We start from the raw sequence: 72,089 nt of genomic DNA on the forward strand, positions 1-72,089 counted from the left end.
ACCTTACTATGTCTGGTGCACCCATCCCACCCCTCGATTTGTTTAATGTTAATGTCCTGTATGCTAATCGGGGCTTCTGCTTTTTCCAAACATATCTGCGGAATAATGTATTAATTTTAAGAAGATACGATTTGGGGATGGTTATAGGGAGCATTTGGAAGATATATATGAACTTGGGTAAGATTAGGCTCTTCAGTAAATTTTTCCTTCCCATCCACGACACATACGAGTCCCTCCATGATTTCATGATGGTTTCTACTGAGGCAATTAGGGGGGGAATATTCTGTTGAAAAAGGTCTCTATCCGATCTTCCTATCTTTACACCTAAATATTTGATATATTGTTTTGGCCAGGTGAATGGGTATGTACTTTTAATTTAGCTAAGGTATTCGGGGACATATGTATGTCTAGCGCTTCCGACTTAGACATATTTACTTTAAAATTGGAAATTTTGCTATATTGATCTATGAGATCCATCAATGTTGGGAGTCCCAGCAAAGGATTAGTCATCAAGACTAAGAGATCGTCCGCAAATGCCGCTATTTTATAGTGTGTCTTATTGATACGAATACCCTCTATTCCCTCATGTATTTGTATGGCCTTTAAGAGAGGTTCCATTGCTAGCACAAATAACAACGGGGATAGGGGACAGCCCTGTCTTGTTCCGTTCTTTATAGTAAATGCATCTGTTGTAAAATCGTTAATCCTAATATGTGCCTTGGGCTTATCGTACATTGCCATTACGGCTGCTATAAACGCTTCGGGTATCTCAAACTTGATCAGCACTTCCCGTAGGTATACCCAGTCCACCCTGTCAAAGGCCTTCTCTGCATCTGTTCCAAGAAGCATCAATGGGAGTTTACGATTTTTTGCGTATTGAAGAAGGTGTAATACTTTATGGACATTATCCCTTCCCTCCCTTCCACCCACAAACCCGGTCTGATTTAAGGAAATCAAATTTGGCAATGACTTGGCCATTCTTTTTGCCATCAGCCCTGCTAGGATTTTTAGGTCCACATTAAGGAGAGAGATTGGCCTATAGCTACTACATTGCTCAGGATCCTTCCCCTCTTTGTGTATTAGGGATATTCTGGCTGTAAGCATTTGGTTTGGCAATGGGTGGCCTTGTAAAACTGCGTTGCAAACGTTCAATAAATGTGGGAGTAGGAGGCCAGAGAAGGATTTATAGTAAAGTGCTGAGAATCCATCTGGACCGGGCGCTTTCCCCTTCGGGCACTTTGACAGGGCGGACTGCAACTCCCCTAGTGAAAAAGGTCTAGTGAGATATTGTTTTTGGGAATCAGACAAGACAGGCAGATCTAAAGTGCTTAGGAAGGACCTAGTGTCCATGCTTCTTTTAAGTGCGGAATCGGCGTTATCTTCCGGACGGAGATTATATAATTTCTTATAGTAGTCAAGGAATGCCCGCTCCATGTGCTCAGGAGTTTGCGAGCTTAACCCTTGTTCATTCTTGATTGAGTTAATCAGCGTACGTGACTGCCGCTTCCTTAGTTGTGATAACATTAATTTGGATGCTTTGTCTCCATGGACGTACATTCTGTTTTGCCATGTTGCATAGAGCTTAGCAGATCTCGAGTTTAATATGTCTTTAAGTTGCTGTCTTTTTTGTTGCAGCTTCTCTAAGCTATGTTGATCTATTTTATGTTTATGTGTAAGCTCCAGCTGTGATATACTATCATAAAGATCCTGGATTTCTTTTTGTTGAAGTTTATTTAGAAAGGAAGTGATAGATATCAACTCCCCTCTGACAACTGACTTATGTGCTTCCCATAGTATCTGTGAGGAAATTTCTGGTGAAGCATTTTGCTCAAAATATTGGGAAAGCACTTTGTTTATACGTGTCTGTACCTCGGTACTTCCAAGTACTGACTCATTGAGCCGCCATACTCTATGTCGGGGAAAGGCTTTAGATAATGAGAATTTTAACAAAACCGAAGAGTGATCGGAATAAATATTCGGGATTATTTTCGCCTGTTGTATATTGGCAAGCATTTTACTGGATATAAAAATATAGTCTAAACGGTGGTGAGATTTATGAGGGTGGGAGTAGAAGGTGTAGTCTCGGTCAGAGGGGTTTAGATATCTCCATGTGTCAATCAATTGTAGAGATCCCAATTGTGACTTTATTCTGTAAAGATCTTTAGGTGAGAGCAAACTTTTCTGTTTGGTCGTGTCTAGCAAAGGCTCTAATGCAACATTCAAGTCCCCACCCACTATCAATGCACCCTCTCTAAAGCCATCAATTTTTCTCAGTGTTGAGAGTACCCATCTCAATAGTTTTTTATTTGGTGCGTATAAACTGCACAATGTTACAAGGGCACCGTTTAGTAGACCTTTAACAAAGATGTAACGACCCTGAGGGTCCGCCATAGTTTCTCTTAGCTGGAAGGGCACTCCCCTTGCCACTGCTATTGACACTCCTCTGGAACCGGATTGGGTGGTTGTCGCATGAAACCATTTATCATATATCGAGCTTTCAAAGGAGGGCAATTTATCCGGTTTGAAGTGCGTTTCCTGAATAAGCAATACTGCTGCCTGCTGTTTTTTGAATAGTTGTAATGTGTGGCGTCTAGTGTTTGGAGAATTCAGCCCATGTGCGTTAAAAGAGATGAATGTGTGTACCTTATCCGTATCCATCATGTTTCTGTACACAGTAGTATCCTTGCAGCTCACGACGGAGACGAATCCCTGTGCCTATGGGAGTGGGGAGGGGGTCTAGGACAAGTAGACCAGACGAAAGAAAGAAAAGGGTAGAGAAAACAAAAAGGTGAAGAGGGGGAGAACACAATATTAACATTATCCATGTTATTATGTTGCACAATATCATTGACCAATATGCCAACGTACCATAGTTACCTACTGACATTGTTTCATAGAGTGCCAGCTTGAGGAAGATTCCAATCAACCTTATAAACTAAATATGAAATATGAAATGCTCCATTCTAGGAGAATGCCCAGTTTGGGCTGTAACTAGATCTAGGTTGAAACCTTACAACGAATTATTGGATAGATGTGGCAGCAGTGCTTACCCATATTTGGAAAAGCACGCCAACCCCATCAGATTTGCTTCAACCATACTCAATACCCCAACTGGGGTAGACACCAAGAAAACTTAACTGCAAAATCTGGGTCTAACCCAAAGATCAAGTATTGTCTCTGGAGTCCTTAGGAAGCGAGGTCTTTGTCAGCTTCCTTTTCAGCCTTTGTGATTTTGGCGTCAGGGCTATCTGCCACGCCGGGTCATCTGGTAGCGGGTGCAATAGGGTCGCCGAATGGAAGGACTCCAGGTCCGGGTAGGCCTCCAGCTCAATCCCCAAGGATTCACATGCCTCTTTGATGTCTTGTGATGTTCTTGCTGAGATACCTTTGTCTCCATTTGTGATATGTACTCCAAACGGGAACAACCATCTAAAACGGATGCCTTTTTTTATCAATGCTTCAGTGAACGGTTTCAAGATCCTCCGCTTCCTGAGAGTGCTAGCCGATAAATCCTGGAAAAGTTTAATTTGTGAGCCTTCATACGAGATCTCCTGCGCCTCCCGCGCTCTGCGAAGAACTAAGTCTTTTGCTCGATAATCGAGGAAGCGACAGATCACATCTCGTGGAGTTTCCCCTTGAGAAGGCCTCGGACGCAATGCTCTGTGTACTCTCACCAGTTCGATTTCCTGTGGATCTGATTCATTAAGTAGATCTTTGAATATCTCTTGTGTTGCTTTCCATAACGCCTCAAAGGCCACCGTTTCAGAAAGGCCTTTAACTCTTATGTTGTTACGACGTTCTCTGTTTTCATGATCTTCTAGCACCGTGTGAATTGTATGTAGTTGGAGTTCATGGACTTTTAAAGAATCTAGTACAGCGTTCGAACTTTGTGTCATGGCAACTTGCGAATTTTCCAATGTCTCAAGTCTGTGGCCTTGAAGTTTTAGGTCGTGTTTTATCTCTGCAAGTTCTTGTCCTATTGGCTCAAGAGCTTTAGACAATATACGTTTGATGAACGAACGAGTGACTAAGGCCTCTCTCGCTGTGCTGCCCGTGTCAGAGTCACTCTCCGGTTCAGAATCTGAATCTTCTAATGAGGTCAAATCACGAAGCTTGGGTGGTTTAAGAGAATCTGACGGAACCGTTTGTTTTTTAAGAAAGTCATCCATGTCTGTTTGCGTAGTGGATTTTGTAGGTTTGGGCATGCTCTTTTGCGTTTTTACGCTAGATCTCCCCATTTTTGCAGTTATCTAAAGCAGAGAAGAATAGAGCAGTTTGAAGATTAGAATTCCTCTCGCTGGCTATGAATTTAGCTAATGTTCCATTTTATGCCCAATCTTATAAGTGATAAACAATGGAAAGAGATGTCGTTCTGGCTCTGGTCACTAGATGGCAGTCTATAACCACTTTCTGCTGGTTTTCCAGAAAATCCTCTCTTATATCCGTTCAGCTAGGTATAACATGGGTTAATTAGAAAGCAGATAAGGGGGGGAGGAAAGGTGTAGGGACAGCACTGGTGGGGGGGGAGCGCTTAATACAGATCTAAGGCTCCTTATATTACTCCCTTCTCTCCTCGCACCCCTCGGGTCAGACAGTCTCAGGCCCCCACTTGATTAATTGATTATCTCCTTTATTGCTACGGAGTTAGGGAGAATGACCATGCTCTCCTGATCCTCTGTCCCCTGAATCAGACCCCCCTGCTCAAGACACTCCGTCACCTTGCTTCTGTTATTTCAGCGTTACCTCAGCTCCCGGAGACGCTTGATTCCCTCAGATCTCTCTCACTGATTGCAGAGAGGGGAGGAGGCTGAAGCGTGCTGCTGCACGTCTATTCTAGGTCCCGGGCCGCGTGTCTTCTGCAAGCCCGACGGGACTATTTTCAATGCTGCGGCGTGATACACACTCTCTGTAGCCGTCCCCCAGCTATGAGAACAGTAGCGATTTTGTGTGTCCTGGTCTGGGGATTTCGCAATGGTACCTTATCTGCAGGGGAGGGTCAGCTCCGGGGTCTCTCTTATCTGACAGCCTTAGGTCAGGGGTGAAGTCTTCTGCCCGAGGCGATGGTGCTGTTAGCAGTATATCCTTCCGCCACTCCGGCAATCTCCCGCCTGCAGGGCCTCAGTTAGATGAATCCCTTCTTTATTCCGAACGTGACTCGCCACCCAGGGTCTATGCGATCCAGTGGGGTCCTGGTTTGGGTTGTAATGCGGGGATGGTATAAAAAGAAGGCTCTGGTGATATTAGAGCCCCTTTTGGTGCATTTGTCCGGGAGCTCAGGTTTCCTGCTTCTTGCTCCATCAACGTTCAGGCTCCGCCCCCCCAAAAAATATCTTGTGCCAAACACAATATATAAATCCCGTCTGTTTCACCAGTTTCTCAACTGCATGAGAAAAGTGATCAGAAAAAGCACAAAGTAGAAATGTTTTCAAAATCAAATTAATTGCAATTTTTATTAAATATACAACAATAGTAATGAAACAATTAATGATAATAAACAAATGCCTCAGATGTGAAGGACGCTGATGGCTGGAGACACCTTTACACACACTTTGCCAGCAGTAATATATGGAAATTGAAGATATACAAATATCTCAAATGTGAAAGAAGAGGGGTACAGCCGCCTATAATAATCTCCCGGGAGTAGGATTAGAACATCATTAAAGTGCCTGTGCTGAGGTAGGAAAATGGCTGCCTAAGTCCAGCATCATATGAGGAACACCCGCATGCTCAATTAAGCTATAATGGGATTCCCTTATTGTAAAGGACAATAAGACGCCAAAAGGATCCTATTTAGGATTCCATTACTGCATTGTCATTCATACAAATAAAAGTGCCGGCTGGCATACCCTTAAAGCCATGCTTCCAACTGTCTGGTGTCAGTGCCGTGTCCTGATATTTTCACAAATAGACACAAGTAATATTGAACAGATTTTACCACTGTTATGAAGTGCAATACACAGTATGACCCCCATATAGTCTCTCTATACAGTGTGATCCCCCCATATCTTCTCTCTCTACAGTATGAATCCCCACAGCCTCTCTATTAGTGATGAGCGAGCGTGCTCGACACAGCATGATACTCGATCGACTATCGGGGTGCTCGGGCACGCTCGTTACTCGATCGATTATCGCGGGTACACGAGCGCCATGCTCAAGTCCACAGCCATGAAGGAAATACTGTATATAATCAATAAGGGAAAATCATACCAGCAGTAGAGTTACATTTAGGTGACAAAAGGGTGAAACTGAATATACCAGTATTGTAAGCACAAAGGGGCTTTTGCTGGAGGTGTCAAACCTGGCACCTTAGCTCTTGGATTTTGAGCTTCAAGGGGTTAGCAAATGGTCTGTACTAAGCAGAATATTTCCTATTGCATGTATAGGATGACATGGGAGATTTCAAATGCCACATCCTTAGCCATTCATCCACTTACAAACTCCATCCTTTAAAATGGCAACTTCGGTTCATCCTGGAAATATGAGCCTATGATCAAGACTATAGAAATCTGGGTGATACAAAGAGAAATGTTCACATGTGAGGGCAGCCCGTGCCCCATGATTCACTTCTCCCTACGATAATTGTATTTGGAAACATTTAGTTATTTCTGTTATTTCTCCCTTTTTATTTTATAACTGTTTTGCATGTTTGTGTGTCGTGTTATTTTTACCTTCTTTATATATTTATTGCTAGCATTGTATATTTTTATATTAATTTATATTAAAACTTGCAAATATTCTCTTCAGAGAGGAAGAGGACTGGAACTCTAGTGGCTAGAGATGAGCGACTTTGCCTTTTTTCGGGTCGAGTCGGGTTTCGGACCACCCGACTTTCACAAAAGTCGAGTCGAACAAAATCTGTGTCTGTGGTGAGTTGGGGTTGTCGGTGTGCCTTTAGTGAGGCTCCGGTGTTTTCCACCTCTCCTCAGTCGCATGATGTTCCTGATTATTTGGCGGACTTTTATGATGTATTTAGTGAGAATGAGTCTGCGTCTCTGCCTCCTCATAGGAGTTATGACTGTGCAATTGAACTGAGCCCGGGGTGTAAATTTCCCAAGGGTCGGCTCTTCAATTTATCTGTACCCGAGCACGAGGCTATGCGATCCTATATTAAGGAGGCGTTGGAGAAGGGTCATATTAGACCATCCTCGTCACCCTTAGGTGCCAGTTTCTTTTTTGTAGCCAAAAAGGATGGATCATTAAGACCTTGTATTGATTATCGTGCCCTCAACAAAATTACTGTTAAATATCAGTATCCGTTACCCCTGATTTCTGATCTATTCTCCAGAGTTAAAGGTGCTTGCTGGTTTACCAAGCTTCACCTCAGGGGGGCGTATAATCTTATTCGCATTAAGCATGGGGATGAATGGAAGATGGCGTTTAATACTCCGGAGGGACATTTTGAGTACCTGGTGATGCCTTTTGGGCTCACTAATGCCCCTTCTGTCTTCCAGTGCTTCATGAACGATATTTTCCGAGATTTTGTCGATAAATTTTTCATTATCTATCTGGATGATATTTTGATCTTCTCCAAGGATTGGGATTCTCATGTGGAACATATTCGGACTGTGTTCCGGATCTTGAGGGAGAATTCCCTGTATGTCAAGGGATCTAAATGCCTTTTTGGAGTACAGAGGATTTCTTTTTTGGGATTTATTTTGTCCCCATCAACTACTGAAATGGACCCGGCCAAGGTACAGGCCATTCACGATTGGGTTCAGCCCACTTCATTGAAGGCCCTCCAGAAGTTTTTGGGTTTTGCTAATTTTTATCGGAAATTTATAGCAAAATTTTCTAGTATTGCCAAGCCATTGACTGATTTGACTAAAAAGGGTGCTGATGTGTTAAATTGGTCTCCGGAGGCTGTTTCTTCCTTTCAGGAGCTGAAGCGAAGATTCACCTCCGCCCCGGTTTTGCGGCAACCTGATGTCTCACTTCCATTCCAGGTAGAGGTGGATGCTTCTGAGATTGGTGCAGGAGCTGTTTTGTCCCAAAAGGATCCTGTAACATCTAAAATGAATCCCTGTGCTTTCTTTTCCCGAAAGTTCTCTCCATCTGAACGTAACTATGATGTGGGGAATAGGGAACTGTTGGCCATGAAATGGGCATTTGAGGAGTGGAGACATTGGTTGGAGGGAGCTAAGCATCAAGTCGTGGTCCTCACTGACCACAAGAATTTGATTTACCTAGAGTCGGCTAAGCGCTTGAACCCTAGACAGGCTAGGTGGGCCTTGTTTTTTACACGTTTTGATTTTGTGGTTTCTTTTCTTCCTGGAACAAAGAATGTCAAGGCAGACGCCCTCTCTAGGAGCTTCCTTGCTGATTCTCCTGTGGTGACCAAGCCTGCTACCATCTTAGGCGAAGGGGTAGTTCTTTCTGCCATCTCGCCCGATTTGAGATGTGCTCTGGAAGAGTTCCAGGAGGACAAACCTGAGCGTTGTCCCAGTGGAAAGTTGTATGTTCCTGACCAGTGGAAGAAGAGAGTGATGTCTGAAGTTCATTGCTCTGCTTTGGCTGGTCATCCAGGTATTTTTGGTACTAGAGATCTGGTGAGTCGTTTTTTTTGGTGGCCCTCCTTGTCTCATGATGTCAGGAATTTTGTGCAGTCCTGTGGGACGTGCTCCCGGTCTAAATCGTGTTCTCGCTCTAGTGGGTTGTTGATGCCTTTGCCTGTCCCCAAGAGGCCATGGACCCATATTTCAATGGATTTCATCTCTGATATGCCTGTCTCTCAGAGGATGACTGTTATTTGGGTGATTTGTGATAGGTTCTCTAAGATGGTTCATCTTGTACCACTCCCTAAGTTGCCGTCATCCTCTGAGTTGGTGCCCCTGTTTTTACAACAGGTGGTTCGTTTGCACGGGATTCCTGAGAACATTGTATCTGACAGAGGAGTCCAGTTTGTGTCTAGATTTTGGAGAACTTTCTGTTCCAGGCTGGGAATTCAGTTGTCCTTCTCCTCTGCTTTTCACCCTCAGACCAATGGGCAGACAGAGAGAATAAACCAGACCTTGGAGTCATATTTGAGATGTTTTATTTCTGCTGATCAGGATGATTGGGTTTCATTTTTGCCCTTGGCCGAATTTGCTTTGAATAATAGAGCTAGTTCTGCCACTTTGATGTCACCTTTTTTTTGTAACTTTGGGTTTCATCCTCGATTTTCTTCAGGGCAGGTGGAGCCCTCTGCCTTCCCAGGTGTTGACACTGTGGTGGAGAGAATGCACCAGATCTGGGACCAAGTGGTGGATAAGTTATCTCTCTCCCAGGAGAAGGCCCAGCGGTTTTCCAACCGACATAGGACCATTGGTCCCCAGTTTAAGGTTGGTGATATGGTGTGGTTATCATCAAAAAATATTGCTATGAAGGTGGCTTCTCCTAAGTTTAAGCCTAGATTTATTGGACCTTACAAGATTGTGGAGATTATTAATCCGGTCTCTTTTCGATTGGCTCTTCCTGTCACATTTAAAATCCATAATGTGTTCCGTAAATCTTTGTTGAAGAGGTTTGTTGAACCTGTTGTTCCGGGGGTGGCACCTCCAGACCCTGTATTGGTTGAAGGTAAGATGGAGTATGAGGTAGAGAAAGTACTGGATTCCCGTCTGGCTAGACTGAGACTCCAGTATTTGGTTAAGTGGAAGGGTTATGGTCAGGAGGATAATTCCTGGGTCTCTGCCTCTGATATTCATGCCAAACGATTGGTGCGTGCCTTTCATCGGGCTCACCCTGATCGCCCTGGTGGCGTAGTTGAGGGTTCGGTGACCCCTCCTCAAGGGGGAGGTAATGTTGTGAGTTCATTTTCCCCTTCATTACTGAGGGCCGAGGAACTCCCTCTTCTGGTAAAGAAAGGTAGTGAGCCTGATTGTCAAACACCTGAGGCTGATGACTAGGACTGGCTGAGTGGAGTTACGGAGTGGATATAAGGCTGCCGACGCCCTTCTGCCCTGCGGGTGATTTCTCTGTGGGATCCTTGGAGACCAGTCGAATTCCTGCTCCTCCAAAGCTAAGTTTGCTGCTCGGCATTTTGCTTTTGTGCTTTGACTTTGTTTTTGCTTTGTTTTTCTGGATTTCTGCCATTCCCTGCTGGGGTGTGCTGAATTCATTTAGCTCTGTCTTCTGAAGATACCTGAGTGCTGATTCAGTTTTTGAAGCCTAGCTGCTTCAGGGCCTTTTTCATATCAGCTGGTTGGCTTATGTCTTTGATAGGGTTTTGGCAGATTGCAGACAGCAGCCTTCCTGTCCTTTCCTATCTAGGTAGTTTTGGGGCCCCGTCTTTGCTCAGTCTATCTTTCTGTCTGTGTTAGTATTTTCATCTTGCTTCACCGTCATTATATGTTGGGGGCTGCCTATTGCTTTGGGGTCTGCTCTGGGGCAGTTTAGATTTCCCCTTTCTTTCTTTAGGCCTATGTATTTCTCCAGCTGTGATCGAGGGGTCTAGGGCATCGTAGGAACCCCCCACGGCTACTGCTAGTTGTGTTGATAGGTTCAGGGGTCTGCAATCTGATAGTTGCCAACTTCTCTGGTTTTCTGGACTTAGCTTGTATTTCTGCTTTTGCCTCCTACGGTGACTCATTCATAACAGTAAGCTTTCTGTTGCAGCCATTGCAAAGTTTTTTTTGGTCCGAAATGGGCCCCTTTTTCGTGAGCCTCCCGAGCCAGTACGTGAAGTTGGGCTCCTGGCGTGACCACCTGCCAAACCGTCATTGAGGTTCTTTGTGATCTTATTTTATGATACAATAATCCCTTTCGGATAACCAACCTCTCCCATTGTCGCAGCATAAGCAACAGGTCTTGTGTCAAATTTTGCCGTTGAGAGTCAGGGGGTAATTGCCCAGCGGCGACCCATGTCCTGAGAAGGCCAACCTCTTCGTCTTCTTGTTGCTGTTATATCCACTTATCCCGGGATTGTTCTAATATGCCCCTTGGGGTCTCAGAGGAAGATATTTTTTTATTGTCAGTTGTGAGCATGGCAGCAGTGAGAGCGAACGGTATTTCCTCTCCTTCTAATTCTTCGTCTCGATCCTGTCCTGGAGTTGTATGTCGAATCCTGGAGAGGGCGTCTGCATGGACATTCTCGGCCCCTCTTTTGTAGATAATCTTATAATTGTACTTCGCCATCCGGGCCACCCATCGCTGTTCCAGAGCCCCCAATTTGGCGTTTTCCAAATGAGCCAGCGGGTTGTTGTCAGTTCGCACTACCACCTCGGAGCCCGCTAGGTACTCTGCGAATCTCTCCATCATAGCCCACACCACTGCGAGGAGCACAAGCTTAAAAGAACTGTAATTGTCAGGGTTACGCTCGGAGTCATGGAGTGAGCGACTTCCATATGCGATCACTCTCTCCCGGCCATCCTGAACCTGTGACAACACAGCCCCCAGCTCATGAAGACTCCCGTCAGTGTGCAGGATGAACGGTTGGGAGAAATCCGCATAAGCCAACACTGGGGCATCCAAGAGTGCAGCCTTGAGGTCTCCGAAGGCCTCTTCCTGAGGGTGTTGCCACTGGATTTTTCGCCCATTGGCCCCAGCGGGAGCCTCCTTCAGCAGGTCGTGCAGGGCTCGAGCTCGACATGCAAAATTCTTTACGAAGCGGTGGTAATATCCGGCTAACCCCAGAAAAGCCCACACATCTTTCAGTCTCGGGGGTAGGCCATTCCTGGATAGCAGCAACCTTCTCCCGGGATGGCCTCACACCCTCTGCCAAAACGACATGACCCAGATACTCAATCTGAGAGCGAAATAGGTGGCATTTCTGAGGCTTCACCTTCAACCCGAACTTTTGCAACCGGCTGAGTACCTGTCCCTACCGCTTCAGGTGGTCCTCAAAGGTGGCGGCATAGACGATGTCGTCCAGATAGATCAACGTAGCCTCAAAATTGAGATCTCCCAGACACCGCTCCATCAATCGCTGAAAGGTCCTGGGGGCGTTGGCCAGCCCAAACGGCATCCGATTAAACTCAAACAGTCCCATGGGCAATATGAACGCCGTCTTGGCTCTATCTTCTTCTGACATTGGCACCTGCCAGTACCCACTGGCCAAGTACAGGGTTGAAAAATATGTTGCTTTTCCCAAGGCGGACAGGGATTCTTCTATGCGGGGCAGTGGATATGAGTCTGTGACATCGGCGGCTATGCCCGCCGATGCCCCTTCTAGAGCAGCGCGCACCGCAGCGTTTCCCTACCTGCGCGTCCCCGTCCGGCCTCGCGCCCGTCGTTCACGCTCCCTCACGGCGGCTCCTGGCTTCCGCTCTCTGTCACGCGCTCGCCCCCTCCCGTCCTCTCTCTCCAGCTGTGGGCGGCGCTGAGGGGCTGGCCTGGTGCACGCACTTCCGGGGGCTGGTATATTTCAGGCGTCCTCGCTGTTAGGAGGACGCCTGATGATTGTGTAGCAATCTGGCCCCTACAGTTCGTCTGTAGTTAGTCCTATCTCTGCCTATCCTTCCTGCCTTCCTCTGTGTCGTCCTCCCCGCTCTCCCCAGTCTGTCCAGGCTCTCCTTTTCTTCCATTCCATGTGCCGTCCCCTGTCTCCAGTTCGCCTTGATTCCTCCTCTTGCCATTCCGTATTGAGTCCTTCCCTGAGCCACCTGTCCCTGCTAGTATATCTGTCCTCTGCTTCCCCAGGCCTTTTGTTCGTGGAGCCGTCCCTCTTGGTTCCGGCTGTCGCGCCTCCGTCCTCTGTGGTCCTGCCCCAAACGGTCCCTGTATAGGGGTCGGTCTTCACCTGGCGTGCTCGACCCGGGGGCTCCGGATCCGCGATCCAGAGGGTCCACTCTCTGACATAGTTTTCGTCAGCACTACAGAGTCTTTAATAGTGCAAGCATTCAGTTTACGATAATCCACACAGAATCGTAGTGTACCACCTTTCTTCCGGACCAATACGATTGGGGCCGCCCAGGGGCTTTGACTTTCCCGTATCACCCCTTTTCGCAGCATTTGGGCCAGCAAAGTTTTCACCTCTTGATAGAGTTGTGGCAGAATCTGTCGATATCGTTCCCGGATAGGGGCCGCTCCTGCTGTGGGGATTTCATGAGTGATGGCGGTGGTACACCCAAAATCGTCCTCATGACTGGCAAATACTTCATGGTACTGTTCCAGCAATGTTTTTATCTGTGAGAGTTGGGCTGCAGTCAATCCAGAAAGCTCAGCCCGCATCTGCTCCAAAATCTTTCGGCCCTTCTCTTGTGCCGAGACTTGGGCCTGTAAGGTTCGTCTTGTTACTTCCCAAGGATCCTCGGGGTGTACTTGTAATTGAACTGCAGGAGCTGGCAGCACTTCTTCTAAAGGCCTTGCTAGTTTGGCCAGCACAGTCCGTGCTTTCAGAACGGTGTCTTGGTCTTCAAGGTTAACGCAGCGCACCAGGACGGCACCTTTTTGCATGGTAGCCAGGGAATGGGCCACCAGTAGGCCAGGAGGTAAGCGCTCCGAGTGACAAAGCTCCACCTGCACCTCCACGCCCTCCAAGGGTATTGGGGCTCGAATGGGCAGGGCCACCAGTCTGTCCAGGAGGTAACACGAGCAGAGGAGTCGCTGGCCTGATGACCTTACCCAGAGCCTCGCCTTCCTAGCGGTCCTGATGTACCCGTGCTCCCCACACCAGCTGCTGGAATACCTGTCCCTGGGCTGTGCGAGAACCCCACTGCTTAAGTATCTTCTGTGTAGGGTCATTGAGCAGTAGGTTGCTGAACTCTCGTAGAACATTCATGCCTAGGGTGACGGGGTGTTACTTATCAGCTTCTCCTTGAGTCAGTACCACCCCTCTGCGACCAAGGGATTTACCGCACAGCGTCACTTGCACCCACACCACCCCGGCAACTGGGACCGGCAGTTGGTTGGCAGCTACTAGTCTGATCACGGGCCCCCACTGAGGCCTTGCTGCTTCCGGGAAGTTCTGTTGAAAATACGTGGCGGGCATAGTGGTTACTTGTGACCCCATGTCCACCAGGCACCGGATGGCCCGGCCCTCCACTTCTGCCCAAACCACCGGGAATTTTGCTGCCAAATCTTCGGGACTTCTACCACCCTTAGTTGTGGTTTTCGGCTCCGAGCGGCGTCCCCCCAGCCCAGAGCACTTTAGTTTAATGGCGGCCGGGGTGGGTATCTCCCACGCCGTGGACACTCTCGGACAAAGTGGCCTGGTTCTCCACACTCAAAACACTGGGCCTGTGTAGGTTGACCACCCCACGGGGAGCGTGTTCCCCAGAAGCCGGGGTTAAAGCCAGGTCATCCAGTCCCGGTCTCGGTTCTTCTCTTTACTTCGGCCAACTCGCCCTTAATACTTTTCAGCTCTTGCTTCATCTCTTCCACTCACTGAGGCTCCTTGACCACATTCACGGAGGCCCCCATACCTCGGACTTTCCCCACGGGGACCGCCATCCCCTGCTCCTGCTCTCGAGCACGTGCCTGACTTCCCACCTCTGAAAAATCTATTCGGGGATTCATCCTGATCTGTTCCCGCAGTGCCTGTTTGACTAATGGATCTCGCAAACCAGTCACCAGTAGGTCACTTAGGGTAATGTCAACAGGTCCTACCCCTACCCCGTCCTTTCTTTTTATAGCCGTATGCAATTCTTGGAGGACATTCATATACTCTGTGATCGTCTCTCCCTCTACTTGCATCCGACTAAACAAACGGGTTCTTAACTCTCCCACATCAGTAGGGTCCCCATGGGTCTGTTCTACTATCTGTAACACTTTCAAAAGTGTTGCGGTGACCCGGAGGTTTCAACATCACTTACCTGCGTGCCTCCCCGTCCAGTGCCATGAGTGCCACCTCAGCCTCCAGATCAGGGGTCATAGGGTGCATCCGAAAGAGCCCCCGCATCCGCTCTGTCCAGCTCCATAACATAGTATTGGAGCCGGAAAATCTAGGCAGGTTGTTCAGCATGGCCCCCAATGATATGCTGGTACGGGGACCCTCATCATTTGTAGAGTTTACAGCTCTACCCTGATCTGGGGCACCACTGTCTGTGCTCGGAGACTGCATCCTGCCGACTACGCCAAGTGTAGGATTCTAGCAGGTTCGCAGGATGCAGTGACGAGACACGAGACTGGGTGTGGTTTGTGAAAATAACTTTTATAAACTCTAGCCACTGGGGCTATATTGAGCAAGCAAAAAGTATGAACAAAACACCAGTCCACGCAGGGACTCAACAAACCTAGCAACACTTTCTTGTGGTAAATGCGAATAACCCGTTTGGCCCGGGTGCTATAGGCCATGTATGACCAAACTGGGGGTCCTTATCTCCTATAGTACACTTATCCTTCCAGGGGTCTGTCAGGATCAAAGGCGTGGCCACGTAGAGGTCGCTGATGTGGCTGCCTTGTCGCCTCGATACTCCGGGATGAAACTGGGCTCGACGGGCTCTTGAAGAAACGATAACGGTGGGGCGCAACAGGCCATGAAGAAATGTGCAAAACATCAGGAGTTCACAAATGGAGAATTCCCAGGTAGAAATGGAAAAAATATGTAGAATATGAGAACAAACCGCAAAATTGATGGACCAATTGAGAAAATCATGTATAATATAATTATTTTAAAGAAACATATATACACATACAATACATAAAGCAAAAATCAAAGCAAAAAAACAATACACTGTGCCTGGTGAATAGCACAGATTGATTTAAACAAAGCAAAAATGTGTACATGCACATATATATATATGCACACACAAGTGTGTGCATACATATATGCCCGCATAAAGCAGACCATGTAACCCCAGAAAAATACATCAAAATACTGGAACCTCTGCAAAAAATCTGTTGTCCAATCGTCCAATAGAAAGATGTAATGGATCCAAAATAGAACCCAACAAAATATATATGTGTATGAACATAGCCCTCACATTCCTTGATCTCCCATGGCTCCATCTTGGGTATGCATATGAGCAGATGCTCTTTGATCCTCTGGGGACCACTTTCTTTATGCAGGCCTTGTGCCCTTGCCCTTCCTCCTGTGGCTGCTTTTTCTAACATCTTTGATTGGCCACCTTTCATCACTTTTCAACAAGAGTTGTTTACAACATTAGATTGATTTATTGGCAGCATAGGGCATGGTGCATATTTTCATTTTTTGGCTCACTCATACCTGCAGTCATTTTATGTGTTATGGTGGGTTATTTTTCCATGGGGGATTGATTATGCAGCTATACAATTGGTGACTATTATTGTCTATTTGGATGTAAATGAATTGTTGTATTATGGTATGGATCAACTTATGATCCTATAGTATTTGATCAAATTTATGATCTGATTTTCTTACAAAGCTGCTGTTATTGTTACTATTATGAGGTTCATTGTGTATGCAGGACTCATGCGGTTTGCACTGTGTGTGTTTTTATAATGTTTTTAATGGTTTGTTATCAATAAAGTCATTTCTTGTAGAATCCACATTGGCAGTGTGCATTCCGATTAGTGGTCTTGCTTTTCTTCTTTTTTCATTTCACATGGTTGAGCGCACTTGGGAACTGCCCCCAAGGCCCTGCCCATGCCCAATGTTTGGTCCGTAGACCGCGGCTAGGAGTTAGTCCCGCTTTTGTGTCCAGCAGTGATGGTGGATCTGCTGGGCTTCAGGGCGCTGGATGCGTAGGTTTACTGTCTTTTAGATGGTTCTAGGGCAGCAGAAACAACCTGCAAATACTTGAGCAGCCCTGGATAATCCACGCCGGCAGGATGATAAGATCCGGCGGAGGCGGGAACCTATGAGAAGAGAAGTAAATATAATGTAAGTGACGGGACTTCATATAACATGATACTACTGTGCGGTCACTGTGGCCGGACGTCAGAGGATTCTTATACAGAGGTCAGGGATCATTGTCAGCCATCATACCATCCCATCACTGACAGATAACATCTGCTCCTCATGAATTATTCTCACTGACTGACATCACACAACATAGAGCTGATTCTCACACTTACGTTGTCTCTTTCCCTTCTTTTCTTCATTTTTTGAGCTTTGTTGCTCCATATTCAGATTTTTTTCCTCCTGAGCTGGAAATTCTGGTCAGAAAGTAAAAAAAAAAAGCTCAGTAACAATATATTCTTATAGGATTTGCTTTGTATCTATACTGTAAGTAAAGGGACTCGATGTTACATGATACTATTGTGCGGTCACAGTGGCCGGACGTCAGAGGATTCTTATACAGAGGTCAGGGATCATTGTCAGCCATCATACATATCCCATCATTGACAGATAACATCTGCTCCTCATGAATTATTCTCCCTGACTGACATCATATAACATGGAGCTGATTATCACACTTACCTTGTCTCTTTTCCAACTTTTCTTCATTTTTTGAGTTTTGTTGCTCCATACTCAGATTTTTTTCCTCCTGAGCTGGAAATTGTTCATTTTTTGAGTTTTCTTGGTCTCTACTCAAATATATCGAAGAGTTACTTTCTTCATGAGCAGGAATATCTGAACAGAAAGTAAAAGCAAAACCTCTTAGTAACAATGTATTCTTATAGGATCTGCTTTGTAACTATAATGTAAGTAAAACGATGACTTATTACATCATACTACTGTGCGGTCACTGTGGCCGAACGGCAGAGGAATCCTATACAGAGGTCAGGGATCATTGTCAGCCATCATACATATCCCATCACTGACAGATAACATCTGCTCCTCATGAATTATTCTCCCTGACTGACATCATATAACATGGAGCTGATTATCACACTTACCTTGTCTCTTTTCCAACTTTTCTTCATTTTTTGAGTTTTGTTGCTCCATACTCAGATTTTTTTCCTCCTGAGCTGGAAATTGTTCATTTTTTGAGTTTTCTTGGTCTATACTCAAATATATCGAAGAGTTACTTTCTTCATGAGCAGGAATATCTGAACAGAAAGTAAAAGCAAAACCTCTTACTAACAATGTATTCTTATAGGATCTGCTTTGTAACTATAATGTAAGTAAAGCGACGACTTATTACATGATACTACTGTGCGGTCACTGTGGCCGAACGGCAGAGGAATCTTATACAGAGGTCAGGGTTCATTGACAGCCATCATACATGTGTCAGTCCCATCACTGACAGATAACATCTGCTCCACATGAATTATTCTCACTGCATGACATCACATAACATGATGCTGATCCTCACACCTACCTTGTCTCTTTTCCTCCATTTCTAGCTCTATACTGTAATATATTGATTCTGTTTCCTCGTCAGTTTCATTTTCTATTCAGAAAGTAAAAAAAAACCTCTTAGTATCAGAATATTCATTTAGGATCTGCTTTGTATCTGCTTATAACACAAGTGTGCAGAATAAAAATTTTGTCAGGTGCCAAGGTTTTTTTTAATAGGTTTATGGTATTTCGAGGGTGTTGAATTAAAAAATCTCACGGCATTACATAACTTACTCCCAATACCTATACAGCGCATAAAATAATACAACTATGACACATTGACTTAGTAGCTAAAAATTGGCCACCAAAGAATTTTGTAACTTATCATACTCAAAAACTTGAACCAATCACCGCAGCTTGGCCAAAAGGCTCAAGGCCGTTTATCCCAGTGACTGAATGACTAACCCTAATGCCGTGAGAAAATGAATGGCGGGGCAGCACTTCTAGGAGAACGCCAGAGGTCACACAGGGACCTGTGCCGCTACCCTCTTTTATTCCACTCTCCTTCTTTACTAATAAATACACTAATCAGGGACCGTTCACAGGAAAGGAAACCTATCCTTCCCCTGCTACGATCCACTGACTGGCCAACCACCTAATCAGGGAGCATTCACAGGAAAGGAAACCTATCCTTCCCCTGCTACAATCCACTGACTAGCCAACCACCTGTAAAACACTTGTGAGTATGTTCCATGGCAAAAACAGAGGGAAATATTTTTTCCCACTATGTAATCCCTTCAGGACGGGGATATATAGCAAATAGGGTAATGCCGTGTGTTCCCCTCCTGGAGGTCCATTGATCACCATTACTTTTGCTGAATTGGTTCTAGTTTTTGAGGTATTGAGGTAATTGTCACAAGTGTGTCACGTCCTCCTGAGATATCGGGGGTTAGAAGATCACTACGTATTGTGAATAGCAAATCTTCCATTTAACCTGTGTGTTCATGTCCCATATTCAATGGATTTAGTTTCATCAAAGAAAATAATGATTTCTCCCAATGCGACTTGTGTGCGATAACCAATGCAATAGCTTTTGGTGTTTCGGTCGGTCTTTTGACTCTAACAGCATCTCAGGTAATGAAATATCCTATATAATTATTTTCTATTTCAATTTGTAGGCTTACAGTGCTATAAAAGCGACTTTTTGAGGCCAGAATTCTATTGTGATTAATAAACTATTAAATATTTCAGAAACTAGGGAGAATCTGGCAAAACCCAAGTAATATTTTTAATCAGCACCATAAACTTAATATAAAACCATTCAGACATTGTTGGTACCAAAATCACTGTTTACCAGTGCAATGTAAGTAAAGGGACGCCTTATTACATGATACTACTGTGCGCGAACAGCAGAGGAATCTTATCATATAGAAGTCAGCGATCATTGTCAGCCATCATACATGTGACAATCTCATCACTGACAGATAACATCTGCTCCACATGAACGATCTGGTAATCTTGTAAAACTGTACAAAATTAATGAAATGAATGGGCCTATGGGAGATATGGAGATATTGGAGACTTTAAGTCAACATTCTCATGTTTTGTCCTGTAGACATGTACATACCTGGCAATGGGGACGAGGATGGCAAATTAGTAATAACATCGTCATTAATAGATACAGGAAAAGATTCTTTCTGCCTGTTTGGAATAAGAAAAACATGTAAATCACAAGTAAATGCACTATGAAAGGGGTTGTCTCACAAGATTAGCACCAACTATAAGGCCTATTAAGACATATAAGAGTAATAGTGTGGAAAATAGAGCAAAAAACAAACTATAAAGAATGGCTGGCATGTAGTAGTACATCTCTCCTACAGTGTGGGTAACACTAAAAGTGCATGACTGGCTGCAATTATGGGATGTTACCATCAGCAGTTTCTGAAGCCAAAAGAACAGTGATTGCTAACCATGGGGCAATGGATGCTGTATTTGATATTATGGTATTTATGTCCTATATTTGGGCTTGTGCACATATATTAGCCTGGAGCTCCAAGTAATGACCTTGTAATCTACTCACATTTCTGAGAGGTCTGTGTTGGATTTTGGGGTACACTCTGGAGGGGACTCTGGATTCTCCTTGTTCATCCTCCTGGTAGTGTTGGAACAGAGCTAAATGCAGACAACAAAAATATATGAAATACATTTTTTTACTTTTAGAGGTATTTTTTTAACTTTTTTATCTATTGTTCTCATACTTACTTTAGAAAGCCATTCAGAAGAAGATGTAAAATTTGGGTAGTTAAAGCTCTCATTGTCCTCCTCATCCTCTAAGAACAGATGTTCGTGATCTACGTGATCTACAAGACAAAGGTAATGAAATATTTTTAGAGGCTGTCAATAAAACACAGTAACCATTTATCTGTTATATTAATGACAACCAATTGTCTCAAAATATGGTAGATGAGACAAACAGCTGCTTAGTCTAGATGATGTCTCCTTCTACTTACTGATAGATAAGCTTGTGCCCACTTTTTCAAATCAGATAATTTTTTATTAAACATAAGAGCATTGAAAACAAATATCACATGTCACAAAACAACGCTCATTTTACAATTTTTTTCCCCCAGTATCTTACCCCTCACCCTCAAGGAGACCATTCCAGAAACAAACAACAGAACCCATACTGTCAGATATGGAACTGTTCCGTTCACCATAAATTTAACACAACATTCCTGTGTACTGGTGTACCATTAATAAAGTCTGTCCAACCACGGCTGCCATATTTTGTGAAAAAGTTCCAGTTTATTTTTCTTGGTGTATATACTTTTTACAGTTGTATTATATAGCCCGCTTGAGCCATAAATTCACATCTGGATGGAGGCTCCTCTCTGATCCAATTTTTAGCAATCAATTTCCTTGCAATAAACAATATTCTTGCTATTACAATTTTGGTCGTACTCTCAGTTACTAACTCCTCCACATACCCCAGTATACATATCAGCGGGTCCCTAAGGACTGCATACCCATACACCACTCCAATACAGTTCAGCACAACAATCGAAAAGGCTGACAGTCTGGAACAGTGCCAGAGCATATGCAGTATACCTGCCTGAGATTGTGAGCACCTCGGGCAGTCAGAGTTTGACTTCAACCCAGTCTTGAATAACCTATCAGGGGTTTTATAGACCCTATGGATCAAGTACAATTGTGACAGTCTCCCAGGTTCACTCATAGATATCTTAGGTACATACTCCAGAATAAATTCCCAACTAGCTCCCATTTCCTTTTAGCTTTAATAGGGTGATCTCCCAAGAATGCATGAAAAAAGTCCCTATATACTTCCGTTATTGCCCCCCTTGTTCCACTATTTTTAAGAATAAAATCTAACGTGAGATCTGTTTGAATCACTATGGGCCCTCCTCTACACTGAGACTGAAACGCGTGTTCAACCCGTCTATACTGATAGAGATTTAACCCTGAAAACTGAAATTCCTCTCGTAGCACTTTGAATGATTTAAGTTTCCTCCGGTAAATCAAATGATCTATCAAACTAATCCCTACCTCTTTCCACTCCTCAAATCCCTTCATATGGCTAAACTCCTGGAAATAACTGTTATCTCAGATAGGTGAGAACCTAGTAAACCCAGTGACCCCACCTATCTGTTTGGTTTTCTGCCATACCTTATGGATAAACATAAGATTAATAGTCTGGTACCGAAATCCCAATTTTTTTGAAAAGTCCCGCCTCCAGACCCATACTTAACGCCAAGGTCTTGATTAAGTACCTCAAACATCCAGGTATCTGTCCCTTCCCTAACATGTCCCCCCATCCCTTTAAGGTGCTGGCATTGTTCACATACAAAATATATCCTAAGGAGGTTTACTCTGCCCACCACTGATTGATGTATATTATTCCACACTGAGACTTTGGTACGTGTACTTTGCAGTAATGGGCACAAGTTGAGTTCCTCAAACTTCATCAGTGGAAGCACCATATGGATCCCCAAGTACTTAAATTGCTGAACTGCTTTTAATTTAGTACCTGCCTCCACCTCCCCAGTACAATCGTCATCTCCATAAATCGGCAAAACACACGACTTATCCCAGTTAATCATCAATCCCAAAATCAGACCAAAACCTTCAATTAATATCATTACCCTTCTTAGGGACTACTCGGGATCTGCCAAGAAAAGCAGCAAATCGTCGCCATAGAGAGCGATCTGCGCCCACGTTTGCCGCAAGCTGAGAAATGTACATCGGCTTCTGACTTAGAAGGTTGTAGAAGTCTAAGTCTCTCAGGAATGGATGATTCTTGATCTCAAATGCTCCTGCCGGAAAAGACAAAACAAAAGTGTTGCAGATATTGTCAGAGACTGTTCCATATCTGAACTGTTTAACTTAATCTGAACTAATACAATTTCTGAGCAAACATGAAGGAAAATTACTGAAAGTCATATTGTGAAGAATTAGAAATGTATGAGCTGATAAAGTGCTGATTCTCATGGACATGGGCGATATGTCCGTTGTGTAATAAGCAAATTGTTACCTGTCCCAAGTCTTTGTTCAGGATTTTTTCTGAGCAGTCCTGTGATGAGGCACTGAGCATCAAAGGGAGGAACGGGATCACAATCCCAACGTATGTCTCCTATTATATAGAAAATTACAGAAAATAAAACATCTTTATTGGATTGTAAGATAAAGCAAAGGAAATAAGTAAAACAATGTAACCAATCAAAGCAAATGATCGGATTATTCTACTTACCATTGACAATATTATTAATAATTTCAGTTTTGGATTTCCCATAAAATGGTACACTTCCCACAAGAAATTGATATAGTATGATCCCCATTGACCACCAGTCAACAGGTCGTCCATAGCCTTTTTTCAGGAAGACCTCTGGGGCTAAATAATATGGGGTGCCCCGGACCTAGAAACCAACAGAAGAAGGAGATGAGATTGATGATACCATTATTATGACAAGTTCTCACATAAAAGCACAATGACAGAAGATAAAATATCAGTGGAAAAGTTCTCTAGAAATGAAGAATGCAGAGAAGAAACAACAGTGTGATGAGATTAGTAAAGAACAAGCTGCGTTTCTGTAAGTGATGCCGACCTCATGGTCCCGGAACTCTCTGCTGATGTCCTCTGCTAATCGCTTGTAGGTGTTGTTTTGTGGTGTCATGACACCAACGTTTGAAACCCCAAAATCGGCAACTTTAATGTGTCCAGCAGATGTTATCAGGAGGCTGTGAAAGAAAAGATGGTTTTAACCTTGCAGACTATAAGATAATAAATGATAACTTCCATTATGATACTACAGGGCGCACTTACTTAGCTGGCTTCAGGTCTCTGTGCACCACCCCATGGCTGTGCAAGTATTCTACAGCAACAACCGCTTCTGCAAAGTACAAGCGGGCCAAGGGGACAGGTAAACGACCCATGGTGTCTAATAGGGTCTGACAGTCTCCACCTGTAGAAAAAAGGAAATATGACCGGTGAGGGGTTTATAAAGCAGACCACCGTGATGTGTAATGAGAAGTGAGCAGAGATATTTGGCAGGAAAGACTGTGTACAGTTATAATGAATAGTGCACATAATATTAGACATAACATTAGACTAAAGTAGTGGTGAAGTGTGCTCCATGTAACTAATAACATAAAGTGATATCACGTCTTGTCTACAGCTGAGGATACTGGAGATACTGGCTTGCTCAGTGTGGACATACAGGGGAGATCACACAGACAGTGGCGAACATAAAAATCACAGGGACCCATAGAAAAAGTACTAATTAGGCCCCTAAAAATAATATCTATCGAAGCCCCTTTGTGTTCTCACCAGCAATACACTTTTTATGGCCATTTCAAAGTATGATGCCCTCAAGCGTGCCCCCACCCACAAACATGGAGTATGTATCCCCACAGTGATTCCTCCTGCCTACCATATCACCCCACATATACAGTGTCAGTATGATGCCCCCACTTAGTATAGTGGTGCCCACACTGCCTATACTCAGTATAACGTCCCACACAGACACTCACACAATATAATGGTCCCAACACGTCTCCACTCAGTATGATGGCCCCTCACAGCCCCTCACACAAAAATGTGGACCCTAACACAGAATGAGGACCCCCACACAGAATAAAGACCCCCACAGCACACCACTCAGTATGAAGACCGCACCCAGTATAGGAGCATTCACAGCCGGCAAATCAGTATCGTGGCATTAGCAGGCTCCCATAGCCTCTCACACAGTACTATGTCCCCCACAGCCACCCAATCAGTATTATCACCCCTACAAATGCTGACATTAAAAAAGCACTATTCACCTCGCCCCATTCCCACGGCACGCTGCTCTGGTCAGTACAGTGTGAGTACTGAGACTCCACACTACAGGCGGGATGCTGTGACTACTTTACACCTCCAGTGTACGGAGTCTCAGACCACAGTCTCACAACCATGGGCTGAATGGTGGATCGGGGGGCTTTGGGCTTCCTGATGCACCATTCTGTTCCTCAGTATTCTCGTTCTGAGGATGCGGCTACTCTGAAATTGTGATGATAGGAGGAGTGATGTGGCCCAATGCCGAGTGGCGCCAAGCCTCCTCTGACTCATGGGCCCCATAGTACCCCTGCACACTGATCAATGGATTTCCGTGCAGCTAGGTAATATACAACCTATAGTAAATGCTCTGTGGTGATGGAACCAACCACCTGGACAAATCCTAATTAAATGTGGGATGATAAGATGTGAGCAGACATGGAGTGACTAGAATATAATGCATTTGTGTCCTACCTTCCACATACTCCATGACCATACAGAGGTGAAGTTTAGTTGGAAAGGAGCAGAGCATGGAGACCACAAAGGGACAATCAGCGAATGTTAAGATGTCCCTCTCCATATAAGCCAATTCCACCTTTTTTGGAGTATTCAGGTCCAGCTTGGCCATTGTCTTCATTGCAAAGACCTGGTGCAAGTCTTTATGGCGCGCTAAGTAGACGGACCTGGAGAAAAGGACAATCCATGGTTAATAATCAATCCTTAATAGCAGTCCAGCTATAGAAATCATTATACGATCTTCTGTACTAATTCTTGAAGTCTACCCATCATTGGAAATAAATTTCTAGAAATTAATAAAATAGCAGCTCATAGATCAGCTATGGAGCTGTGCACAATGCCATGTCACACAAGTCACATTACAGAGGGGAGAATCTTCTTGGGCAGATTCTCTATAATTGACCACAAGATACGATTCTGTCCAGGTAAAATTTAGTCCGAGGCTCCCACCTGTCCATCACTGCAGGTCTCTATCCTCTGTGCCAGTCTTGGTTGTTCTGGCGCCCCCTTCTGGTGCTGAGGCCAGTGATTGGACTCACGTGGTCATGGTGGAGGGTGTTGGGTGCCGATGTCATTGACGTCAATATCGTGTCAGTCCTCACGTGACCATGTGTAGCCAATTACCCTTATCAGCTCCATAATGGAGCCCCCAAAAAACCAAAGTCCACTGAGGAGGAAGCTCTGGTGGAGAACAGATGGGGTCTAGGACAGGTGAATGGGATATATTACTCTAATCCCTTTCCATAAGGGGATGTGCCCATATTAAGTATTTGCAGAAGAAATTTTTACACCATATCTGCATTTCTAAGTAGGAAAAACGATGCGCAAAATAGACGCATTTTTGTCGCATTTTTGATACGTTTTTTACCTGTGTTTTTGTCGCAGATTTTCCCCCACTCATTATTATAGGTGAAATCTGCAGAATAAAGCTGAAAGAACTGACATGTGCAGATTTAAATGGAAAGATCAGCATCGTGTGCATGAGACTCCAGGAATCTCAGTCACTTTTCTGGCATCATGAAATCCCTCAGGTTTTGTAACAAATCTGAGCAGAAAAGACACAAAAAAGCGACAAGTCTGCAATGTGTGCACAGGTCCTTCCAGTGTCACCTGTTATGGGTCAGAATGCTCCGCTGTCTATAAATGAGCTGAATAGTGAGAATTAGATGTGGACAGTGATGTGGACTCCGATTATTTCCCTATGATAACACTGAATGGCGGAGCACAGAGGCAGAAGTGTTGTCATAGGGAACCCTGAGAAATGTGGATTATACCAACAGAAATCTCACCCATTTGATCCAGCGCCGATCAGTTTGGATGCTTTAAAGTCGCTTATACGCGGCTTTCTCGCTGGGATCAATGATTCGATCGCTCCCTATAAGAAAATAAGAAATGATATTCAGATAAAAAAAGCTGCAAGAAAAAAAGCTCCAGATACAAAAACTTCTCCCTCCAATATTATGTCCCAGCTGATATACAGCGATTGGATGTAGGGGACGATACAAGCAGAACGCTCCGCAGACACGGATATCATTTAACCCCTTAATGATCAGGGTTTATTCCGTTCTTGCGTCTCCGTTTATTGCGCCCCTTCCTCCCAGAGCCATAACTTTGTTACTTTTCGGTCACTATGGCCATGTGAGGGCTTGTTTTTCGCGGGACAATTTGTACTTTTGAACGACACCATTGGTTTTCCCATAACCTGTACTGAAAAATGGGATAACTATTCTAAGTGCCGTGAAATTGCAGAAAAGTGCAATTCCACAATTGTTTTTTTTACCACATTCACTATATGCTACAACTGCCCTGCCATTATGATTCTCCAGGTCATTACAAGTTCGTAGATACCAAATATGTCTAGGTTCTTTCTTATTTATGTGGTGAAAATAAAACATCCAAAGTTTTGTATAAAAAAATGGCGCTGTTTTTCGAGACCCGTAGCATTTCCATTTTTTTGTGATCTGGGTCTGGGTGAGGGCTCATTTTTTGAGTACTGAGTTGATATTTTTATTGATACCATTATTGGATAGATACGATGGTTTTATTGCAATGTTGCAGCGACTAAAAAAGTGTAATTCTGGCATTTTGATTTTTTTCTTATTGCGCCATTTACAGATCGGATTTCTTCATGTTAGACGTTGGTAGATCGGGTGTTTCCGAACGCGGCGATATCGAATAGGTGTATTTTTTTAATTGTTTTGAATGGGGAAAAAGGGGGGTAATTTGAACTTTTATATTTTTATTAATCCTTTTTTTCTACTTTTCACTTGCTTCAATAGTCTCCATGGGAGACTAGATGCTGCAATCATCCGATCGCTTGTGTTACACAAAGCAAATATGCTCATCTGCTATGAGCGTCGACCGCTGGGTGGCACCAATAGCAGTTTGGCAATGACAACCAAAGGGGTCTTCTGCAGTCCTCGGATTGTCATGCAAACCCATTGGCGACCCGTGGTCATATTACACTGGCACCAGTGGGCAGAGCTAAGATGTGCTTCCGTAGCAGCCATTTAAATATGCCGATGTCAGAGTTTGACAGCGGCATTGAACATGTTAACAGCAGCGGGTTGATCGCGATTCCACCCATGGCTGTTAGGAGCACATGACAGCTAATCAGATGAGCTGTCGTGCTGGAAAAGATGGGAGAGGTCATGGGAAAAGCACGTCATAGGTCGTTACGTGGTTAAGGATGATCCTCCATACACCAGAATCATTGTACAGTGCTGAATAATATGGGAGATCACAGATGAAAACTTAAAGGGAATCTGTCAGCAGGTTTTTATATGTAATCTAAGAACACCATGATGTAGGGGGTAAAAACCTGATTCCAGTGATGTGTCACTTACTAGGCTGTGTGTCATTTTATTAAAATCAGTGTTTAATCAGCAAGAGATTATCGCTATAGGACTAGTCTTGTGTCACATAGTCCTATTGCTCTATGTAACCCTGCTCCCACCACTGATTAGCGGATTTCTGCCTATTCAGTGTACTGTACACAGACAGCGGCCAGCCAATGGTGTGGGCGGAGTTATAAATGGCTCAGGAATCAGAGCTCTGCTAGATCTGCAGCAGAGAAAAGTGTGATTTTAACCCAACAGCTGCACCCAGTAAGGAAGGTGACATTGTTGGAATCAGGGTCTCTGCCCCTACATCATGCTGCTCTCAGATGGGTAGCAGAAACCTGGTGCCAGATTCTGTCTAGTATAAGTGCTATTATCTAACACAATAGCATCATCTACATTTAGAACAGAGATCTCCCATGGTTATATGGGGGATAATACTGGACATGTCATTCACACCCCATGATCTGGTGATGTACAGACATCCCCTTCTATGATACTCACAGCGTCAGGTTCTTGGATCTCCGGGATCTCATGGATTCCATTATCAGGAATCGCCAGCACAGTTGGATCTATAATAGTGATGAAGAAATAAAATGTATTAGACGACATCAATCCTACATCCACAATACAGCAATATAACGGAGAAATGGCGGGACGTCTGTAAATGGGATTATTACTAATTATATGGGGATTCTAAATATGAGGCAGTCATCGCCCTCACTGTACATGTGAGTGATGGGAAGAGCGAGCTCAAGCAGAGAAGCCATATGCACATTAGCCTGTAAGTGCACTAGGGGCGTGTCACTGCACTCAGACGCTTTCTTCCACGCCCCCAGTGCACTTCCACCCAGGTTTGTGTATGGCTTCTACGTTAGATTTCTCCTGACTGAGATATTGGATTTCTAAAAACAAAAGGTCTCTTTTCATTAGAGGGTAATGGGCTGTACAGTCAGACCGGCACTTCATATGTAACATGTGCTGACAGGTTCCCTGTACACAGAGTACAGTAAATCCACCATTATCTCCTGTTCTCTATAATATCTGGAGATTCCTTCTAGAAGGTCGGGTGATCGGCTTACCTGTGGTCAGATCGCTGGTCAGTTCCCGCTGACTCGTATTAGGGTCAGGGGTCATTCCCGGGTGTAGATTTTGCCCATCTTCGGTGTCGCCTTCTGCTGTTTCCTAATAGTTATAATATATAGATTTAATATGTGGAAGATTTTACTAAATCACCAAATCCATAAATCAGGAAGAACTGAACCTGCATTTACAGATGCAGCAATTGTAACTATACAGACAATGCGCCATGTGAGAACTTTCCTCATTCTCTCATTTAGGTGGATTAAGATAAATTAAGATTGAAAAATCAAACGTTCAGTGTAAACTTTGACTTCTTTGCCCTGTGACCCCAGAGCCGTGTGACCTGCACTCCTTATATCAGGGGTACTTCATTCATTACAGTATTAGGGGGAATTGCTTTACACTGCAGCTCCTCTCCACAAGTCCAGATGAATATACTTTATCAGAGACTTGTATACAGAACATTTCTGTAATAATATCTCAGCTGCAGCATTTACAATCAGGAAGATAGTAGCGCTAGACAGAGGCGGAAACACAGACGTCCCGCCACTGAGCTGTGACTACACAATACAGACTGCCATCACAGGGGAGGGAGCAGCAGAGACTAGCGGCCATAAATATGCTGTGCCTGCCAGTAGCTGACAGGGAGGCCTGTAGCATCTAACACCAGATCTTCTGATATCTGACTGGTGATCTGGAGAAGATCAGAAAACAAGGACGTGTGATAGAGAAGACGGCTCCTTACCAGGCGTTCCGATGAGCGGGCCGGACGTTCCAGTACAGACAGGACTTTTTGGGCGAGTTCCTTAATTAAAGACAAATCGCCATGTTGAAATCTTTCTTCAGCCTAGAAAGAAAAGAAAGAAAAATGAAAATCCTGAGATGAGAAAGGTCACAATGGAGGCGGCCATTTTATGTGACATTTGCTCCACTGTCTGCAGATAAAATGGCGCCATATCTGGGGATTCGTCGTGTTTGAAAATGGAGAAAAAAAGAAACTTCTATCCCGCCATTATTATCTATTATTATGGAGAAGATTTGTGCGGAGCGTCCGCCACTTACCTGCTGCAGTAACATCCTGATGTTCTGAGGTAAATCACTCAGATACTCTGAGGTTAGGTGACCTTGGTTGTGTTTGGTCAGGCAGTCATTTACCAGCCCCATCACCAGCCGGTGAGTGAAGCTGAGGACGCCATCGGGTGGTAGAAGCGCAGTGTTGGGGTTATTGTCAAAAATAATCTCCCATAGTGCGTCTACCTGAGCGAAATCTAGAAGATAGTCACCCATAGCGAGTAAGTGCAAGTGCGCACAGTCCACTAGCTATAGAGCCAAGAAATGGCACCAGTGACACTGTGTACATTGTATAAGTAGAGACTGGGTTCCGTGATGTCATAATAGATGACATCATGTGTGATGTCATAATGGGCAACATCATGTGTGATGTCATAATGGGCAACATCATCAGTGATGTCATAATGGGCAACATCATGTGTGATGTCATAATGGGCAACATCATCAGTGATGTCATAATGGGCAACATCATGTGTGATGTCATAATGGGCAACATCATGTGTGATGTCATAATGGAATCTTGGGATAGAATCTTCATGGGCGGCTCTGTATGAATAGATGCTGCCTAGTAATTCTGAAAGTGGAAATCCATGGAATGAATTATGTCTCCATGTTATTACGGCCATTCTATTTTATTTCCAAATAGAACACAACCAGGATAAGGCTATGTTCACATGTTGCATTTTTGCAGGATTCTATTCTACCCCTAAAACCAGAGCGGTAGCAGGAAAATCGCTGGGTACAATCCTCGTGTTTTTGCAGCGTTTTTAATTGTTTCGTTTTTTCATTCGTTCATTCATTTGAATGGGTGAAAAACGCTGCAAAACTGAAAGAATTGACAAGCTTCAGATAAAAAATGGAGAAAAAGAAATGCAACGTGTGACTGAGAGTTTAGAAATCTCATTCTCTAAGCTGGAACTGTAAAATGCAAGGAAAAAAAGAAGTTATGTCAAAATTATGATCCAAAAAATATCTTGTTTGTTTTAATGTTTTATTTATTGAAATCTGCAAGTTACATCCGAAAGAAAGCAATCAACAAAGTAGCTTACAAAATTATTATATAACCTACAAATTCCACTTTTCGGGAGTTAAACAGATGGTTTGAAATATCAATTCATGGCAAAAACTATTGATATATAGAGGTTTAAGGACAACAACAGCCTTAAAGGAACTTCCAGTAGCAAGATTATCTGGGTTCAAATCTGGGTTCTTCCCATCCACACGCCCCTGCTACATCACATATGCCATGATTTCAAACAAAGATGAAGAAGAACAAAAAAGAAGAAAAGAAAAAAAAAACAGTATAGGGAGTAAAGGGACAGGAGGTCAAGTAATGAAAGGGAGAAGTTGGGAGATAGGGGTGGAATATAGGGGAAGTAAGGGGAGGGGGGGGGAGAGGGGAACACTAGGCAACAAGGGTTTCGTCCACTCTGATAAAGCCGAGCAAGGAGGCCACTATAGCCTTATCAACTTCTACTAATGGATCTGAATCGGGTCCATGGGTGCCATACTCTTTCAAAAGCTGAAAGTGAGCCATTCACCAAGGCAGCCAGTTTGGCTACTTGATATAGCATATCTACCTTCTCTTGCAATTGGGATATAGATGGAGTGGTAGTTGTCTTCCAGTTCATAGGTATCAAAAGTTTCGCTGCTGAAAGAATGTGTTGAGTCAACAGAGCAGTATTCTTATGTCCAGTTGGTGACAAAAAATTTAAGAGCACTATCTCCGGTGTCAATGTAAGCTTTTTGCCCACAATTTCCCCGATATAATCCTCTACTAGTCGCCAGAACTGCAGCAGGGGTGGACAGGACCACCACATATGTAAGTATGTTCCCTCCGAGTCACAGCATCTCCAGCATCTAGTAGAAGACCCCGTCTGCCAATAAGTGTTCTGCTGTGGTGTAATATACCATCTGGCGACAATTTTAAAAGAATTCTCTTGTGTTCTAACGCATTGTGATGGGCCATGAGAAGAATTATAAATGTGTGATATTTGATTTGGGGTAAACTTGTATCCCAAATCCTTTTCCCAATGTGTTATATAGGCTCTTTTGAGGCAACAGTCAGTTATATTTAAAATCTGGTAAATAGACGACATTATCTTTTTGGGTTTATCCTTTGTTGCACAGAGAGTCTCAAATGCAGTCAGTGGGCGGGTAACGTCTGCTCCTAAAAGATACTGTGCCAAGGAGTCTCTTATAGAGCCGAATTGTATAAAGGTCAAGTTGGAAAGCCCTGGTTGCTTCTTCAGTTCCTGAAAGGAGGGGAGTGCCCCGTCCGTTAAGAGTTCATCAACCGCTACATTTGCCAGGGAACCGGGTTTGATTAGATCATTGTCTCGGGAATAAGATGCGTGTGGCATTATATCTGCCAACTTGAGTAAGGGGGACAAAGGGGGAACTAGAGTTTTCACCAATCCCTTCCATAATTTTAAGGTAGCTTTGGTGTGTATATTAGGTAAATTTTTGTTTATGTTTTTACAAGGATATGCCAAAAGGATGGATCTCAGGGGATAAGGTGCTAGTGCTTCCTCCACCTCAATCCACTGCTTATTGTTAGGAGACCGCAACAGGTCTACCACTCTGGTAAGCATTGTCGCTTGGTAGTACCTTACTATGTCTGGTGCACCCATCCCACCCCTCGATTTGTTTAATGTTAATGTCCTGTATGCTAATCGGGGCTTCTGCTTTTTCCAAACATATCTGCGGAATAATGTATTAATTTTAAGAAGATACGATTTGGGGATGGTTATAGGGAGCATTTGGAAGATATATATGAACTTGGGTAAGATTAGGCTCTTCAGTAAATTTTTCCTTCCCATCCACGACACATACGAGTCCCTCCATGATTTCATGATGGTTTCTACTGAGGCAATTAGGTGGGGAATATTCTGTTGAAAAAGGTCTCTATCCGATCTTCCTATCTTTACACCTAAATATTTGATATATTGTTTTGGCCAGGTGAATGGGTATGTACTTTTTAGTTTAGCTAAGGTATTCGGGGACATATGTATGTCTAGCGCTTCCGACTTAGACATATTTACTTTAAAATTGGAAATTTTGCTATATTGATCTATGAGATCCATCAATGTTGGGAGTCCCAGCAAAGGATTAGTCATCAAGACTAAGAGATCGTCCGCAAATGCCGCTATTTTATAGTGTGTCTTATTGATACGAATACCCTCTATTCCCTCATGTATTTGTATGGCCTTTAAGAGAGGTTCCATTGCTAGCACAAATAACAACGGGGATAGGGGACAGCCCTGTCTTGTTCCGTTCTTTATAGTAAATGCATCTGTTGTAAAATCGTTAATCCTAATATGTGCCTTGGGCTTATCGTACATTGCCATTACGGCTGCTATAAACGCTTCGGGTATCTCAAACTTGATCAGCACTTCCCGTAGGTATACCCAGTCCACCCTGTCAAAGGCCTTCTCTGCATCTGTTCCAAGAAGCATCAATGGGAGTTTACGATTTTTTGCGTATTGAAGAAGGTGTAATACTTTATGGACATTATCCCTTCCCTCCCTTCCACCCACAAACCCGGTCTGATTTAAGGAAATCAAATTTGGCAATGACTTGGCCATTCTTTTTGCCATCAGCCCTGCTAGGATTTTTAGGTCCACATTAAGGAGAGAGATTGGCCTATAGCTACTACATTGCTCAGGATCCTTCCCCTCTTTGTGTATTAGGGATATTCTGGCTGTAAGCATTTGGTTTGGCAATGGGTGGCCTTGTAAAACTGCGTTGCAAACGTTCAATAAATGTGGGAGTAGGAGGCCAGAGAAGGATTTATAGTAAAGTGCTGAGAATCCATCTGGACCGGGCGCTTTCCCCTTCGGGCACTTTGACAGGGCGGACTGCAACTCCCCTAGTGAAAAAGGTCTAGTGAGATATTGTTTTTGGGAATCAGACAAGACAGGCAGATCTAAAGTGCTTAGGAAGGACCTAGTGTCCATGCTTCTTTTAAGTGCGGAATCGGCGTTATCTTCCGGACGGAGATTATATAATTTCTTATAGTAGTCAAGGAATGCCCGCTCCATGTGCTCAGGAGTTTGCGAGCTTAACCCTTGTTCATTCTTGATTGAGTTAATCAGCGTACGTGACTGCCGCTTCCTTAGTTGTGATAACATTAATTTGGATGCTTTGTCTCCATGGACGTACATTCTGTTTTGCCATGTTGCATAGAGCTTAGCAGATCTCGAGTTTAATATGTCTTTAAGTTGCTGTCTTTTTTGTTGCAGCTTCTCTAAGCTATGTTGATCTATTTTATGTTTATGTGTAAGCTCCAGCTGTGATATACTATCATAAAGATCCTGGATTTCTTTTTGTTGAAGTTTATTTAGAAAGGAAGTGATAGATATCAACTCCCCTCTGACAACTGACTTATGTGCTTCCCATAGTATCTGTGAGGAAATTTCTGGTGAAGCATTTTGCTCAAAATATTGGGAAAGCACTTTGTTTATACGTGTCTGTACCTCGGTACTTCCAAGTACTGACTCATTGAGCCGCCATACTCTATGTCGGGGAAAGGCTTTAGATAATGAGAATTTTAACAAAACCGAAGAGTGATCGGAATAAATATTCGGGATTATTTTCGCCTGTTGTATATTGGCAAGCATTTTACTGGATATAAAAATATAGTCTAAACGGTGGTGAGATTTATGAGGGTGGGAGTAGAAGGTGTAGTCTCGGTCAGAGGGGTTTAGATATCTCCATGTGTCAATCAATTGTAGAGATCCCAATTGTGACTTTATTCTGTAAAGATCTTTAGGTGAGAGCAAACTTTTCTGTTTGGTCGTGTCTAGCAAAGGCTCTAATGCAACATTCAAGTCCCCACCCACTATCAATGCACCCTCTCTAAAGCCATCAATTTTTCTCAGTGTTGAGAGTACCCATCTCAATAGTTTTTTATTTGGTGCGTATAAACTGCACAATGTTACAAGGGCACCGTTTAGTAGACCTTTAACAAAGATGTAACGACCCTGAGGGTCCGCCATAGTTTCTCTTAGCTGGAAGGGCACTCCCCTTGCCACTGCTATTGACACTCCTCTGGAACCGGATTGGGTGGTTGTCGCATGAAACCATTTATCATATATCGAGCTTTCAAAGGAGGGCAATTTATCCGGTTTGAAGTGCGTTTCCTGAATAAGCAATACTGCTGCCTGCTGTTTTTTGAATAGTTGTAATGTGTGGCGTCTAGTGTTTGGAGAATTCAGCCCATGTGCGTTAAAAGAGATGAATGTGTGTACCTTATCCGTATCCATCATGTTTCTGTACACAGTAGTATCCTTGCAGCTCACGACGGAGACGAATCCCTGTGCCTATGGGAGTGGGGAGGGGGTCTAGGACAAGTAGACCAGACGAAAGAAAGAAAAGGGTAGAGAAAACAAAAAGGTGAAGAGGGGGAGAACACAATATTAACATTATCCATGTTATTATGTTGCACAATATCATTGACCAATATGCCAACGTACCATAGTTACCTACTGACATTGTTTCATAGAGTGCCAGCTTGAGGAAAATTCCAATCAACCTTATAAACTAAATATGAAATATGAAATGCTCCATTCTAGGAGAATGCCCAGTTTGGGCTGTAACTAGATCTAGGTTGAAACCTTACAACGAATTATTGGATAGATGTGGCAGCAGTGCTTACCCATATTTGGAAAAGCACGCCAACCCCATCAGATTTGCTTCAACCATACTCAATACCCCAACTGGGGTAGACACCAAGAAAACTTAACTGCAAAATCTGGGTCTAACCCAAAGATCAAGTATTGTCTCTGGAGTCCTTAGGAAGCGAGGTCTTTGTCAGCTTCCTTTTCAGCCTTTGTGATTTTGGCGTCAGGGCTATCTGCCACGCCGGGTCATCTGGTAGCGGGTGCAATAGGGTCGCCGAATGGAAGGACTCCAGGTCCGGGTAGGCCTCCAGCTCAATCCCCAAGGATTCACATGCCTCTTTGATGTCTTGTGATGTTCTTGCTGAGATACCTTTGTCTCCATTTGTGATATGTACTCCAAACGGGAACAACCATCTAAAACGGATGCCTTTTTTTATCAATGCTTCAGTGAACGGTTTCAAGATCCTCCGCTTCCTGAGAGTGCTAGCCGATAAATCCTGGAAAAGTTTAATTTGTGAGCCTTCATACGAGATCTCCTGCGCCTCCCGCGCTCTGCGAAGAACTAAGTCTTTTGCTCGATAATCGAGGAAGCGACAGATCACATCTCGTGGAGTTTCCCCTTGAGAAGGCCTCGGACGCAATGCTCTGTGTACTCTCACCAGTTCGATTTCCTGTGGATCTGATTCATTAAGTAGATCTTTGAATATCTCTTGTGTTGCTTTCCATAACGCCTCAAAGGCCACCGTTTCAGAAAGGCCTTTAACTCTTATGTTGTTACGACGTTCTCTGTTTTCATGATCTTCTAGCACCGTGTGAATTGTATGTAGTTGGAGTTCATGGACTTTTAAAGAATCTAGTACAGCGTTCGAACTTTGTGTCATGGCAACTTGCGAATTTTCCAATGTCTCAAGTCTGTGGCCTTGAAGTTTTAGGTCGTGTTTTATCTCTGCAAGTTCTTGTCCTATTGGCTCAAGAGCTTTAGACAATATACGTTTGATGAACGAACGAGTGACTAAGGCCTCTCTCGCTGTGCTGCCCGTGTCAGAGTCACTCTCCGGTTCAGAATCTGAATCTTCTAATGAGGTCAAATCACGAAGCTTGGGTGGTTTAAGAGAATCTGACGGAACCGTTTGTTTTTTAAGAAAGTCATCCATGTCTGTTTGCGTAGTGGATTTTGTAGGTTTGGGCATGCTCTTTTGCGTTTTTACGCTAGATCTCCCCATTTTTGCAGTTATCTAAAGCAGAGAAGAATAGAGCAGTTTGAAGATTAGAATTCCTCTCGCTGGCTATGAATTTAGCTAATGTTCCATTTTATGCCCAATCTTATAAGTGATAAACAATGGAAAGAGATGTCGTTCTGGCTCTGGTCACTAGATGGCAGTCTATAACCACTTTCTGCTGGTTTTCCAGAAAATCCTCTCTTATATCCGTTCAGCTAGGTATAACATGGGTTAATTAGAAAGCAGATAAGGGGGGGAGGAAAGGTGTAGGGACAGCACTGGTGGGGGGGGGAGCGCTTAATACAGATCTAAGGCTCCTTATATTACTCCCTTCTCTCCTCGCACCCCTCGGGTCAGACAGTCTCAGGCCCCCACTTGATTAATTGATTATCTCCTTTATTGCTACGGAGTTAGGGAGAATGACCATGCTCTCCTGATCCTCTGTCCCCTGAATCAGACCCCCCTGCTCAAGACACTCCGTCACCTTGCTTCTGTTATTTCAGCGTTACCTCAGCTCCCGGAGACGCTTGATTCCCTCAGATCTCTCTCACTGATTGCAGAGAGGGGAGGAGGCTGAAGCGTGCCGCTGCACGTCTATTCTAGGTCCCGGGCCGCGTGTCTTCTGCAAGCCCGACGGGACTATTTTCAATGCTGCGGCGTGATACACACTCTCTGTAGCCGTCCCCCAGCTATGAGAACAGTAGCGATTTTGTGTGTCCTGGTCTGGGGATTTCGCAATGGTACCTTATCTGCAGGGGAGGGTCAGCTCCGGGGTCTCTCTTATCTGACAGCCTTAGGTCAGGGGTGAAGTCTTCTGCCCGAGGCGATGGTGCTGTTAGCAGTATATCCTTCCGCCACTCCGGCAATCTCCCGCCTGCAGGGCCTCAGTTAGATGAATCCCTTCTTTATTCCGAACGTGACTCGCCACCCAGGGTCTATGCGATCCAGTGGGGTCCTGGTTTGGGTTGTAATGCGGGGATGGTATAAAAAGAAGGCTCTGGTGATATTAGAGCCCCTTTTGGTGCATTTGTCCGGGAGCTCAGGTTTCCTGCTTCTTGCTCCATCAACGTTCAGGCTCCGCCCCCCCAAAAAATATCTTGTGCCAAACACAATATATAAATCCCGTCTGTTTCACCAGTTTCTCAACTGCATGAGAAAAGTGATCAGAAAAAGCACAAAGTACAAATGTTTTCAAAATCAAATAAATTGCAATTTTTGTTAAATATACAACAATAGTATTGAAACAATTAATGACAATAAACAAATGCCTCAGATGTGAAGGACGCTGATGGCTGGAGACACCTTTACACACACTTTTCCAGCAGTAATATATGGAAATTGAAGATATACAAATATCTCAAATGTGAAAGAAGAGGGGTACAGCCGCCTATAATAATCTCCCGGGAGTAGGATTAGAACATCATTAAAGTGCCTGTGCTGAGGTAGGAAAATGGCTGCCTAAGTCCAGCATCATATGAGGAACACCCGCATGCTCAATTAAGCTATAATGGGATTCCCTTATTGTAAAGGACAATAAGACGCCAAAAGGATCCTATTTAGGATTCCATTACTGCATTGTCATTCATACAAATAAAAGTGCAGGCTGGCATACCCTTAAAGCCATGCTTCCAACTGTCTGGTGTCAGTGCCGTGTCCTGATATTTTCACAAATAGACACAAGTAATATTGAACATATTTTACCACTGTTATGAAGTGCAATACACAGTATGACCCCCATATAGTCTCTCTATACAGTGTGATCCCCCCATATCTTCTCTCTCTACAGTATGAATCCCCACAGCCTCTCTATTAGTGATGAGCGAGCGTGCTCGACACAGCATGATACTCGATCGACTATCGGGGTGCTCGGGCACGCTCGTTACTCGATCGATTATCGCGGGTGCACGAGCGCCATGCTCAAGTCCACAGCCATGAAGGAAATACTGTATATAATCAATAAGGGAAAATCATACCAGCAGTAGAGTTACATTTAGGCGACAAAAGGGTGAAACTGAATATACCAGTATTGTAAGCACAAAGGGGCTTTTGCTGGAGGTGTCAAACCTGGCCCCTTAGCTCTTGGATTTTGAGCTTCAAGGGGTTAACAAATGGTCTGTACTAAGCAGAATATTTCCTATTGCATGTATAGGATGACATGGGAGATTTCAAATGCCACATCCTTAGCCATTCATCCACTTACAAACTCCATCCTTTAAAATGGCAACTTCGGTTCATCCTGGAAATATGAGCCTATGATCAAGACTATAGAAATCTGGGTGATACAAAGAGAAATGTTCACATGTGAGGGCAGCCCGTGCCCCATGATTCACTTCTCCCTACGATAATTGTATTTGGAAACATTTAGTTATTTCTGTTATTTCTCCCTTTTTATTTTATAACTGTTTTGCATGTTTGTGTGTCGAGTTATTTTTACCTTCTTTATATATTTATTGCTAGCATTGTATATTTTTATATTAATTTATATTAAAACTTGCAAATATTCTCTTCAGAGAGGAAGAGGACTGGAACTCTAGTGGCTAGAGATGAGCGACTTTGCCTTTTTTCGGGTCGAGTCGGGTTTCGGACCACCCGACTTTCACAAAAGTCGAGTCGAACAAAATCTGTGTCTGTGGTGAGTTGGGGTTGTCGGTGTGCCTTTAGTGAGGCTCCGGTGTTTTCCACCTCTCCTCAGTCGCATGATGTTCCTGATTATTTGGCGGACTTTTATGATGTATTTAGTGAGAATGAGTCTGCGTCTCTGCCTCCTCATAGGAGTTATGACTGTGCAATTGAACTGAGCCCGGGGTGTAAATTTCCCAAGGGTCGGCTCTTCAATTTATCTGTACCCGAGCACGAGGCTATGCGATCCTATATTAAGGAGGCATTGGAGAAGGGTCATATTAGACCATCCTCGTCACCCTTAGGTGCCAGTTTCTTTTTTGTAGCCAAAAAGGATGGATCATTAAGACCTTGTATTGATTATCGTGCCCTCAACAAAATTACTGTTAAATATCAGTATCCGTTACCCCTGATTTCTGATCTATTCTCCAGAGTTAAAGGTGCTTGCTGGTTTACCAAGCTTCACCTCAGGGGGGCGTATAATCTTATTCGCATTAAGCATGGGGATGAATGGAAGATGGCGTTTAATACTCCGGAGGGACATTTTGAGTACCTGGTGATGCCTTTTGGGCTCACTAATGCCCCTTCTGTCTTCCAGTGCTTCATGAACGATATTTTCCGAGATTTTGTCGATAAATTTTTCATTATCTATCTGGATGATATTTTGATCTTCTCCAAGGATTGGGATTCTCATGTGGAACATATTCGGACTGTGTTCCGGATCTTGAGGGAGAATTCCCTGTATGTCAAGGGATCTAAATGCCTTTTTGGAGTACAGAGGATTTCTTTTTTGGGATTTATTTTGTCCCCATCAACTACTGAAATGGACCCGGCCAAGGTACAGGCCATTCACGATTGGGTTCAGCCCACTTCATTGAAGGCCCTCCAGAAGTTTTTGGGTTTTGCTAATTTTTATCGGAAATTTATAGCAAAATTTTCTAGTATTGCCAAGCCATTGACTGATTTGACTAAAAAGGGTGCTGATGTGTTAAATTGGTCTCCGGAGGCTGTTTCTTCCTTTCAGGAGCTGAAGCGAAGATTCACCTCCGCCCCGGTTTTGCGGCAACCTGATGTCTCACTTCCATTCCAGGTAGAGGTGGATGCTTCTGAGATTGGTGCAGGAGCTGTTTTGTCCCAAAAGGATCCTGTAACATCTAAAATGAATCCCTGTGCTTTCTTTTCCCGAAAGTTCTCTCCATCTGAACGTAACTATGATGTGGGGAATAGGGAACTGTTGGCCATGAAATGGGCATTTGAGGAGTGGAGACATTGGTTGGAGGGAGCTAAGCATCAAGTCGTGGTCCTCACTGACCACAAGAATTTGATTTACCTAGAGTCGGCTAAGCGCTTGAACCCTAGACAGGCTAGGTGGGCCTTGTTTTTTACACGTTTTGATTTTGTGGTTTCTTTTCTTCCTGGAACAAAGAATGTCAAGGCAGACGCCCTCTCTAGGAGCTTCCTTGCTGATTCTCCTGTGGTGACCAAGCCTGCTACCATCTTAGGCGAAGGGGTAGTTCTTTCTGCCATCTCGCCCGATTTGAGATGTGCTCTGGAAGAGTTCCAGGAGGACAAACCTGAGCGTTGTCCCAGTGGAAAGTTGTATGTTCCTGACCAGTGGAAGAAGAGAGTGATGTCTGAAGTTCATTGCTCTGCTTTGGCTGGTCATCCAGGTATTTTTGGTACTAGAGATCTGGTGAGTCGTTTTTTTTGGTGGCCCTCCTTGTCTCATGATGTCAGGAATTTTGTGCAGTCCTGTGGGACGTGCTCCCGGTCTAAATCGTGTTCTCGCTCTAGTGGGTTGTTGATGCCTTTGCCTGTCCCCAAGAGGCCATGGACCCATATTTCAATGGATTTCATCTCTGATATGCCTGTCTCTCAGAGGATGACTGTTATTTGGGTGATTTGTGATAGGTTCTCTAAGATGGTTCATCTTGTACCACTCCCTAAGTTGCCGTCATCCTCTGAGTTGGTGCCCCTGTTTTTACAACAGGTGGTTCGTTTGCACGGGATTCCTGAGAACATTGTATCTGACAGAGGAGTCCAGTTTGTGTCTAGATTTTGGAGAACTTTCTGTTCCAGGCTGGGAATTCAGTTGTCCTTCTCCTCTGCTTTTCACCCTCAGACCAATGGGCAGACAGAGAGAATAAACCAGACCTTGGAGTCATATTTGAGATGTTTTATTTCTGCTGATCAGGATGATTGGGTTTCATTTTTGCCCTTGGCCGAATTTGCTTTGAATAATAGAGCTAGTTCTGCCACTTTGATGTCACCTTTTTTTTGTAACTTTGGGTTTCATCCTCGATTTTCTTCAGGGCAGGTGGAGCCCTCTGCCTTCCCAGGTGTTGACACTGTGGTGGAGAGAATGCACCAGATCTGGGACCAAGTGGTGGATAAGTTATCTCTCTCCCAGGAGAAGGCCCAGCGGTTTTCCAACCGACATAGGACCATTGGTCCCCAGTTTAAGGTTGGTGATATGGTGTGGTTATCATCAAAAAATATTGCTATGAAGGTGGCTTCTCCTAAGTTTATGCCTAGATTTATTGGACCTTACAAGATTGTGGAGATTATTAATCCGGTCTCTTTTCGATTGGCTCTTCCTGTCACATTTAAAATCCATAATGTGTTCCGTAAATCTTTGTTGAAGAGGTTTGTTGAACCTGTTGTTCCGGGGGTGGCACCTCCAGACCCTGTATTGGTTGAAGGTAAGATGGAGTATGAGGTAGAGAAAGTACTGGATTCCCGTCTGGCTAGACTGAGACTCCAGTATTTGGTTAAGTGGAAGGGTTATGGTCAGGAGGATAATTCCTGGGTCTCTGCCTCTGATATTCATGCCAAACGATTGGTGCGTGCCTTTCATCGGGCTCACCCTGATCGCCCTGGTGGCGTAGTTGAGGGTTCGGTGACCCCTCCTCAAGGGGGAGGTAATGTTGTGAGTTCATTTTCCCCTTCATTACTGAGGGCCGAGGAACTCCCTCTTCTGGTAAAGAAAGGTAGTGAGCCTGATTGTCAAACACCTGAGGCTGATGACTAGGACTGGCTGAGTGGAGTTACGGAGTGGATATAAGGCTGCCGACGCCCTTCTGCCCTGCGGGTGATTTCTCTGTGGGATCCTTGGAGACCAGTCGAATTCCTGCTCCTCCAAAGCTAAGTTTGCTGCTCGGCCTTTTGCTTTTGTGCTTTGACTTTGTTTTTGCTTTGTTTTTCTGGATTTCTGCCATTCCCTGCTGGGGTGTGCTGAATTCATTTAGCTCTGTCTTCTGAAGATACCCGAGTGCTGATTCAGTTTTTGAAGCCTAGCTGCTTCAGGGCCTTTTTCATATCAGCTGGTTGGCTTATGTCTTTGATAGGGTTTTGGCAGATTGCAGACAGCAGCCTTCCTGTCCTTTCCTATCTAGGTAGTTTTGGGGCCCCGTCTTTGCTCAGTCTATCTTTCTGTCTGTGTTAGTATTTTCATCTTGCTTCACCGTCATTATATGTTGGGGGCTGCCCATTGCTTTGGGGTCTGCTCTGGGGCAGTTTAGATTTCCCCTTTCTTTCTTTAGGCCTATGTATTTCTCCAGCTGTGATCGAGGGGTCTAGGGCATCGTAGGAACCCCCCACGGCTACTGCTAGTTGTGTTGATAGGTTCAGGGGTCTGCAATCTGATAGTTGCCAACTTCTCTGGTTTTCTGGACTTAGCTTGTATTTCTGCTTTTGCCTCCTACGGTGACTCATTCATAACAGTAAGCTTTCTGTTGCAGCCATTGCAAAGTTTTTTTTGGTCCGAAATGGGCCCCTTTTTCGTGAGCCTCCCGAGCCAGTACGTGAAGTTGGGCTCCTGGCGTGACCACCTGCCAAACCGTCATTGAGGTTCTTTGTGATCTTATTTTATGATACAATAATCCCTTTCGGATAACCAACCTCTCCCATTGTCGCAGCATAAGCAACAGGTCTTGTGTCAAATTTTGCCGTTGAGAGTCAGGGGGTAATTGCCCAGCGGCGACCCATGTCCTGAGAAGGCCAACCTCTTCGTCTTGTTGCTGTTATATCCACTTATCCCGGGATTGTTCTAATATGCCCCTTGGGGTCTCAGAGGAAGATATTTTTTTATTGTCAGTTGTGAGCATGGCAGCAGTGAGAGCGAACGGTATTTCCTCTCCTTCTAATTCTTCGTCTCGATCCTGTCCTGGAGTTGTATGTCGAATCCTGGAGAGGGCGTCTGCATGGACATTCTCGGCCCCTCTTTTGTAGATAATCTTATAATTGTACTTCGCCATCCGGGCCACCCATCGCTGTTCCAGAGCCCCCAATTTGGCGTTTTCCAAATGAGCCAGCGGGTTGTTGTCAGTTCGCACTACCACCTCGGAGCCCGCTAGGTACTCTGCGAATCTCTCCATCATAGCCCACACCACTGCGAGGAGCACAAGCTTAAAAGAACTGTAATTGTCAGGGTTACGCTCGGAGTCATGGAGTGAGCGACTTCCATATGCGATCACTCTCTCCCGGCCATCCTGAACCTGTGACAACACAGCCCCCAGCTCATGAAGACTCCCGTCAGTGTGCAGGATGAACGGTTGGGAGAAATCCGCATAAGCCAACACTGGGGCATCCAAGAGTGCAGCCTTGAGGTCTCCGAAGGCCTCTTCCTGAGGGTGTTGCCACTGGATTTTTCGCCCATTGGCCCCAGCGGGAGCCTCCTTCAGCAGGTCGTGCAGGGCTCGAGCTCGACATGCAAAATTCTTTACGAAGCGGTGGTAATATCCGGCTAACCCCAGAAAAGCCCACACATCTTTCACAGTCTCGGGGGTAGGCCATTCCTGGATAGCAGCAACCTTCTCCCGGGATGGCCTCACACCCTCTGCCAAAACGACATGACCCAGATACTCAATCTGAGAGCGAAATAGGTGGCATTTCTGAGGCTTCACCTTCAACCCGAACTTTTGCAACCGGCTGAGTACCTGTCCCTACCGCTTCAGGTGGTCCTCAAAGGTGGCGGCATAGACGATGTCGTCCAGATAGATCAACGTAGCCTCAAAATTGAGATCTCCCAGACACCGCTCCATCAATCGCTGAAAGGTCCTGGGGGCGTTGGCCAGCCCAAACGGCATCCGATTAAACTCAAACAGTCCCATGGGCAATATGAACGCCGTCTTGGCTCTATCTTCTTCTGACATTGGCACCTGCCAGTACCCACTGGCCAAGTACAGGGTTGAAAAATATGTTGCTTTTCCCAAGGCGGACAGGGATTCTTCTATGCGGGGCAGTGGATATGAGTCTGTGACATCGGCGGCTATGCCCGCCGATGCCCCTTCTAGAGCAGCGCGCACCGCAGCGTTTCCCTACCTGCGCGTCCCCGTCCGGCCTCGCGCCCGTCGTTCACGCTCCCTCACGGCGGCTCCTGGCTTCCGCTCTCTGTCACGCGCTCGCCCCCTCCCGTCCTCTCTCTCCAGCTGTGGGCGGCGCTGAGGGGCTGGCCTGGTGCACGCACTTCCGGGGGCTGGTATATTTCAGGCGTCCTCGCTGTTAGGAGGACGCCTGATGATTGTGTAGCAATCTGGCCCCTACAGTTCGTCTGTAGTTAGTCCTATCTCTGCCTATCCTTCCTGCCTTCCTCTGTGTCGTCCTCCCCGCTCTCCCCAGTCTGTCCAGGCTCTCCTTTTCTTCCATTCCATGTGCCGTCCCCTGTCTCCAGTTCGCCTTGATTCCTCCTCTTGCCATTCCGTATTGAGTCCTTCCCTGAGCCACCTGTCCCTGCTAGTATATCTGTCCTCTGCTTCCCCAGGCCTTTTGTTCGTGGAGCCGTCCCTCTTGGTTCCGGCTGTCGCGCCTCCGTCCTCTGTGGTCCTGCCCCAAACGGTCCCTGTATAGGGGTCGGTCTTCACCTGGCGTGCTCGACCCGGGGGCTCCGGATCCGCGATCCAGAGGGTCCACTCTCTGACATAGTTTTCGTCAGCACTACAGTATCATCAGGCCATGGACCCCGCCGGTGCCGCGGTGGCCACTCAAAAGGAACTGCTTTTCCTAAGGGAAAATCAGACCCGTATCATGTCATTCATGAAGTCCATGGACACCCGGCTCTCCGCCTTGCAAACCGCTGACCCAGCGCATGCACCTCTCTTAGTCAGTCTCCAGCAGGAGCTCGCACAGCAGCGCGATGCGCAATCTCACATTTTGGGGTATATGGCGTCCGTGGATGATCGGCTGCTTTCTTTGCAGTCCTCTGCGGCCGCTTCTAACCAAGCCTGGGACGCTGTCTCTTTCCCTCCTCCCCGTCTTGGTAAGCCGCCTAGGTACTGTGGGGACCCAAAATTGTGTAGGGGATTTTTAAATCAGTGCAGATTGCACTTTGATCTTTTACCCCAACAATACCCCACGGACCGTGCTAAGGTGGCCTTTATAATCTCCCATCTAGAGGGGGAGGCGCTGGCTTGGGTGAATCCGTTGTGGGAGAGGGATGACCCGGTGGTGACTAACATCCAGAGTTTTTTGGAAACATTCCGTAAGGTTTTTGATGAACCCGGACGCCTTGCTTCCTCTACAGAGGCCCTTTTTAACCTCTGCCAGGGGTCCCTTACTGTAGGGCAATACGCCATCCGTTTCCGGACCTTGTCCTCGGAGCTGGGGTGGAATAACGAAGCCCTGGTTGGTGCTTTTTGGAGAGGCCTTTCTTGTAAAATCAAAGACGAGTTGGCCGGGCGTGACCTCCCTACCACCCTGGAGGATCTCATCTCCCTGGCTACCCGTATTGACCTGCGTTTTCAGGAACGTGCTAGGGAGTCAGCCAGGGAGAGGAGGTCCTTTAGGTTATACCAAGCTCCCATTCCGCGCACCGTTGCCCTTCCTAGTAACACTCTCCCTGAGCCTATGCAGGTGGATCGCATCAAGCTGTCCGAACAACGGCGTAAGGAGAGGATGGCTAAGGGACTCTGTCTATATTGTGGAGGGGCCAATCACTTCGTACGCACTTGTCCTGAGAGACCGGGAAACTCATCCGCCTAGGCCAGGTAGGAGAGGGCCCCCTAGGTGATCTGACCCCCTCTCTCCCACTTACTCTTTCAGCTCTGCTTATTACGGGTCGGGGGCGTGGCTCTGTGGAGGCGTATGTGGACTCGGGCGCAGCAGGCAACTTCATCCGCCAGGAGGAGGTTGACAAACTCCAGATTCCCGTGGTCGTCTTAAGTAACCCTCGAGCAATCACCTCCGTCGATGGCAAACCCCTTCCTGGGCTCATCACCACGGTTACCATTGAAGTAAAGCTACAAATTGGCGCACTTCATTCTGAGAAGATTGCCTTCTATGTCCTGCCTCAATTATCCCATGCCATTCTCTTAGGACTTCCTTGGCTTAGGCGGCATGAGCCAGTCATCGACTGGCGCTCCGGAGAGATCCTACGCTGGGGGCACCCCTGCCATGCTAGCTGTTTACGTACCCTGGTTCGTTCCCATCCTCAGCTTAGGCCAACGGACCTCCCCGGCCTTCCTGCTCCATACCACGCCTACGCTGATGTTTTCTGCAAAAAGGAGGCGGATTCCCTGCCTCCGCACCGGTCCTATGACTGCCCCATCGACCTGATTCCTGGAGCGGTTCCTCCCAGAGGTAGAACTTACCCTCTTTCTCCTGCCGAAACCTCTGCCATGACGGAATATATCCAAGAAAATCTGTCCAAGGGGTTTATCCGGAAATCCTCCTCTCCTGCGGGCGCAGGTTTCTTCTTCGTCCGGAAGAAAGACGGATCACTGCGGCCTTGCATTGATTACCGGGGTCTAAACAATATCACCGTTAAAAATCGTTACCCCCTTCCGTTGATTCCTGAGCTCTTTGACCGTCTGAGAGGAGCCCGGATCTTCACGAAGTTGGATCTGCGGGGAGCCTACAATTTGGTCTGGATCCGTGCAGGGGATGAGTGGAAAACGGCCTTCAATACCCGTGACGGGCATTATGAATACCTGGTTATGCCCTTCGGCCTCTGCAACGCCCCCGCTGTATTTCAAGAATTTATCAACGAGGTATTCCGGGATCTACTCTATTCCTGTGTGGTCATCTATCTTGACGACATTCTCGTTTTCTCGCCCGACTTGTCCTCCCATCGCAAAAGCGTACGCTTGGTCTTGCACCGCCTTCGAGAGAACCAACTCTACGCCAAGATTGAGAAATGCCTTTTTGAGCAGTCGTCACTGCCCTTCTTGGGATATGTCGTCACCGATTCCGGCCTAAAGATGGATCCCGAAAAACTCAGTGCGGTACTCAAGTGGCCCCGTCCAGTGGGGATTAAGGCCATCCAGCGGTTTCTTGGGTTCGCAAATTATTACCGTCAGTTTGTGCCTCACTTTTCTACGGTTACCAAACCCATCACGGCCTTGACCCGCAAGGGAATGAAGCCCAACAGCTGGTCCCCTGAAGCTGAAAACGCTTTCCAAGCCCTGAAACGTTCCTTTGCGTCAGCACCCATTTTGCATCGGCCTGTGACCAGCAGGCCCTTCGTCCTGGAAGTGGATGTCTCCTCCACTGGAGCTGGAGCAGTCCTGTCCCAGCAGGCTTCATCCGGACGGTTGGTTCCTTGCGGCTTCTTTTCTAAAGTCTTCTCACCTGCGGAGTGCAACTACTCCATTGGAGACCGAGAATTACTGGCCATTAAGATGGCCTTGGCTGAATGGCGGTATTTACTCGAGGGGGCTGTACATCCCTTTACCATCCTCACTGACCACAAGAACCTGGCTTACCTGCAGTCTGCCCAAAGACTCAATGCCCGGCAGGCCAGATGGGCCCTGTACTTCTCCCGCTTTGACTTCCAACTTCATTTTCGTCCTGGTAATAGGAACATCAAGGCCGATGCCCTTTCCAGGTCATTACAGTCATCGGAGAAGGATGAAGTCCCATCCCATATTATCGAGCCTACCAAAATGATCACCGTGGCCCCTGTGAATTTTGCTATTCCTCCGCCCGGTAAGACTTTCGTCCCTCAAAACAGACGTACGGAGGTGTTGGGCTGGGGGCATTCCTCCAAAATTGCAGGGCACGTTGGGACTAAAAAGACTCTCCTACTGCTGTCTCGGTATTACTGGTGGCCCACGCTTCGCCAGGATGTTATGGACTATGTTGCCTCGTGCACAATCTGTGCCCAGAACAAGGTGGCTAGGACCTTGCCCGCCGGTCTTCTTCACCCATTGCCAGTTCCTGAGGTCCCCTGGCAGCAGATCGCCATGGATTTTGTAACTGATTTACCCCGCTCTGCCGGATGTACCACCATCTTAGTCGTAGCAGATCGTTTTTCCAAAATGGCCCACTTCATTCCCTTACCGGGACTACCATCCGCTCCGAAGTTGGCCGAGATCTTCATCCACCAGGTCTTCAGGCTGCATGGTCTTCCTCAGCGGATTCTGTCTGATCGGGGGGTCCAGTTCACCTCCCGCTTCTGGAGGGCTCTCTTCCGGCTTATGGGTACATCTCTCGACTTCTCCTCCGCATACCATCCTCAGACCAATGGGCAAGTGGAGCGAATTAATCAGGTGTTAACCACCTACCTACGTCATTTCGCCAACGCCCATCAGGACAATTGGGTCGCGCTCTTACCTTGGGCTGAATTCTCGCACAACAATCATCCCAGCGAATCTACCACCAAGTCACCTTTTTTTGTGGTAACCGGTCAAAACCCAGGTATTCCGTTACCTTTCTCCACGTCTACAGGAGTACCCGCAGCCGATTCTCTTGCTAAAGAATTCTCGCAGATTTGGAGAGAGACCAGGGACGCGCTCAAGGGTGCCAACAACCGAATAAAGAAGCATGCAGACAAAAGACGGAAGGACGTGCCTCCGTACCATCCTGGTGACAAAGTCTGGCTTTCAACTCGACATATCCGTCTGAGAGTTCCCTCTTATAAGCTGAGTCCTCGGTACATTGGGCCGTTGGAAGTAATTGGACGCATTAATGAAGTGGCTTACAAACTGAGGTTGCCTGCTTCGCTCCGGGTTCCCAACGCTTTCCATGTCTCGCTCTTGAAACCCGTAGTCCTGAATCGGTTCCAACCAGTTTCCATCGTCCCACCTTCACCTGTTTTCTCGGACAACGTCTTCGAGGTCAAAGACATCCTGGCTATGAAAAGAGTCCGGGGTAAGACCCTTTTTCTTATCGATTGGGTGGGTTTTGGTCCCGAGGAACGGTCCTGGGAACCCCGGGAGAATGTCAATGCTCCCCGGATTCTGAAAAAGTTTTTTGCCAATCTCAGTAAGGGGGGACGTAAGGAGAGGGGTACTGTGACATTGGCGGCTATGCCCGCCGATGCCCCTTCTAGAGCAGCGCGCACCGCAGCGTTTCCCTACCTGCGCGTCCCCGTCCGGCCTCGCGCCCGTCGTTCACGCTCCCTCACGGCGGCTCCTGGCTTCCGCTCTCTGTCACGCGCTCGCCCCCTCCCGTCCTCTCTCTCCAGCTGTGGGCGGCGCTGAGGGGCTGGCCTGGTGCACGCACTTCCGGGGGCTGGTATATTTCAGGCGTCCTCGCTGTTAGGAGGACGCCTGATGATTGTGTAGCAATCTGGCCCCTACAGTTCGTCTGTAGTTAGTCCTATCTCTGCCTATCCTTCCTGCCTTCCTCTGTGTCGTCCTCCCCGCTCTCCCCAGTCTGTCCAGGCTCTCCTTTTCTTCCATTCCATGTGCCGTCCCCTGTCTCCAGTTCGCCTTGATTCCTCCTCTTGCCATTCCGTATTGAGTCCTTCCCTGAGCCACCTGTCCCTGCTAGTATATCTGTCCTCTGCTTCCCCAGGCCTTTTGTTCGTGGAGCCGTCCCTCTTGGTTCCGGCTGTCGCGCCTCCGTCCTCTGTGGTCCTGCCCCAAACGGTCCCTGTATAGGGGTCGGTCTTCACCTGGCGTGCTCGACCCGGGGGCTCCGGATCCGCGATCCAGAGGGTCCACTCTCTGACATAGTTTTCGTCAGCACTACAGAGTCTTTAATAGTGCAAGCATTCAGTTTACGATAATCCACACAGAATCGTAGTGTACCACCTTTCTTCCGGACCAATACGATTGGGGCCGCCCAGGGGCTTTGACTTTCCCGTATCACCCCTTTTCGCAGCATTTGGGCCAGCAAAGTTTTCACCTCTTGATAGAGTTGTGGCGGAATCTGTCGATATCGTTCCCGGATAGGGGCCGCTCCTGCTGTGGGGATTTCATGAGTGATGGCGGTGGTACACCCAAAATCGTCCTCATGACTGGCAAATACTTCATGGTACTGTTCCAGCAATGTTTTTATCTGTGAGAGTTGGGCTGCAGTCAATCCAGAAAGCTCAGCCCGCATCTGCTCCAAAATCTTTCGGCCCTTCTCTTGTGCCGAGACTTGGGCCTGTAAGGTTCGTCTTGTTACTTCCCAAGGATCCTCGGGGTGTACTTGTAATTGAACTGCAGGAGCTGGCAGCACTTCTTCTAAAGGCCTTGCTAGTTTGGCCAGCACAGTCCGTGCTTTCAGAACGGTGTCTTGGTCTTCAAGGTTAACGCAGCGCACCAGGACGGCACCTTTTTGCATGGTAGCCAGGGAATGGGCCACCAGTAGGCCAGGAGGTAAGCGCTCCGAGTGACACAGCTCCACCTGCACCTCCACGCCCTCCAAGGGTATTGGGGCTCGAATGGGCAGGGCCACCAGTCTGTCCAGGAGGTAACACGAGCAGAGGAGTCGCTGGCCTGATGACCTTACCCAGAGCCTCGCCTTCCTAGCGGTCCTGATGTACCCGTGCTCCCCACACCAGCTGCTGGAATACCTGTCCCTGGGCTGTGCGAGAACCCCACTGCTTAAGTATCTTCTGTGTAGGGTCATTGAGCAGTAGGTTGCTGAACTCTCGTAGAACATTCATGCCTAGGGTGACGGGGTGTTACTTATCAGCTTCTCCTTGAGTCAGTACCACCCCTCTGCGACCAAGGGATTTACCGCACAGCGTCACTTGCACCCACACCACCCCGGCAACTGGGACCGGCAGTTGGTTGGCAGCTACTAGTCTGATCACGGGCCCCCACTGAGGCCTTGCTGCTTCCGGGAAGTTCTGTTGAAAATACGTGGCGGGCATAGTGGTTACTTGTGACCCCATGTCCACCAGGCACCGGATGGCCCGGCCCTCCACTTCTGCCCAAACCACCGGGAATTTTGCTGCCAAATCTTCGGGACTTCTACCACCCTTAGTTGTGGTTTTCGGCTCCGAGCGGCGTCCCCCCAGCCCAGAGCACTTTAGTTTAATGGCGGCCGGGGTGGGTATCTCCCACGCCGTGGACACTCTCGGACAAAGTGGCCTGGTTCTCCACACTCAAAACACTGGGCCTGTGTAGGTTGACCACCCCACGGGGAGCGTGTTCCCCAGAAGCCGGGGTTAAAGCCAGGTCATCCAGTCCCGGTCTCGGTTCTTCTCTTTACTTCGGCCAACTCGCCCTTAATACTTTTCAGCTCTTGCTTCATCTCTTCCACTCACTGAGGCTCCTTGACCACATTCACGGAGGCCCCCATACCTCGGACTTTCCCCACGGGGACCGCCATCCCCTGCTCCTGCTCTCGAGCACGTGCCTGACTTCCCACCTCTGAAAAATCTATTCGGGGATTCATCCTGATCTGTTCCCGCAGTGCCTGTTTGACTAATGGATCTCGCAAACCAGTCACCAGTAGGTCACTTAGGGTAATGTCAACAGGTCCTACCCCTACCCCGTCCTTTCTTTTTATAGCCGTATGCAATTCTTGGAGGACATTCATATACTCTGTGATCGTCTCTCCCTCTACTTGCATCCGACTAAACAAACGGGTTCTTAACTCTCCCACATCAGTAGGGTCCCCATGGGTCTGTTCTACTATCTGTAACACTTTCAAAAGTGTTGCGGTGACCCGGAGGTTTCAACATCACTTACCTGCGTGCCTCCCCGTCCAGTGCCATGAGTGCCACCTCAGCCTCCAGATCAGGGGTCATAGGGTGCATCCGAAAGAGCCCCCGCATCCGCTCTGTCCAGCTCCATAACATAGTATTGGAGCCGGAAAATCTAGGCAGGTTGTTCAGCATGGCCCCCAATGATATGCTGGTACGGGGACCCTCATCATTTGTAGAGTTTACAGCTCTACCCTGATCTGGGGCACCACTGTCTGTGCTCGGAGACTGCATCCTGCCGACTACGCCAAGTGTAGGATTCTAGCAGGTTCGCAGGATGCAGTGACGAGACACGAGACTGGGTGTGGTTTGTGAAAATAACTTTTATAAACTCTAGCCGCTGGGGCTATATTGAGCAAGCAAAAAGTATGAACAAAACACCAGTCCACGCAGGGACTCAACAAACCTAGCAACACTTTCTTGTGGTAAATGCGAATAACCCGTTTGGCCCGGGTGCTATAGGCCATGTATGACCAAACTGGGGGTCCTTATCTCCTATAGTACACTTATCCTTCCAGGGGTCTGTCAGGATCAAAGGCGTGGCCGTGTAGAGGTCGCTGATGTGGCTGCCTTGTCGCCTCGATACTCCGGGATGAAACTGGGCTCGACGGGCTCTTGAAGAAACGATAACGGTGGGGCGCAACAGGCCATGAAGAAATGTGCAAAACATCAGGAATTCACAAATGGAGAATTCCCAGATAGAAATGGAAAAAATATGTAGAATATGAGAACAAACCGCAAAAATGATGGACCAATTGAGAAAATCATGTATAATATAATTATTGTAAAGAAACATATATACACATACAATACATAAAGCAAAAAACAAAGCAAAAAAACAATACACTGTGCCTGGTGAATAGCACAGATTGATTTAAACAAAGCAAAAATGTGTACATGCACATATATATATATATGCACACACAAGTGTGTGCATACATATATGCCCGCATAAAGCAGACCATGTAACCCCAGAAAAATACATCAAAATACTGGAACCTCTGCAAAAAATCTGTTGTCCAATTGTCCAATAGAAAGATGTAATGGATCCAAAATAGAACCCAACAAAATATATATGTGTATGAACATAGCCCTCACATTCCTTGATCTCCCATGGCTCCATCTTGGGTATGCATATGAGCAGATGCTCTTTGATCCTCTGGGGACCACTTTCTTTATGCAGGCCTTGTGCCCTTGCCCTTCCTCCTGTGGCTGCTTTTTCTAACATCTTTGATTGGCCACCTTTCATCACTTTTCAGCAAGAGTTGTTTACAACATTAGATTGATTTATTGGCAGCATAGGGCATGGTGCATATTTTCATTTTTTGGCTCACTCATACCTGCAGTCATTTTATGTGTTATGGTGGGTTATTTTTCCATGGGGGATTGATTATGCAGCTATACAATTGGTGACTATTATTGTCTATTTGGATGTAAATGAATTGTTGTATTATGGTATGGATCAACTTATGATCCTATAGTATTTGATCAAATTTATGATCTGATTTTCTTGCAAAGCTGCTGTTATCGTTACTATTATGAGGTTCATTGTGTATGCAGGACTCATGCGGTTTGCACTGTGTGTGTTTTTATAATGTTTTTAATGGTTTGTTATCAATAAAGTCATTTCTTGTAGAATCCACATTGGCAGTGTGCATTCCGATTAGTGGTCTTGCTTTTCTTCTTTTTTCATTTCACATGGTTGAGCGCACTTGGGAACTGCCCCCAAGGCCCTGCCCATGCCCAATGTTTGGTCCGTAGACCGCGGCTAGGAGTTAGTCCCGCTTTTGTGTCCAGCAGTGATGGTGGATCTGCTGGGCTTCAGGGCGCTGGATGATGGAACCAACCACCTGGACAAATCCTAATTAAATGTGGGATGATAAGATGTGAGCAGACATGGATTGACTATAATATAATGCATATGTGTCCTACCTTCCACATACTCCATGACCATACAGAGGTGAAGTTTAGTTGGAAAGGAGCAGAGCATGGAGACCACAAAGGGACAATCAGCAAATGTTAAGATGTCCCTCTCCATATAAGCCAATTCCACCTTTGTTGGAGTATTCAGGTTCCGCTTGGCCATTGTCTTCATTGCAAAGACCTGCTGCAAGTCTTTATGGCGCGCTAAGTAGACGGACCTGGAGAAAAGGACAATCCATGGTTAATAATCAATCATTAATAACAGTCCATCTATAGAAATCATTATACGATCTTCTGTACTAATTCTCGAAGTCTGTCCGACACTGGAAATAAATTTCTAGAAATTAATAAAATAGCCCTACATAGATCAACTATGGAGCTCTGCACAATGCCATGTCACACAAGTCACATAGAGAGGAGAGAATCTTCTTGGGCAGATTCTCTATAATTGACCACAAGATACGATTCTTTCCAGGTAAAATTTAGTCTGAGGCTCCCACCTGTCCATCACTGCAGGTCTCTATCCTCTGTGCCAGTCTTTGGTTGTTCTGGCGCCCCCTTCTGGTGCTGAGGCCAGTAATTGGACTCACGTGGTCATGGTGGAGGGTGTTGGGTGCCGATGTCATTGACGTCAATATCGTGTCAGTCCTCACGTGACCATGTGTAGCCAATTACCCTTATCAGCTCCATAATGGAGCCCCCAAAAAACCAAAGTCCACTGAGGAGGAAGCTCTGGTGGAGAACAGATGGGGTCTAGGACAGGTGAATGGGATATATTAGGGGAAGAGTCTTGAGGAGATCATTTGCATATTCCCAGTGCCTTCTGGGATAAGTGAAGAGTCTCCGCGAGCTCAACGATCACTGGGTTTTGGTGGTTGCAGCTGAAAAGAGGAAATCGGAAAACCAGGGGAAGAGTCTTGAGGAGATCATTTGCATATTCCCAGTGCCTTCTGGGATAAGTCAAGAGTCTCCGCGAGCTCAACGATCACTGGGTTTTGGTGGTTGCAGCTGAAAAGAGGAAATCGGAAAAACCGCTCATCTTTCATCGTTTTTAAGAAATCTCAAGATGGAAGAGGCCAGGAGCCATTTGGTGAGCTGCATTTCTTGCTACATGTTCACAGATTTACCAGTGGAAAAGCCAAACTTCACATGCCACAAATGCAAGCTTGTGTCCCTGTTGGAGGAAAAGTTGCAAAATCTCGAAGAGAGGTTAGCTACGTTGAAGATCATTAAGGAAGGTGAAGAGTTCTTGGACAGAAGCAGAATTATCTCTTCATGTTACAGAAAGAGAAGAAATTCGAAGTGCACCTGAAGAAACAGAGGAATGGAGACATGTGACCCAGAGAAGCAGGAGGATCAGGAGGCAGTCAGCACCCATACTGCTCAGAAACCAGTACCAGGCTCTCACGCAGGAAAACGATGAAGAAATACATCAGGATAAGACTTTGCCAACAAACAGCAACCTTGTACGCCCTCAGAGTCCTCCTGGATGGAGAAAGAAAAATGTTGTGAAGAAGAAACGGAGAGTGGTGGTCATGGGGGATTCCCTGCTGAGAGGAACAGAGGCCGCTATCTGCAGACCGGATATAACTGCAAGAGAAATGAGCTGTCTTCCAGGTGCAAAAATTAAAGATGTGTCTGACAGGATATCAGGACTCTTCAGACCTACAGATGACTACCCATTCCTGCTACTACATGTGGGGACAAATGACACCGCAAGAAACGACCTGGAAATCATCTGCAGAGACTTTGAAGACTTAGGCAAGAAAGTGAAAGAACTGGGAGCGCAGGTGGTCTTCTCTTCCATCCTCCCAGTGGATGGCCATGGAACAAGGAGGTGGAATAAGATTCTGCAGGTGAACAACTGGCTACGTCGATGGTGCCGTCAGCAACGATTTGGATTTCTGGATCACGGAGTGAACTACTTATACGATGGACTACTTGCTAGAGATGGGGTGCACCTTACGAAGACTGGAAAGCATGTATTTGGAAGTCGCCTTGCTACACTTGTAAGGAGAACTTTAAACTAGAACAACATGGGAAGGGAAGCAAAAGACCAGAAAAAGCCATACACCTGACAAATGCTATTGAGAACTCTGCTATTAGAAGTGGAAAGGAAGAACAAAGACGAAAGAATCTAATTAATAAAAATATTGGAGAAAGAGAAACCAATCACAAACTAAAATGTTTCTATACTAATGCACAAAGCATGGGCAACAAACAAGGAGAATTGGAACTACTAACACAGGAAAAGAAATATGATGTAATTGGAATCACTGAAACTTGGTGGGACAATACACATGATTGGAATACAAGACTAGAAGGATACAACTTATTTGCAAGAAACAGACTTGATAAACGAGGAGGGGGTGTCGCATTGTATGTTCGAAACGCGTATATCTGCACAGAGATTGAAGCTTCAGAGACTGGGAGTTCTGTGGAAACTGTTTGGGTAAGAATACAAGGACAGAACAATGGAAAGGACACCATTGTAGGCATTTACTACAGGCCGCCTGTGCAAGCCGAAGATATAGATGAACTCTTTATGCATCAGATGGCCAAGTTCTCCAAAAAATATGACATAGTTGTCATGGGAGATTTCAACTATCCAGACATTTGTTGGGAATCTCTCTCAGGCAAAACTAACAGGTCAAGGAAATTCTTATCCTCTCTTGCTGACAACTTTATCTTCCAAAAGGTAAGGGAGAAAACAAGGGGAACTGCTACCTTGGATCTAATCCTTATAAACAGGGAGGAAATGGTTGAGGAGGTAAAAGTGGCTGGGACCCTAGGAGGTAGCGACCATGCTATTTTAGAATTTTGGATAACTAGAGGTGGAAGACCTGTGAAGACTCAGACGTCAAGGTTAGATTTCAGAAAGGCAGATTTTAAGGGATTCAGAAAGAGAATTGGAGGGATCCAATGGCTGGATATCCTTAAAGACAAAAATGTCCAGGAAGGATGGGAAATCTTGAAAAATGAAATTCTCAAAGCACAGTTGTTAACAATTCCGAAAAGAGGGAAGAATAGGAAGCATTTAAGGAAACCAGGATGGATGAACACAGAACTTAAGCACATGCTAAAAAGGAAGAAAAAAATGTTTATAAAATGGAAAGAGGGAGGCATATCTAAAGAAGAATATAATGCTGTCTGCAGAACCTGCAGGGCACAATTCAGATTAGCTAAAGCTGAAAATGAACTGAGGCTTGCAAGAGATGTCAAAAGCAATAATAAAGGATTTTGGGGATATGTCAAAAGTAAAAGAAAAGTCAAAGATGCTATAGGATTTTTACAGGATGAAAATGATGAAATGGTAAGACAGGATGTTGAGAAGGCTGAACTTTTAAATTCCTATTTTGCATCTGTTTTCTCTCAGAAAGGAAATGCAACATCAACTGTTATTCACTGTCCTATTAAGGGAATAGAAGAATCCAGGATATCTATAAACAGAAAGATAGTGAGGAAACACTTAGTTAACCTAAATGAATTCAAGTCTCCAGGTCCAGATGAATTACACCCCAGAGTACTGAAGGAGATAGCAGAAGAAATTTTTGAACCCCTCTCCATAATCTTTGAAAATTCTTGGAGAACAGGAGAAGTGCCAGAAGACTGGAGAAGAGCAAATGTTGTTCCTATCTTCAAAAAGGGGAAGAAGGTGGACCCAGGCAACTATAGGCCGGTGAGTCTGACTTCTATACCAGGAAAGATCTTTGAACAAATTATTAAACAACATGTATGTCAATACCTGGATAAGAATGAAGTGATTAAACAGAGTCAGCATGGGTTTCTAACTAATAAGTCATGTCAGACTAACTTAATTTCCTTCTATGACGGTATCACTGATTGGGTGGATCAAGGAAATGCTGTAGATATAGTATATCTTGACTTCAGCAAAGCATTTGACAAAGTCTCTCATACAATCCTTATTGAAAAAATGACTAAGTATGGAATGGACAAGGCAACTGTTAGGTGGATTCATAACTGGCTTAGTGATCGGACCCAAAGAGTGGTCGTAAATGGCTGCACATCCAGTTGGAAGAATGTCTCAAGTGGGGTACCACAGGGCTCTGTCCTGGGCCCTGTATTGTTCAACATCTTTATCAACGATTTAGATGAAGGAATTGAGGGTAAACTGATTAAATTTGCTGATGACACAAAGCTAGGAGGGATACCTAATACTAGAGAAGAGAGAGAGAGGATTCAAAAAGATTTAAATAAACTGGAGAAGTGGGCAGCAACTAACAGAATGGTTTTTAACAGGGAGAAATGCAAAGTACTACATCTGGGCAATAAAAATGAAAAAAGCATATATAGAATGGGAGGAATAGGGCTAAGTGACAGCACATGTGAAAAAGACTTGGGTATACTAATAGATCACAGATTGAATATGAGTCAACAGTGTGATGCAGCAGCAAAAAAGGCAAATGCAATTCTAGGATGTATTAACAGAAGCATACAGTCTAGATCACGTGAAGTCATTATTTCCCTCTACTCCTCTTTGGTCAGACCTCATCTGGAATATTGTGTCCAGTTTTGGGCACCACATTTTAAAAAAGACATCAACAAACTGGAGCAAGTTCAGAAAAGAGCGACCAGAATGGTGACCGGTCTGCAAACCCTGTCTTATGAGGAAAGGTTGCAGGATTTGGGAATGTTTAGTTTGCAAAAGAGAAGACTGAGAGGAGACTTAATAGCTGTCTACAAATATCTAAAGGGCTGTCACATTGTAGAAGGATCAACTTTATTCTCATTTGCACAAGGAAAGACTAGAAGCAATGGGATGAAACTGAATGGGAAGAGACACAGATTAGATATTAGAAAAAACTTTTTGACAGTTAGAGTGATCAATGAGTGGAACAGGCTGCCACGAGAAGTGGTGAGTTCTCCTTCAATGGAAGTCTTCAAACAGAGGCTGGACAGACATCTGACTGGGATGATTTAGCGAATCCTGCTTTGAGCAGGGGGTTGGACCAGATGGCCCAGGAGGTCCCTTCCAACTCTACGATTCTATGATTCTAATCCCTTTCCATAAGGGGATGTGCCCATATTAAGTATTTGCAGAAGAAATTTTTACACCATATCTGCATTTCTAAGTAGGAAAAACGATGCGCAAAATAGACGCATTTTTGTCGCGTTTTTGATACGTTTTTTACCTGTGTTTTTGTCGCAGATTTTCCCCCACTCATTATTATAGGTGAAATCTGCAGAATAAAGCTGAAAGAACTGACATGTGCAGATTTAAATGGAAAGATCAGCATCGTGTGCATGAGACTCCAGGAATCTCAGTCACTTTTCTGGCATCATGAAATCCCTCAGGTTTTGTAACAAATCTGAGCAGAAAAGACACAAAAAAGCGACAAGTCTGCAATGTGTGCACAGGTCCTTCCAGTGTCACCTGTTATGGGTCAGAATGCTCCGCTGTATATAAATGAGCTGAATAGTGAGAATTAGATGTGGACAGTGATGTGGACTCCGATTATTTCCCTATGATAACACTGAATGGCAGAGCACAGAGGCAGAAGTGTTGTCATAGGGAAACCTGAGAAATGTGGATTATACCAACAGAAAACTCACCCATTTGATCCAGCGCCGATCAGTTTGGATGCTTTAAAGTCGCTTATACGCGGCTTTCTCGCTGGGATCAATGATTCGATCGCTCCCTATAAGAAAATAAGAAATGATATTCAGATAAAAAAAGCTGCAAGAAAAAAAGCTCCAGATACAAAAACTTCTCCCTCCAATATTATGTCCCAGCTGATATACAGCGATTGGATGTAGGGGACGATACAAGCAGAACGCTCCGCAGATACGGATATCATTTAACCCCTTAATGATCAGGGTTTATTCCGTTCTTGCGTCTCCGTTTATTGCGCCCCTTCCTCCCAGAGCCATAACTTTGTTACTTTTCGGTTAATATGGCCATGTGAGGGCTTGTTTTTCGCGGGACAATTTGTACTTTTGAACGACACCATTCGTTTTCCCATAACCTGTACTGAAAAATGGGATAACTATTCTAAGTGCCGTGAAATTGCAGAAAAGTGCAACTCCACAATTGTTTTTTTTACCACATTCACTATATGCTACAACTGCCCTGCCATTATGATTCTCCAGGTCATTACAAGTTCGTAGATACCAAATATGTCTAGGTTCTTTCTTATTTAAGTGGTGAAAATAAAACATCCAAAGTTTTGTATAAAAAAATGGCGCTGTTTTTCGAGACCGGTAGCATTTCCATTTTTTTGTGATCTGGGTCTGGGTGAGGGCTCATTTTTTGAGTACTGAGTTGATATTTTTATTGATACCATTATTAGATAGATACGATGTTTTTATTGCAATGTTGCAGCGACTAAAAAAGTGTAATTCTGGCATTTTGATTTTTTTCTTATTGCGCCATTTACAGACCGGATTTCTTCATGTTAGACGTTGGTAGATCGGGTGTTTCCGAACGCGGCGATATCGAATAGGTGTATTTTTTGCTGCCTAGTAATTCTGAAAGTGGAAAACCATGGAATAAATTATGTCTCCATGTTATTACGGCCATTCTATGTTATTTCCAAATAGAACACAACCAGGATAAGGCTATGTTCACATGTTGCATTTTTGCAGGATTCTATTCTACCCCTAAAACCAGAGCGGTAGCAGGAAAATCGCTGGGTACAATCCTCGTGTTTTTGCAGCGTTTTTAATTGTTTCGTTTTTTCATTCGTTCATTCATTTGAATGGGTGAAAAACGCTGCAAAACTGAAAGAATTGACAAGCTTCAGATAAAAAATGGAGAAAAAGAAATGCAGCGTGTGACTGAGAGTTTAGAAATCTCATTCTCTAAGCTGGAACTGTAAAATGCAAGGAAAAAAAGAAGTTACGTCAAAGTTATGATCTAAAAAATATCTTGTGCCAAACACAATATATAAATCCCGTCTATTTCACCAGTTTCTCAACTGCATGAGAAAAGTGATCAGAAAAAGCACAAAGTAGAAATGTTTTCAAAATCAAATTAATTGCAATTTTTATTAAATATACAACAATAGTAATGAAACAATTAATGACAATAAACAAATGCCTCAGATGTGAAGGACGCTGATGGCTGGAGACACCTTTACACACACTTTGCCAGCAGTAATATATGGAAATTGAAGATATACAAATATCTCAAATGTGAAAGAAGAGGGGTACAGCCGCCTATAATAATCTCCTGGGAGTAGGATTGGAACATCATTAAAGTGCCTGTGCTGAGGTAGGAAAATGGCTGCCTAAGTCCAGCATCATATGAGGAACACCCGCATGCTCAATTAAGCTATAATGGGATTCCCTTATTGTAAAGGACAATAAGACGCCAAAAGGATCCTATTTAGGATTCCATTACTGCATTGTCATTCATACAAATAAAAGTGCCGGCTGGCATACCCTTAAAGCCATGCTTCCAACTGTCTGGTGTCAGTGCCGTGTCCTGATATTTTCACAAATAGACACAAGTAATATTGAACATATTTTACCACTGTTATGAAGTGCAATACACAGTATGACCCCCATATAGTCTCTCTATACAGTGTGATCCCCCCATATCTTCTCTCTCTACAGTATGAATCCCCACAGCCTCTCTATTAGTGATGAACGAGCGTGCTCAACACAGCATGATACTCGATCGACTATCGGGGTGCTCGGGCACGCTCGTTACTCGATCGATTATCGCGGGTGCACGAGCGCCATGCTCAAGTCCACAGCCATGAAGGAAATACTGTATATAATCAATAAGGGAAAATCATACCAGCAGTAGAGTTACATTTAGGCGACAAAAGGGTGAAACTGAATATACCAGTATTGTAAGCACAAAGGGGCTTTTGCTGGAGGTGTCAAACCTGGCACCTTAGCTCTTGGATTTTGAGCTTCAAGGGGTTAGCAAATGGTCTGTACTAAGCAGAATATTTCCTATTGCATGTATAGGATGACATGGGAGATTTCAAATGCCACATCCTTAGCCATTCATCCACTTACAAACACCATCCTTTAAAATGGCAACTTCGGTTCATCCTGGAAATATGAGCCTATGATCAAGACTATAGAAATCTGGGTGATACAAAGAGAAATGTTCACATGTGAGGGCAGCCCGTGCCCCATGATTCACTTCTCCCTACGATAACTGTATTTGGAAACATTTAGTTATTTCTCTTATTTCTCCCTTTTTATTTTATAACTGTTTTGCATGTTTGTGTGTCGAGTTATTTTTACCTTCTTTATATATTTATTGCTAGCATTGTATATTTTTATATTAATTTATATTAAAACTTGCAAATATTCTCTTCAGAGAGGAAGAGGACTGGAACTCTAGTGGCTAGAGATGAGCGACTTTGCCTTTTTTCGGGTCGAGTCGGGTTTCGGACCACCCGACTTTCACAAAAGTCGAGTCGAACAAAATCAGCCGACTATCAGGAAAAGTCGAAGGTCCGACTGAAACACAAAACCCAATGCAAGTCAATGGGGAAGAAAAGCTGGCAGGGAGTGGAGGACTGTAAACACAACTAAAGTGCCCATTGCAATGCCAACGACATCAATTCTTATTACTTAAGCTTGTCAACCTTAATTTACTTTATGATAATAGTTACGCATTGAAAACTGGGGGTTATTGGACTAAAGTTGTGGGGGGTAGGGCTGGCTCCAGGTTTTCGTGGGCCCCGGGCCAAAGAGTCTCAGTGGGCCCCTTTAACACATACCACAATTCATTATACTCCGATATGGCAGAGAAATATAGGTATAGTACAATGAAAAATACTTTACTTCTTACATTACATGAGTGATATCTATTTTAAATTCTACAATAGCTCAAAAAAATGGACAGTATATTCCTCCATACAGTATTATGGCCACCACATAGTGCGCCATACAGAATAATGAGCCCCATATATTGCTCCATAAATAATTTGTCCCATATAATGTTCCATACAGTATATGATGGGCCCCATTAATAATGCTCCAGGGTATGATGGTCCCCATGGATGATGCTCCAGTGTATGATGGGCCTATATAATGTTCCATATATAATGGGCCCCATATGATGCTCCAGTGTATAATCGGCCCCATATATGATGCTCCAGTGTATGATGGGCCCCATTTATAATGCTCCAGTGTATAATGGGCCCCGTATATGATGCTACAGAGTATGATGGGCCCCATTAATAATGCTCCAGTGTATGATGGTCCCCATGGATGATGCTCCAGTGTATGATGGGCCTATAAAATGCTCCATATATAATGGGCTCCATATGATGCTCCAGTGTATAATGGGCCCCGTATATGATGCTCCAGTGTATGATGGGCCCCATTTATAATGCTCCAGTGTATGATGGTCCCCATGGATGATGCTCCAGTGTATGATGGGCCTATAAAATGCTCCATATATAATGGGCCCTATATATGATGCTCCAGTGTATGATGGGCCCCATTTAAAATGCTCCAGTGTATAATGGGCCCCATATATGATGCACCAGTGTATTATGGGCCCATTTATAATGCTCCAATGTATGATGGTCCCTATGGAAGATGCTCCAGTGTATGATGGGCCTATATAATGCTCCATATATAATGGGACCCATATGATGCTGGAGTGTTTAATGGGCCCCATTTGTAATGCTCCAGTGTATGATGAGCCCCATATAATGCTCCAAATATACTGGTCCCCATATGTAATGCTCCATATATAATGGGCTCCATGTGATGCCCCATAAATAATGAACCCCATATGATGCTCTAGTATATGATGGGCCCCATATACACTGTGTGCAGAATTAATAGGTAAATGAGTATTTTGATCACATCATTCTTTTTATACATGTTGTTCTACTCCAAGCTGTATAGACTTGAAAGCCAACTGCCAATTATGTCAATCAGGTGATTTGCATCTCTGTAATGAGGGGTGTGGTCTAATGACATCAACACCCTATATATAAGGTGTGCTTAATTATTAGGCAACTTCCTTTCCTTTGGCAAAATAGGTCAGAAGAGAGATTTGACTGACTCTTAAAAGTCAAAAATTTGTGAGATGTCTTGCAGAGGGATGCAGCAGTCTTGAAATTGCCAAACTTTTGAAGCATGATCACCAAACAATCTAGCGTTTCATGGCAAATAGCCAACAGGGTCGCAAGAAGCGTGTTGATAAAAAAAGGCGCAAAATAACTGCCCATGAATTGAGGAAAATCAAGCATGAAGCTGCCAAGATGCCATTTGCCAACAGTTTTGCCATATTTCAGACCTGCAACGTTACTGGAGTATCAAAAAGCACAAGGTGTGCCATACTTAGGGACATGGCCAAGGTAAGGAAGGCTGAAAAACGACCACTTTTGAACAAGAAACATAAGATAAAACGTCAAGACTAGGCCAAGAAATATGTAAAGACTGATTTGTCTAAGGTTTTATGGACTGATGATATGAGAATGACTCTTGATGGGCCAGATGGATGGGCCCGAGGCTGGATCAGTAAAGCCAGAGAGCTCCACTACGACTCAGACGCCAGCAAGGTGGAGGTGGGGTACTGGTATGGGCTGGTATCATCAAAGATGAACTTGTGGGACCTTTTCAGGTTGAAGATGGAGTGAAGCTCAACTCCCAGACCTACTGCCAGTTTCTGGAAGACACCTTCTTCAAGCAGTGGTACAGGAAGAAGTCGGTATTGTTCAAGAAAAACATGATTTTCATGCAGGACAATGCTCCATCACATGCATCCAAATACTCCAAAGCATGGCTGGCCAGTAAAGGTCTAAAAGAAGAAAAAATAATTACATGGCCCCCTTGTTCACCTGATCTGAACCCCATAGAGAACCTGTGGTCCCTCATAAAATGTGAGATCAACAGGGAGGAAGAACAATACACCTCTCGGAACAGTGTTTTGGAGGCTGTGGTGGCTGCTGCACACAATGTTGATCGTAAACAGATCAAGCAACTGACAGAATCTATGAATGGAAGGCTTTTGACTGTCATTGTAAAAAAAAGATCGCTATATTGGTCACTATTATTTTTTGTTTTTGGTTGTTTTTGAATGTCAGAAATGTTTATTTCTAAATTTTTTGTTGTTATATTTGTTTACTGTCATGATACCAGTGCTGGGTGACCGGGACTTCTGGGGTTAATGTTTTGATCTCAGTGCAGACTCTTACCTGCACACCTGGGACCTATTATGGTGGCCTCTCATTGGTTCTGGGAAAGCTTCTTATAGCCTCAGGAAGCTCCCATCCCCCGTCAGTTATACTTTCACCTTTGGCATAGTGTGGTGACCCCTGAGTGTGTTTGTGCTGTGTTCTGGTTGCTTGATTCTCTGTGTATGACTCAGTCTGTTCTCTGGATATTGCTTTGGATTCTGCTTGGTACCTTCTAAGTCTGTTTGGTTTTGACTTCGGCTTGGCCCTGACTATCCGTTCTGTCTCATCCCTGGTACTTTACTGATATCTCTGTGAATAACCTCCATTTAGCCTGACTCTCAGTATTTCTGTATAGTGTCCTGCCATCTCTGAAAGCAGGAAGCTAAGCTCCGCCCCCTTGCAGTCACAGGACCATAGGTCCTGTGACTCCTTGCTAAACTTCAACGTCCACAGGTCCTGTGTATCTGTACTTTCCGGCTGTACCTGACCACGGGCCCCCCTACAGTGCGCGTGAGTCCCTGCTCAGCGGAGGCTGCACGCCGGCGCTGACAGGATCCTGACATTATAACTGAACATTAAGTTTTTGGGGTTTTTTGTGCAGAGAGTTATGGATACCATACGGTCTCTGGCTTACCAGATTAAAAGTCTGAGTCAGATGCTTCAGGGTTTATCTCTGGAGCAGCAAGCTCTGGCTCGTTCTCAGCAGCAGGTTTCTGAGACAGTGCGAGGAGCTTTATCTTCTGGGTCTCCAGGGGCTGGGGCGAGGGATGTTGTTCTGGTGTCCCCGTAACCACCTGTTAAACTGCCTGACTTTTTTCTGGGAATAAAAAGGAGTTCAGGGTCTTCATGGAGTGGTGCAAACTTTTTTTTAGTTTGAGACCACGTTCCTCTGGGGACGAAAACTAGAAGGTAGGGGTCATTATGTCGTTATTAAGATGGTCCCCACAAGCTTGTGCTTTCTCCCTTCCTCCCACTGCCCCTGAGAGTGTGTCTGTGAATGCATTCTTTGAGGCCCTCGTGCACATTTATGATGAGCCTGACCGAGTGCGATTGGCAGAGGACATGGTGATGAGCGTCTGTCAGGGGAAACACTCGGATGAGTGGTTTTGTACTGAATTCCACCACTGGGCCGCAGAGGTCTCTTGGCACGATGCCACACTCAGAGGACTCTTTCACAGAGGCTTGCCCGAGCAGCTGCAGGATGCCTTGGCTTTACAGCCCCCACCTAACTCTCTCGAGGACGCCATGACCCAGGCTGTCCGGATGGACCGCAGGCTGCGGGCCAGAGATGTGATGCAGGTGGAGACTCCATTGTTCCCCAGTGGAAAAGAGACTGCCCCTGAACTCATAGATGTAGGCGCCCTCTCCCTGAAGGATACGGAGAGGAAACGCCAGAAGGACAGGCAGTTATGCTTTTACTGCGTAAAGTGGGACATTGGAAAAGGGAGTGTCCTGATTGCCCGTCTTCGACCCGGTCGGCGGGAAACGACTAGGTCTGGGTAGTCAACGGGGAGACTACTCAGACTCTCAGGTACCCTTTTCCTCATTTTCTATAGTGTTACTTTATGTGGAACTGTTTGTGGACGGTAGTTCTTTTCCCTCTACAGCCTTCATGGACAGCGGATCATCGATTAATCTCATTGACTCCCAATTGGTCACACACTGCAAGATAGGGACAGTTAGGCTCAAGGTTCCGATCAAGGTGGTGGCCATTGACTGCTCTCCCCTCACTAAGGAGGGAGATCTCTTTATGTCTGACTTGTTTTCGCTCAGAGTGGGCGCTACTCATGTAGAAAGCCTAAGTTGTTTTGTTCTAGACAATCTACCTGCAGGGTTGGTCTTGGGCATGCCCTGGTTACAACGCCATAAACCAGTTATCAACTGGAAAACGGGGGAGATCGTTCAATGGGGGTTTAATGATTTTAAGTTATGTGATAAATCCGCACTGCTGGTTGAACCTGTTAAATCTGTGTCTGTATCATCTGTCGAGCTGGAAGGTATTCCGGAATACCTGAAGGACTTCGAAGATGTATTCTCTGAAAGCGAGGCCGAGACTTTACCTCCACATAGACCCTTTGACTGCGCTATCGAGCTGGTCCCAGGGCTAAATTACCTAAAGCCCGTCTGTTTAATTTATCTGGCCCCGAGCGCTTGGCTATGAAGGAGTACATTGCTGAAAGTCTGCGCAAGGGACACATACGTCCTTCAAACTCCCCTGTGGTGGCAGGTTTCTTTTTTGTAAAGAAAAAAGATGGCGGGTTATGTCCCTGTCTTGATTTTCGGGAGCTTAATCAGATTACTTTACGGAATACGTACCCCCTTCCGTTGATTCCCGATTTGTGTAACGAACTATCAGGGGCAAAGTGGTTTTCTAAACTGGATCTTCGGGGGGCATATAATTTGATAAGGGTCTAAGAGGGGGATGAATGGAAAACTGCGTTCCTCACGTCCGAGGGACTGTTTGAAAATGTAGTCATGCCATTTGGTCTTAACAATGCCCCCGCCATATTTCAGAATTTCATCAATGTGGTATTCTCGGATCTCATTGGTCGTTTTGTCGTTATCTACTTAGATTATATTTTGATATACTCCTCCGACAGGCATTCTCATCTGGAACATGTACGAACTGTTCTCCAAAGACTGAGAGAAAATCATCTATATGCCAAATTGGAGAAATGTGTATTTTGTGTGCAAGAATTGTCTTTTTTGGGATTAATTGCATCCTGTAAGGGTTTTCGCATGGACCCCAAGAAGGTGCAGGCCATTGCGGATTGGGTGCAACCCTGAGATCTTAAGGGTCTTCAGTGCTTCTTGGGGTTCGCCAATTATTACCGCAAATTTATCCGGGGGTTTTCGCAGGTGGTCAAACCTCTCACAGATCTAACCCTGCAAAGGTGCGGATGTGAGAAATTGTTCCTCGCTTGCAAAAGAGGCCTTTGCGATGCTGAAAAAATGTTTTAGGTCTGCCCTTGTGTTGGTACAGCCAGATCCGTCCAAACCATTTGTGGTGGAGGTGAATGCCTCCAAAGTGGGGGTGGGGGCAGTGTTGTCCCAAGGGCCTGCCACTCTAACCAACCTCAGGCCATGTGCTTTCTTTTCCAGGAAGTTCTCTGCTGCTGAAAGAAATTATGATGTAGGCAATAGAGAGCTTCTTGCGGTCAAGTTGGCGTTTGAGGAGTAGAGGCACTTTTTGGAGGGGGCCAGTCACCCGGTTACTGTGATCACTGATCACAAAAATTTGTCTTACATTGAGTCTGCTAAAAGATTAACGCCCAGACAGGCCCGTTGGTCACTTTTTTTTTCTCGTTTCCAGTTTACTATTACATTCTGTCCAGGGTCAAAGAATGTCAAGGCTGACGCCTTATCTCGTAGTTTTCACACTGTGTCTGCCCCTGAGCCACCGTCCTCCATTCTGCACCCTGGGGTGGTTTTAGCAGGGGCCTCGTCTGAATTGGAACGGGAAATTGAGGGGGCACAGTCGCTGGCTCCTGCGGCCAAGCCAGGGGGCAAGTTGTTTGTCTCAGAGCAACTTCGCCTTAAACTCTTGCAAGAGTTCCACGAATCCAAGTTGTGTGCTCACCCTGGTATATCAGCCGCGCGACTGGCAGTGGCTAGGATCTTCTGGTGGCCTACCCTTGGTTCTGACATAAAGAAATTCATCTCTGGTTGTGGGGTCTGCGCTCGTTCTAAAAGCTCCCATAGGCAGCCGGCGGGGGAGCTGATGCCCTTGGAAGTTCCCGAAAGACCATGGACCCACCTGTCCAAGGATTTTATTACAAATCTTCCCTCTTCCAGGGGTAATACGGTGGTATGGGTAGTGGTGGACAGATTTTCAAAGCAGGCTCATTTTGTACCCCTGTCCGCATTACCTTCTGCTGAGACCTTATCCAGACTGTTTGTGCAGCATGTGGCCCGCTTGCATGGGGTACCCCTGAATGTGGTGTCTGATCGTGGTGTGCAGTTTGTGGCTAAGTTTTGGCGTGCTTTCTTCAAAAAATTAGGGATGTCTTTGTCCTTTTCGTCTGCATACCATCCTGAGAGTAATGGTCAGACCGAACGCACTAATCAGTCTCTGGAACAGATCCTCAGATGTCTGACTTCTGCTACACAGAATGACTGGTGTGATATACTGCCGTTGGCTGAATTTGCCTTCAATAGTCGGGTGAGTCAGTCCAATGGTATGTCCCCTTTCTTGATCAACTATGGGTTCAGTCCTCATTTTGGTGAGTTTTCTCGTCTGGATTCGGGGTGTCCCGGGGCTGAGGACTCTGTTCAGCGGTTAAAATATACATGGGCAGAAGTCCAGCGGCGTATATCTAGGTCTCAAGGCATGTATAAGTTTTTCGCGAACAGGAAACGAACACCTGGTCCCATGTTTCAGGTTGGAGAGAAAGTTTGGCTCTCCACGCGAAACATTAAGTTAAAGATTCCGTCAGCCAAGTTGGGCCCCAAGTTCATTGGCCCGTACAAGATTATGGAAAAAATCAACCCAGTAGCATACAGACTGTGCCTTCCACCCTCTTTCAAGATCCCTACATCTTCCATAGATCTCTACTGAAGCTTTTTTTGGAAGCAGTCCGGGGAGAATCCGAGTACGCTGCTCCTCCGGTTTCGGTTGAGGGACATGGGGAATATGAGATTGGTCAAATCGTAGATTCTATGTTGGTACGGCGGTCAGTACAGTACCTAGTTCATTGGAAGGGGTATGGGCCGTTGGACAGGTCATGGGTGCCGGCCTGGTTGATGCATGCGGATCGCCTGGTTCGGGCTTTCCATGCTAGGTACCTGGGCAATCCTGGGGGTCCAGAGGCCCCCCGTTGAGAGGGGGGTACTGTCATGATACCAGTGCTGGGTGACCGGCACTTCTGGGGTTAATGTTTTGATCTCAGTGCAGACTCTTACCTGCACACCTGGGACCTATTATGGTGGCCCCTCATTGGTTCTGGGAAAGCTTCTTATAGCCTCAGGAAGCTCCCATCCCCCGTCAGTTATACTTTCGCCCTTGGCATAGTGTGGTGACCCCTGAGTGTGTTTGTGCTGTGTTCTGGTTGCTTGATTCTCTGTGTACGACTCGGTCTGTTCTCTGGATATTGCTTTGGATTCTGCTTGGTACCTTCTATGTCTGTTAGGTTTTGACTTCTGCTTGGCCCTGACTATCCGTTCTGTCTCATCCCTGGTACATTACTGATATCTCTGTGTATGACCTCCGTTTTGTCTGACTCTGAGTATTTCTGTATAGTGTCCTGCCATCTCTGAAAGCAGGATGCTAAGCCCTGCCCCCTTGCAGTCACATGACCGTAGGTCCTGTGACTGCTTGCTAAACTTCAGTGTCCACAGGTCCTGTGTATCTGTACTTTCCGGCTGTACCTGACCCCGGGCCCCCCTACAGTGCGGGTGAGTCCCTGCTCAGCTGAGGCTGCACGCCGGTGCTGACAGGATCCTAACATTTACCTGGTGTAAATAAACAACTAAGATGGGTATATATTTGGGTTTTATTAAGTTGCCTAATAATTCTGCACAGTAATAGTTACCTGCACAAACAGATATCCTCCTAAGATAGCCAAATCTAAAAAAAAACAACTCCAACTTCCAAAAATATTAAGCTTTGATATTTATGAGTCTTTTCGGTTGATTGAGAACATAGTTGTTGTTCAATATTAAAAAGAATCCTTTCAAATACAACTTGCCTAATAATTCTGCACACAGTGTATATGATGGGCCCCATGGATGATGCTCCAGTGTATGATGGGCCCCATATATAATTCTCCAATGTATAATGCTCTCCATATATTGCTGCAAACATAAAAAATAATGAAATACCTCTCCTCGCTGGGCACTGCTCTACTCTGAATTTCTCAGCGTCACCATTTTCCAGCTCTCTGCACTGTGACTGTTCAGCATCATATACACTTCATAGAAAATTTGTTGCCCATATATGCCAAATTTGACTCAATTGTAACTACTAAATGTTGTTGTGCTACTGGACAACAAGATATGATGTTTGGACATTAATGAGACAGTCGCACCATGAACAAAATAGATATAGAAAAAAACCAACAACCAAAAAATCTCAGAAGACATGTAGGAAATATAAAAAAATGCAATTTGTTAAATAATTGACAGACAAGGATAAATGAAGCACAGTGCGGAAAAGGACCCAAACCTACTTGTACATACAGAGAAACCATAGGACACACATGCAGGAGGGAGGGAGTGAATGTGAATCACATTCAATTGTTAGCAAAAAGACATGTTTGCTCATAACAAAATTGCACATCTCCCAATAAGCCTCATTAAAATCACAAAGCCAGACATAAATCAGAGGTAAACAGCAGACAATGATGCAATGAAAATATAGAGTATTAAATTCATTACCGGGTCAAGGTGAGAGGCAACCCGCCCGGTGAAACCTGACTTTCTCAAAAGTCGAGTCAAACGAAATCGACCGACTATCGTGAAAAGTTGGAGGTCCGACTGGATCACGAAACCCAATGCAAGTCAATGGGGAAGCAAAGTCGACAGTGACTGGAGAACAGTAAAGACACCTACAGTGCCCATTTCAATGCCAACAACACCAATTCTTATTTCTTAAGCTTGTCAACGTTAATTTACTTCATAATAATAGTTAGGCATTGAAAACTGGGGGTTATTTGGCTAAATTTGTGCGGGGGTAGGACTGGCTCCAGGTTTTCGTGTGCCCCGGGCCAAAGAGTGTCAGTGGGCCCCTTTAACACATACCACAATTCATGATGCTCCGATATGGCAGAGAAATAGTGGTATAGTACAATGAAAAATACTTCACTTCTTACATGACAT

At 45.3% G+C, this 72,089-nt stretch overlaps 2 protein-coding genes across 2 annotated transcripts in view; both read right to left on the reverse strand.

Moving 5' to 3' along the window:
* Window positions 1-5,190, reverse strand: part of LOC141088232 (uncharacterized) — a 6,075-nt gene extending 885 nt beyond the window's left edge. Inside the window, exons 1-2 of the mRNA XM_073574220.1 lie at window positions 4,979-5,190; window positions 1-4,250 (exon numbers count right to left, since the gene is read on the reverse strand). The exon at window positions 1-4,250 is cut by the window's left edge and continues 885 nt beyond it. Of these exons, the coding sequence (XP_073430321.1) occupies window positions 3,165-4,238 (1,074 nt within the window). The 5' untranslated portion in view covers window positions 4,239-4,250; window positions 4,979-5,190 and the 3' untranslated portion in view covers window positions 1-3,164. The remainder of the gene's footprint in view (window positions 4,251-4,978) is intronic.
* Window positions 5,191-30,877: 25,687 nt separating this feature from the next.
* LOC141088233 (uncharacterized) lies at window positions 30,878-37,699 on the reverse strand. The gene is made up of 2 exons (XM_073574221.1): window positions 37,488-37,699; window positions 30,878-36,758 (listed from the first exon to the last, which is right to left on the reverse strand). Exon 2 carries the CDS (start codon window positions 36,744-36,746, stop codon window positions 35,673-35,675), a length of 1,074 nt encoding a protein of 357 aa, XP_073430322.1. The 5' UTR covers window positions 36,747-36,758; window positions 37,488-37,699; the 3' UTR covers window positions 30,878-35,672.
* Between the last annotated feature and the right edge of the window lie 34,390 nt (window positions 37,700-72,089).

This window comes from Dendrobates tinctorius, unplaced genomic scaffold (assembly GCF_039654945.1).
Source record: "Dendrobates tinctorius isolate UK_male_01 unplaced genomic scaffold, ASM3965494v1 ptg000038l, whole genome shotgun sequence".
In the NCBI taxonomy this organism is placed as follows: Eukaryota; Metazoa; Chordata; class Amphibia; order Anura; family Dendrobatidae; genus Dendrobates; species Dendrobates tinctorius.

Coding starts and splice junctions, on each gene's coding strand:
- LOC141088233 (XM_073574221.1), bottom strand. CDS start 36,746: ATGGGGAGATCTAGCGTAAAAACGCAAAAGAGCATGCCCAAACCTACA.